Source organism: Ostrea edulis, chromosome 2 (assembly GCF_947568905.1).
Source record: "Ostrea edulis chromosome 2, xbOstEdul1.1, whole genome shotgun sequence".
In the NCBI taxonomy this organism is placed as follows: Eukaryota; Metazoa; Mollusca; class Bivalvia; order Ostreida; family Ostreidae; genus Ostrea; species Ostrea edulis.
The window spans coordinates 8,630,640-8,693,783 of NC_079165.1; the positions used below are offsets into that span (position 1 = coordinate 8,630,640).

Here is a 63,144-nt window from a genome sequence, read left to right on the forward strand (position 1 = left end):
TAGAAAGAAAATTAAAGGCTGAAGAGTAAGTACCTCTGGTCACCACTTACCACCCTACCTTGAAGGACCTAAACTAAATCCTAAAGGATAACTTTCCTAAACTCTTGGATAATCCTAGATTGGCAAGAGAATTTAGTGAACCATCAATGGAGTCCTTTAGACGACCCAGGAATATCAAGGATTTTGGTGGCAAGGGCCAGATTGGACAACCCTCTAACCAATGGAGGATTTTCAACTTGCTCTGACAAAAGCTGTTTGCTTTGTAAATTTAGCCATGATTGAGAAACGTTCCAAAGCTTCATTACAGGCAAAACATATAAAATATTAGGTGAACTCTCCTGTAAAACCAACAACTGCATATACCTCATCAATTGTAAACAATCTGGACAACAATATGTTGGGGAAACTACAAATATCAGACTTAGAACCAACAACCGCCGATCAACCATACAAATCCAGACGTGTGACCGAACCCGTAGGGAACATACCAACGAAGAAGATCACATTTGGCAAGACATGCAAGTGGTTGTTATTGATCATAAACCAAGATGGACTGATGCAGAGAGAAAGAGCACATGAAAATCTAGAATCCTGGATAAACCCTTAGCTTAATCAGTTTCCACGGCCTAATCGTCAATACTCACCCGATGAGATATTTTCTGTTGTATGATTGATGGAAATACACTTTTGTCTCCCTCGTTGCACCGCCGCAGTGGTCTAGAGGTAGATCATTCGCCCCGCATGCGGAAGGTCGGATTCGAATCCATGCTGCTTCCATCGCCAAGTGTTCGACATCAGGTATGAATGTCACTGGACCTTAGTCCCGTGTCACAGTGGGTGTGGCACGCTAAAGAACCCTCATTGCTTAATGGCCGTAAGCGCCGAGCACAGACCCTTTACCGGTATTGGTGACGTCTCCATATGAGTGAAAAATTATCGAGAGGGACGTTAAACAAGATAAAATCAACCAATCTCCCTCGTTGCAAAGCTCTGACCTTGAATTCCTTATTTTAGCCATAATAAGTATTCCTAAAATTATTGTTTGACCTTCTAAACTTCTTTTAAAACATTATTAGAAATCATTACAAGTACGGATTTATATAGCTATCTCTTTTTCATATTCTGATCTCAAGATTGCAGTTCTAATTCGCTTGACCTTTAAAGGGGGAAAATAATGAAAAATGTATTGCCATGTAAACTAGTACATTGTATATCATCTTTAGACATCTAAACTACGATAAAAACATTATTAGAAATATTAGTACGGATTCATTAGCTCTCTGTGTTTCGATATTATAATTTCAGGATTGCGGCTTTAATGTGTTTGACCTTGAAACAAAAAAGAGAAAAAAATGTATTGACCTTGAAAACTAGTACAATATCTTTTTCCTACCCACCCATGTTTTAGATTTGTGATTGCAGTGCGAGATTCATTTGTTTATCAATTGGTAGTACTCCGTGCCAGGAAAACGTCAGAACCGGCGCCATTACGTAAACTGGAAATTCGCCGCCTACAGCTGGAGGCGGCATTCTCGGGCCGATTTTAATGTTAAACTCATAACTAATATCGATTAAAAGAAAACATTCCAAAATTCGATAACAGAAGCACACAATTGAAGTCAACCGAATTTTCGCTGTCATTTGAGCGAACGAGTCACGTGACTCAAAACAGCTCGACAGTTTGTTAAATTGTTTTCATGAGGCTGTTTATGTGATTAATGAACCCAGAAAATCGATATTAGTAAGTACAAGAAGCATCGTTTTATTGATTAATTATGAGTTTAACAAGAAATTCGGCTCGCAAGAATTTAACATCGGCATGAGAATTTCCAGTTTACGTAATGGCGCCGGTTCTGACGTTTTCCAGGCACAGTAAATATCAAAATCATAAAAAAAAAGCCAGGAAAACGTAAGATATTTCGGACTAATTAATTGGTTGTGATGATTTTGTATTTTAATCGTGTTCTTGCAGTAATCATATTATTTTCCGTTGTTGGCATTGTTTACCATACCGAATCCAAAATTATACGAATTAAGAAATAATTTGTTTTAGCTCAATCACTCCAATCATTATCTTTCCATCATTTTATTTCACAATCACTTTGTTTTGGAATTGTCTAATATGTATAATTATATATTCTCATCCCTACCCGATCATGGTACACACTCTCTACTTCACTACATACAAGAATAAGATAAACATGAAATGCAGACAGTATACCCGGGTCCTAATTAGCAGGGTTCGAGATTACCTCATGTCCGCAAGTCCGAGACTAGTAAAAAACGTGTCGGACTAGTAAATTCTCTATAGCACTGGTCCGTACGGACTAGTGAAAATCCGGAAATCAATCTTGAATTGGTTAAGATTTTAGCAAGATTTGTCCGAGTCTCTTAGATGTTTGAACTTATGGTCGATTACCTGCATGGTTAAGTGTTTGCGTGACTATGACATCCTGATCTTCACATGGTGTGCCTTCGAGACCGCCGTTCTTCGAACGAGCACAAAGTCCTGTCGATTCCGAACGCCGTGTACGCATCACGAGAACGGGCTCGAGGTGCAAGGACTGCAAGTACTGTGGTCTAAGAACATGCACGTTTGTGCGCAGATGTCCTCGTCATTCGCGACTCTAACACAGCATTTCGTAACACTATATAGCTCATGGCTTGGTCAATCGACTTTATTGATAAAATTTCAAACTCCTATGACTCTAAGAACTGAGCACGAAAACAACGGGAACGTCGATCTCGAACGCACTTAAGGATTAACTCGGAAGTTACTCTATGCTTCTGAAGATCTTGAATGCAAAATAAAGTATGGTGGTCTTTTTCTTCTGTAGGTGTCAGAAACTAAATTGCTTGCAACTGTGATGTGTTTGGTTTCATTAATTACTATTGAATGAAATGAAGATCATTTAATATGATATACTGGACGGACTAGTGAAATGCTTTGCGGACTAGTGAACATCAATAGTGACTAGTCCGTGTGGACTAGTGGTTGAACAAGTTAATTTCGTACCCTGTACTTGAGAGTACGAATTACCCTTCTGCACAGTAAACTTGATGTTATTGAGTTCGTATTTCAAAGTGAATATGTTGTGTGAAAATACTCTCGTAACCTATTTCTCATATGTATACAACAGTGATATATGTGTGAAGTGAAAATTTCTTAAAGTAATTCCATCCTCCTGTGATGTCATCAGATTTTGCAAAATCAATTATTTATTTAGATTTATGCATGATACGAACATAAATTTTGTTGGAGTATTTTCCGATACTTATTGTAAAAAATCTTGTTAAAAATAAACTGTTTTAAAAGTCTAAGTTATCGAGGAATAATCAATGAAACATGTCAAAATATTGAATCCAAGGGCAATAACTCTGTTTCTATTGATTTCTTTATCTAGTCTATTATGCGATAGATTTCCTTTATTTTTTACAGACATTTTGTATATTTTTGTAAAGATAAAGTTTCATGAAATTGTTATGAATGTTACTATATCGTCTTAACCAGTTTTTATGAAAATTTGATAACGTTGTTTAAGAAAAATAGCAATTTTCTGACGGTGATATATGATTCTGTTTCTGTACGTCTCTCATCTTAAAAAGTGTGATGACCTATGTATTTTATTGGATAATTTGTTAGTTTTAACTCTAATGAATGGAAATAAATACACTTTTCAAACTTGTATCAGATAAAACTGCGAGTATGGAGTCACCTTAAATAAAATAAAAAAACCTCTCTACGTACACCATCATCTGTATTTTCTCAACTCAGTACATCAATGTATCATTCTTGTTAACAATGTAAATTATTAATATTTGTCGTTTTTTTCGTAGTGTGTATGATAAAGACATGGGTATCGTCGGAAATTTGAGGTTTAAAGTTTAAATAACCATCAGTGATAATACATTAAAACCAAATATATATTTAGATCTTTACCAAAATTGTAAATTTCATGATCCCAGGGGTAAGGGATTTGTTCCAGGGTGGGGCCAAAATTATTAAAGTGTCAGATTATTGTCTTTATCATTTGAAATACTTCATTAAGTTTGCTGATACAGTATAAATTATAAATGTAAATGTAGATGAATAAGAAAGATGTACCAAAATTGTGAATTTCGCAACCCTAGGGTTTTGACTCTAGGACGGGTCTAAAATAGTCATATTGCGTTAATGTTACATATATTATGTAAAATTTGTCATCAGTTTAGGCACTTTCTGTGACATTTAAGTTTAAAGAACACATTTTATTTTATACTGTTGTTGAATATTAGAATTTAGGTTAGATATCCAGAACAGGTAACCTTTGAGCCTAGTGATAATTTTAACTAAAGCTAAGGTGACCGATAAGGCCTCTTGTAAATGGAAACGGAGATGCATGCATCCGAAGAAAGGGTTATACTGCAAACCACAGGTACACTTGTGATGTTAGGATATTTGGAAATGAAATTCGGATTTAAAAAATGAAATGTAATAAAATTAATAATAAACTAATCTCGCACAGATTGATGAAATCTGGTGATAATCAATACGCATATTCGATAGAGTTGAATAGCAGGTTTTGCTTCTACAAAGTACTATCATATTGAAAAATCCATTTCAAGCCTTCTGTATAGGAACAATTTTGGATTAATCATAAAAACAACACATCGGGTTAATGAGTTTAACTCTAAACTTTATAATTAGCGTTGTTAAAATGTATGATATATTGATCTACGTCATCCAATGTTTTTCTAATTTACTTTCGTAAAACATTTGTGGCACAGAACATATTACAGAAAATAAATGAAATATCAGACGCCACAGGATTAAGCAACTGCAGCTTCCTTCTAGAATCTTCTAAGCAAATACATAATTTTAATCAATTCCAATCCAATACTAACAATTGAGTTTTACAGCTGCAGTTTGTTAGCAGTATTTGTTATGCAGCATTTGTGTTTAGGTAGCAGAGGACAGTTTCGCACTATAGGCCCGGTCAACTTTTTCAAAAAATGGAATTACCCCGTATTTGAAGTGATATTACATGTGTAAAAATGTATACAATAATTTTAGGATGCATGTCAAATGTAGCTGAGTGCTTAGTAAAAATGTTGATATACAACATGTAGGTGTCACCATGATTCCTAGCATATAGATGGGTGCAAATACGAAACTAAGACACGTGGTCAGTTGCTGAAGAAATTCCGGTGAAAACATGCAGGGTCTAGCAAAAGGTCTGTAGCTGTGAGGGAAGGTGGATGGCCCCATATGAGAGGTAGATTTTTGAGAAGGGCAGATAGGGTTCTTGATTGTGCACAGTGTCTAAATCCCCATGTTTGGTACTGTGATGGTGTGAGGGTGGTGCAGATTAGCCCAAATGAGGGAAAATCAAAGCAAAAAAGGGGAACCTGCTCAGAGCATGTTTTGTGCACCAGCACCAGTATTTATAGATTACATGTAATTTAGGGTCATAATTTATTAACTACACTAATATGAAATACAAGTATGGACATAAAAGGGAAATATGATTTTTCATTAGTCTGTCATAATCTGACTTTGGTGTATACCCCCTATCCACATGTTTCAAAACCAAAGAAACTGTCCCCTGCCACCTTAGATTTTCGCCTCTTGTCATTTGTAGTTTTCGTTCGCACACTACATGTATTTGTTTAAAGACCGAGTTTTTCGACCGGTCGGTTTACCTCAGGTAAGTTTAGTTGGGGGCGGAGCTAATTTTAAGCAGGTGTGAAGCCCCGAGGGAAGAATGGTAGCTCGTGTATAGCTTCCTGAATACACGGGATGTTACCTGTGTTACCTGTATACGTTTTCGTAAGATAAATCATAAGTGCAATTATTTTTCTTGTGCATGTTATTCAAAATATTGATAAAAAAAATTAAAGAATCAAAACATGTTAAAGCACGATAACTTTATTTTGTAATTGAGGACGTTAGCCATTGAAAAATCAGGTTTGGATACCATGCTCGGACTTTACGAATAACACAGTCAGGCATGATGTCTCTCTTGTATCCGTGCGTCTACCAAACATACAGATTCCTACGAAAATCCCTTCGTACTGCGGCGGATTTTCTGGCGATATAACGATCATCGTCCCACACCCCACGATGACTCAACATAGTCCAGAATTTCTTATAAAGTTTTTTTCTGTTCGATTTATTTTTTCTGGACGGCACACCGGGTTTTCTGGCCACCAAAGTTGTCTGTGCGACTCGTGTGTCTTGTCTTTTATCTAGGTGCACGTTATCTCTGATTGAGTTTCTCTGTGTATGTTAAGGTCTTTTCAGAAAACGTATCGATATATGTACGTGTTTTTCCGACGCTATACATGGTACCCTTACTAACTACTGACATTTGTATGTATTCATATATATAATCGACAGATAACTTATTAATTCTTCGCCCATGGTAATTCTTCTATGCTTATAATGACTTCTTTTTTTTTGTTTTTGGTTTGGTTCTTTTTAGGGGGGGGGGGGTATTTTATTTTAGTACAAAACATGTTATCATCAGCAGTGAGTATTAAGAGTGCAATGTCTTAATTGTAGAGAGATGTATAATATGTAAAGATATTATTCATCTGACAACTACTCTACTACACTCCGAATGCTTCACACTTCCCGCATTTCGTTCATTCGGAAAAATTCTAATTTTCCGCCGTCTTAATCAATGCTTTGGTGTTAAGATTTGATTTGTTTTCGATAATCTACTGAAGTTCTAAACTCTTTTCCACCATTATTCCAGTTCATCTGTTTTACGATGTCTGTTAATAATATTACGTCACAGATTTCACAACGCTTGGACCGCTCCGCCTACATGACATTTTGATTGGTTGAAATTATTAACAACACTGAATTTGCAGGGGAAGTCCTGAGAGGGAAAAGTAGTGCATTTTCTGGGAAGTAGATAGTTTTATTGTTTATTTTGATTTAGATAAAAAGTAAAAGAATATTAAACCTTTTCATCCAACTTTGGGGAATACTAAGAAATCACGATAGTTAAGAATGAATACTTGTTTCGTTTCAAATAATTCCGTTTTGATAGCTATTTTTTCTACTTATTGATTTTACTAAAATAAACATTTATCGCGATATTTGTGATCTTCAATTCCTGGCTGTTCCAGACAGACGTTATGTAATCACTACTACTCTGACGTCAGTTTAATGCATGCAACTTTATCTTGCAGATAATTTTAAAAGCCCTTTGTCTTATCAGTGAGATCTGATCGTTAAGGTCATGTTACTTCCAAAGGAATAAAAACCTTTAAGACTGTCTCATTCTGAAAATGTTTACATTTGCATTCGCAGATCGAAACGGGTCAATTTCTTAAGACTGTTGATGATCTACGATTCTTGATCAGCTGTCAGTAGAGTTCTTGGCTGAGAGATCGTAATGAAACCTCACGACAGACGATAAATATAACAATTATTCATTCATACGTACATATGTAACTCCATTGAAAGTTTGATACTCTCAATCCAAAAACAGTTCAGTGCCAAATAAAGGACCAGTGGTTGTTGTTTTGGAATTTGATATTGCAACGATAACGAACAGTGATCAATCGCATCATTCCTAGAAAAAAATACAGGTGTATAAGATGATTAAGCATCCCCTGTCTACCGGTCACACCAACCGTGAGCTCTATGCCTTTATCAGGTAAACTCAGAGATGAAAGGTGAAGATAACGAACATTGATCTGTTGTCAAACTCAGTGAGTAAAGAACGGACTAGCAATAGTTATGAAACACGTCAGACGGAATTCAACCCAATGAGAGGTTGTATTCGCAAAGAACTACGCACGCTAACTTTCGATTCCCGCCTACATTTTTAACTCGTCTATATAAAGTATTTGTAATATTATTGATCAAAGAGTGAACATTTTCGTCGTAGTTTGAACTGTAAACATATACACCCACCCTCCCTCCATCGTGAAGCAACAAAAGTCTAAATTTGCTAAATGGCAATTTATAATACCTGTAAAGAGGAATTTGTGTTTCACCGGGGGGATATGTTGTAAAAATATTTGCCATTGATTCCTATTGTGAAATACTTGATTTTAATCCAAATTATAGATTTATCTCTCCTTGTTTTGTCAAATAAATCGTCATTTAAACATCTATATTGACATATCAAGAATTTTTAAAAATTGACTAGAAGGTAGGCGGCGAAACAATATTATAGTTCGCAGTTCTTAGATGGTTATAATGACTATGCTTTAAAGAACATTTATATTCCGCAATTTTGAAATAGAAAACCCGTATATGAGCAAACAACTCTGGCATTCCGTAGCTCAGTTTCTGTGATTGGATAATCATTGAAATGTCTAATGGAAAAAAAACACATTTTAAATGAACATGTCATTTATTATCATGATCAAACAAATGACGTAATAAAACAAGTTCAAACAAAATGACGTAATCGACGAAAATATACAAAATTAATTAGTTGGGACAACTTAATACAAACAACCGTCTACTAATGACTAGGTTTCCTAATGAGCCGGATTTGTTCATATTTTGCAGTTTTAGAAGGCTGGTATAAACCTTTTAAATGAGATTTACTTGGTCAGGTCTCTAGAAAATTAATATTTTTTAAAAAACCATTTTCATATTTATTATAACAATATCACATATAATGTTTGTGCGTCTTCAAATTACTTTTGAAGATGCTTTACTTGTGAGCGATTTACAAAATCAGGCAAATTATAAATCGTCGACGTATATCATTATGAAAGATGATGCCTTGAATAACCATTTTAAGATACAGTGTACATTCGAAATACTTCTGGGTTCTCCGTGTATTTGGAAAGGCAATCAGGGTATATCACTTCACAAACCGGAATACTAGTATATTTACATGGAAGCCATCATCTGCATGCGGGTTTTTCTCCCAGATCAGTGGTGGATCTAGAGGGGAGTCACGGGGGTTGCAACACCTCTCCACTTCGGTTGAACATATTTCTTTTAACAAAAAGGTCATTTTCCCCCTTTGAAGGGGGAAGGGGGGCGGGGGCGGAAAATGGTACCATCCCTTATTGAAAAAATTCTGGATCCACCCCTGCACACATATCACCTTGGGCTGGTTGGATTACTTATGGAACAAACGGTTTTATTGAATTAAACCCATAATTCAAACTATTTAAATGAACCCTAATCTTAAATGATATTGATTGATATTTTTTCATCTCTGCGAACAAATAGCAAAATGCTGTCTTCATTTAAATCTAACAATTAATATCCATGACGTTATTTTTGAAAAACATTGGTATTGCAGGTATGAAATTTAAGATAACGAACAGTGATCAATCTCATAACTCCTATAAGCAATACAAAATAGAGTTTGGCAAATACGGACCCCTGGATATACCAGAGGTGTGATCAGGTGCCTAGGAGGAGTAAGCATTCCCTGTTTATATTCTAAATACACTAGCGTGTGGGCGATGATATGGATGAGGATGAAATAACCTGATATCTCAAAGGATAACAATTAGGCAATCTAATTATAATCAGACTTCTTAGATCCGCGCCGTATACCCTGCGTAAGAATTGTAGCGATTGTGAGTGTATATTAGGATCTGATTTTAATTAGATTGCCAATTAGGGGGATACTGAAATGTAATATATAGTTGGAAATTGAGAGCTATTTTAAATGAAAAATACCATTTTACACTCATTTGTTTCACGATTTATTGTTTCTTTTGAAACGGTTAACATAATAATAATATTTATTACCTTATGCGCCAGATTTTGTTTATTTATTCTAAAAATATGTAGTAATTTTGATTTTTCTTCTCTATATTCGTCTCTCTGAGCTATTTAAATAAGTAGAAAGCGATCCATTGGACCGCCAGTCATTTTGGACCGGCTGCTTATTGGATCGGCAACGCGTATTCAGAAAACCGCGGTGTTCGTTTCGTATCTATAGACTAATGTGCCGATGACAACAAACATAGCACGTTTAGAAAGGTTCCCAAACTTCCACCAGAGTTCGTTTGCTGTACACAAACCAAACTCGGTTAAACCATAGCTACATAAGGTAAGGTATGGATGGTGCATATTGGTTCGAATTTCCTTATTGAGTCTCAGCACTGTTCAAAATGCCGATGCCATGTTCACAATAGAATATAAAAGAAATCAATTTCCTGTTACTTGCACATCAGCATGATGAAAATTAATAATACTACATCATGAACATTAAATCTTGTCGGCGACATCAAGGAGATTATTGTTGGTTTCTAAAAATGTTTATGATGAAAACCTTGTTAATAGCAAAGAGAAAAATAATAGATTTACATCAATGCATCAGAAACAAACCTATTATTACGACGCATTTTCTACTCTGTGCAGTATACTAGTCTTAATCTAACTCAATATTTCCTTCAAACACCAATAAGAAAGCTATGAATGTTTATGTTGGTGTTTATTGGTATTTATCTGTAACGTAAGCGATATCACTAATGATGTCGGCAGACGACATAATAGTGATATGAGGAGGGAAGCACGGAGAAGAACGGTTAGGTATTCGGGGGATGGGACGGTTAGCAGGTCGACGTTCTAGTCACTGTACGATGCTCTTTATGTAAACCTTAAAAATCTCTCAAAGACATTGTGTTTAAATGTATCCCTGGCATGAATGAATTTATACTTAATCCGATTACGATCGTGTATTTTTTTTTTCAATCTTAAGGAAATGGTAATATGACATAAAGCTGGTGAAGTGAAAAATTGAAGTTTGCCTTTGAAAATCAAACTTTCAAACAAAACCTCATTTTACTCAAGTTATTGATAACAATAGCTTGTTTCATGGCATCGTGTGCTACAGATATAAATTTTCAGACTAGTTGGAAAAAAGATGTTTATCAGTTTAACAATTTTTGAAATAATATATGTGCACAAAATATCCACAAGTACCAAAATTGAATGCTGTACACCAATATGTTATCTTGTATACAGAAATTTAAATGCAAAAATATTCATATTCACTGGAATTTGCAATAATTCAAAACAATTTAAGATCTCAATGAAATAAATTAAAGATATCCTGTGCAGGGAAATTGAAGATAACGAATAATGATCAATCTTATAAATCCCAAAAGAATACAAAATTATGAGTTGGGCAAACACGGACCCTGGACACACCAGAGGTGGGATCAGGTGTCTCGGAGGAGTAAACATCGCGTGTTAACCAGTCACACTCATCGTGACTCCTCTATCTTGATCAGGACAACGGAGTAATCCTTAGTCAAAATTAGTATGCATATTACAAGTAGTTCTCGATAAGAATATTACAGACTGTATTTTTAAGCACTCATACCCAGAGGATGTACTTAAATTATCCTGTGTCGCAGACATTTTTTGACAATAATTGCATTTATTTTCAAAATACATCTATTCACTCTCAATACGCAACTTCCGAGATATCTGCGATGGAGGTACGTTCAGTGTTCTGTTGAACGCTTGGGTGGGTACTAAATGTATACATATACTATAGACTAGCTATGTAAATACGGATAAAAGTAATGAAAGTGTAAATTTTGTTTATATCAACCGTTGGTATACATTAAACTGACCATATCAAGTACAATATTTGTTTGAATACGGCCATCAAATTTAATATGAAATTATTTTTTATTTCCTCCTCTGCACGAGTGATATTTTAATCAAAGAAAAATGGTGATTATCAATTTTTGTTTGAGCTAATTTATTATCAAATACTAATAAACTTACTAATATTGTGTGTCCCTGCAGTTTGGGTGGTTGCATATTGTCATTCAATATATGAAGGCAGCGATAAGCATTTGTACCCATCGTGTGTGGACGAAAGTATGTTTTGCGTCTCACTGTGCGTGAGAGTACCACAAAGGGAAAGAACTATTGGGCAACTCGGAAATTGCGTATTCAGAGGTCACTATGTTTTAGATTAACTATTGTACATCAATGAAAATTCAGTATCCATCGAAAAAATTCACTTCATGAAAATATTATACCATAAACGCCAACAAATACTCCATAAACTATATCACAATCAAACCATTGCTGTGACGTCATTCCTTTGTTCGTTCATTCTTTAGAAGAATTTCCCCTTGTCCGTCCAGTATCATATTACATGTATATATGAATTAGTGGAGTTAGATATGTTTAAAACGTGGGTAAATGAGTATTCTGTGGTAAGGACACATGTATTTAAGCTTCCTCACACACACACACACACACACACACACAACCACACACAAGAAAACATAGATCGGGAAGACATATGTATTCATGGTTCGAATTTCGTCCATTTACAACGCAGTATTCTTGACCTAGGCGCCTAGGTATAATGTGTTTCTGAAAATTATTGACGATATATATATCCTAAAATGCTGTGCCTTCTCAAAGAAGTTATATTGTCTCACAATCTCGCATAGGGTATGTTAATTCCTCGAAGTCACCTGATCCCACCTCTAGTGTGTACAGAGACTTGTGTTTGTTTATAATTCATGAGACTGATGACTGTTTTCATCTTCACTTTTTCATTCTATCCAGGCGGACGTGTCAGAGTTCTTTGGTTATATAGATATACATGTATCCAGGCGGACGTGTCAGAGTTCTTTGGTTATATAGATATACATGTATCCAGGCGGACGTGTCAGAGTTCTTTGGTTATATAGATATACATGTATCCAGGCGGACGTGTCAGAGTTCTTTGGTTATATAGATATACATGTATCCAGGCGGACGTGTCAGAGTTCTTTGGTTATATAGATATACATGTATCCAGGCGGACGTGTCAGAGTTCTTTGGTTATATAGATATACATGTATCCAGGCGGACGTGTCAGAGTTCTTTGGTTATATAGATATACATGTATCCAGGCGGACGTGTCAGAGTTCTTTGGTTATATAGATATACATGTATCCAGGCGGATGTGTCAGAGTTCTTTGGTTATACAGGTGTACTTGTATCCTTTTGTTCTGATTCCCACTTTAATCGCAGAAGTAATGTCAAATACAAGATGGGAACCTCCTCATTCTAATGCCTTTCTCTGTTTTTCGATCTCTTCATTCCAATACTTTTCTCTGTCTTTTGATCTCTTCACTGCAGTGCTTTTCTCTGTCTTTCGAGCTTTAGCACGCACTGCTGGGTTCATGGCAGATACAATGTAGATACTAAACTGTTTCTGTTGTTACAAATTCAGTCGATTGTCAGTAATGATTACACAGGACCTCCATGCTCATTAGATGAATGATAGAAGGACAATATTCCTATAGTTAACTTCATTAAAACCCCTTCTCTATAAGACGTCAGTGAACTTTGTCTATGCGCTGTTTAGCAGACAGATCACAAACTCATCGATCTAAATATTTCGCATTATTAAACAGAAATAAGATTTGTCCGATTCGTTCGCATTTAATATGTTTACATTTCGTATCCATGAAAACTTCGATGTCAGGCGGAGGAAACGTAAATTGAATAAGTGACAACATTTATGTTTTCTTTGTACTTTGATGAACTAGAGGTCTATGGACATTAAAGGTCACCCGAGGAGAGAAAAACTAGAAAAATAAGGTGTTGTCTGTAAGGCTGTTGTTAATGCAACAACCTGTAGTAGAACGTTCGTCTGATTGACTGAAAACTGATGGCAACGGAGGTTTGTTTGTTGGTTTGTTTTTGTTTGGGGGGGGGGGGGGGGTATGCAACCTAGATTTTTGGTTTTGTAGTTGTTTGTTTTAACGTCAAGTTGCGAGTTTTTCACTCATATTGAGACGTCACCAGCTGTAGGTGACGTACCACGAATTTAGACCCATACTTAGCGCTCAGTACCGTAGCAATGAGGGTTCTTTAACATGCCAATGCCTGTCTCGAAACGGAACCTTCGTTTTTAAGGTTATATCCGAAAGACCCGTGGTTCTCATTTGTTAATGCCGAACGTTTGACGAAAGAGCATTTTTTACGGTTTGACGCGGCCATGGCACGAACGGAGCTCGAACACGTAACATCCCGGTTACGAAGCGAACGCTCAACCACTGCGTATACAGCGGTCGGTTTGTGACAGAGGTGAACATTGTTGAATTGTCAGCTGTGCTTCTTCAATTTTTATAAACAATATAAATTCTGAACTTCCTCCATTCCTGAAGTGGCCAAATTTAAAGTTCAGAACAGTTTTGTACTGGGTGGCAGAAGCTCATGTTTCGAACAGTTTTGTACTGGGTGGTAGAAGCTCATTCTCTGAACAGTTTAATACTGAGTGGCAGAAACTCATGATCAGAACAGTTTTGTACTGGGTGATAGAAGCTCAAGATCTGAACAGTTTTGTACTGGGTGACAGAAGCTCAAGTTCTGCACAGTTTTGTTCTCGATGGCAGAAGCTTATTCTCTGAACAGTTTTGTACTGGGTGACAGAAGCTCAAGTTCTGAACAGTTTTGTACTGGGTGACAGAAGCTCAAGTTCTGAACAGTTTTGTACTGGGTGACAGAAGCTCAAGTTCTGAACAGTTTTGTACTGGGTGACAGAAGCTCAAGTTCTGAACAGTTTTGTACTGGGTAACAGAAGCTCAAGTTCTGAACAGTTTTGTACTGGGTAACAGAAGCTCAAGTTCTGAACTGTTTTGTACTGGGTGGCAGATGCTCAAGTTCTGAACAGTTTTGTACTGGGCGGCAGAAGCTCAAGTTCTGAACTGTTTTGTACTGGGTAACAGAAGCTCAAGTTCTGAACTGTTTTGTACTGGGTGGCAGATGCTCAAGTTCTGAACAGTTTTGTACTGGGTAACAGAAGCTCAAGTTCTGAACTGTTTTGTACTGGGTGGCAGATGCTCAAGTTCTGAACAGTTTTGTACTGGGCGGCAGAAGCTCAAGTTCTGAACTGTTTTGTACTGGGTAACAGAAGCTCAAGTTCTGAACTGTTTTGTACTGGGTGGCAGATGCTCAAGTTCTGAACAGTTTTGTACTGGGCGGCAGAAGCTCAAGTTCTGAACTGTTTTGTACTGGGTAACAGATGCTCAAGTTCTGAACTGTTTTGTACTGGGTGGCAGATGCTCAAGTTCTGAACAGTTTTGTACTGGGTGATAGAAGCTCAAGATCTGAACAGTTTTGTACTGAGTGACAGAAGCTCAAGTTCTGAACAGTTTTGTACTGGGTGACAGAATCTTATTCTCTAACTATGCTCAAGTCTAGAATGAGATTTTCTGCACCCGAACTTTGTAATGATATATAATATGGCGATCTTTCAAAACCCTTTTTTTCCTAATCACTCGCTGACGAAGATTATTTCAAAATCCATACACAACAGCAAATGCATTACGACGGACAGAAGCGATCATGATACATCAGTTGGAGAATTTTAAACAACGTGTAGTTTCTGTTCTACGGTCCGTTGTGATCTTTAATAAACTATAAACGTCGGTGATACTACAAGAAAAAAACCGTACATGCAGCCATTAAGACAGTAATGCCCGGATGTCACACATGAAGTTAGTATGATTGTTAAGATTCTTACATATATCATCGAGCCTTGTTAATTTCATCGTAAAATGCAATCACATGCAATTGTAGTTGATCTAAGAAATTTAATCCCATTATTCTGAAAATCATAGGTGAGTTACAGTCTTTGAAACATAATGGTTACATATATCTATAATATCATAAGTATGTATATTGTTGTTCTTACTTGTCAATACATATTTACAAAGGTACTGGGAATTTACCCCCCTCCCCTGAACTTTTTCACTTATCTAAAAATATGTCAACTGCAGCACCTGAAACAAGTTTTGTGCTCGCCATAATAACGATCTTCATTATAATAGAACGTATAGTTACTTGGCACCGCCATCAAAAATTCAATTTGGAAAGTCACCCGGGGAAATTTAGGTCTGACTCGATTCCTTGTACCCGGATACTGCATGGTGATGAAACTTACATTTGTGATACATATAATGATATGATTGATCTGATGCTGAAGTTAATCTGTATTTTCTGGATACTAGTAATTGACTGTTTTTATTGCAACTACATATTCTACAGTTATAATGAAATTTCTATCAATTAATGAAACCTTTAAGCTGCATTTAATGAAACTGACTTCAGATGATTTAATTCATACTTTCTGAATGAGTGACCAAGTTTGAATTTAGACAGGCTCAGTCCCTAATGCTCATAAACTATACAGTGATGAAACCTGCGTGTATGATAATTGTATGGATACATTCAAATAGACTTGAATCAGATGCTGCAGTTGACCTACATTTTCCAGATAAGCTAATGAGCAAGTTACACATAAGTTTGAAAACAAACACAAGGGTGCAGGTATTTACGATTTTTAGGACATCTTATCTGTTTACACGTGCATGTACCACTAATTGTGATGCAAGAACTTTGTCTGAACAAACTTTAATGCGCGTGCCCTAAATGTTAAGCGACCGCTTCGACCCATTAACCGATTTATCTTTTAATCTTATCGAAATAAATTGCAAAACATGTAACACTAGTTCTCCGCATTTCCGTGGAGTGATTACCAAACTTTATCTAACTGTGTTGATAGTATGCTTAATATCATAATTGAATTTCTCAATTTTGCAACAACAACAAAACAAGCGAGGATCGGTCGCTGTGAAAACAAATCAAAATGTACGTGAAATGTGCAACTATTGCTTTTATCGAATATTTACGATGAATTATACTGTCACTGTTGTAAACGGTTTTTACACGTTTTCTCGATTTGCCACGTTTCAGAGACAGTTAAGGCCTATGTACACGTAGACGTAGCTGGAGGTCAATCATTTGGCAATCACGAAGGTCATCCTTTGAATCTAAAGGAAAATTATTTTCTTAAACATTCAAATTGGACAAACATACAGTGTGTATGCGAAATGATATTCGACAGTTTGAAGTTGAAAATGAAATAAAATCATATAGACTTAAAGTGTCAAATAATGAAATGGAAACGTTAAATTTACTAGATCTATCCTAGCTTTGACATACTGACTCGGAATCAATTTCTTGTTTCCCTTCATGGACAAACCAATGATTTCTGTGGAAATGATCTGGAATATTACTCCGAAAAAGACTATTTAAAAAATAATTTCATTTTTTGAAATATACATACGGGTATCGTAAAACGAAAGTACTGTAAAGTGCGGATATGACGAACCATCAAGGTGAAAGTTGACCGATTGGTTTTATATTGTTTAACGCCTATCTCGAGAATTTTTCACCCATATGGAGACGTCATCATTGCCGGTGAAGGGCTGCAAACTTTAGGCCTATGCTCGACACTTACGGCCTTTGAGCAGAGAGGGATTTTTATCGTGCCACACCTGCTGTGACACGGGACCTCGGTTTTTGCGATCTCATCCGAAGGACCGCCCCATTTAGTCGCCTCTTACGACAAGCAAGGGGCACTGAGAACTTATTCTAATCCGGATCCCCACGGGATCAAGGTGAAAGAACCGATCCAATAAGTTGTAATGATGAAACAGTAGCCATACTCGGACTTTACTGTACTTCATTTGAAATAACGTGGTTAACAGAAATATCCTTACTTATATCGCAAGTATTTAACATTGATTGCTCACCCAAATCATGCCAATAACTTCTATAAACTATGGCGGTAAGTGTATGCAGTGTGGCACCCACAGTTAACTCTAAACTGTCCTGTTTTTCCGGAAACCTGTAAAAAAAAAAAAACCAGTATTTCACATTCATTTCTTTCAAACCGTTTGCCAGTTGGATTTCTACCACGAAATCCAACCGCCAATTCAGTGGCTACTTATTTTACTGGCTGCACAATAAAAAATCATCGTACTGAATAGCGAGAAGAGTGTGAATTCTGGGATTTGCATGACTTGGGCAAAATTGACAAGATGTAGTACTAATATGGTTTAATCACAAACTTTATGAGAATGCGATACGTTGTAGACACAGGGATTTATTTGAGTTTGCTCTCTGTGAAGTTATAGTTATGGTCGGGTAGAACTAGATATACATTTTATATGTCGGCCAGCTAAATGGTTGAAACAATTGCTGCATCTAACCCCGAAAGGCATCAGGCTAAACCAGTCCGCTATCTGATATCTCATCTGGAGGTAACACACATATTAACTTACTTTGAAAGTCAGCTCATAGGCGCGCGGTTAGCCGGAAACGCAAAAACAAAAGCAGAAATCGAACAGGTGATTTACAATTAAATTTACAGTAAACATCAATTCAATGATTAAATATTACATATTTAGTCCAGAACATAAATGACGCATATTAAAAGCGTTTTCAAGATTTTAGTAAAAAGCGGTTGACAGAGGTGTAGTGCCCGTAGCGCGCGGAACTCTGGGTAGAAAATGTTGAAGATTGATCAAGAAAGGGAAGGCGAATTTACACATGCGCGAAGGATATACAAGCTAGGGGTGGATCCATCTTGGTCTATAGTTTCATAACCTTACATGAAATTTTTTCAATACGTAAAATATCCTTCGTCTGTGAAACACATTCTATCATTGATGGATAATGCAGATCATCATATAAAATAGATTACATGTATGAGAGAGAGAGGGGGGGGGGGTGGAGAAAGAGGGAGAGAGGTGTTGTAATATCAAATTTATTTTACAATAAGATATTGAAGTACACATGAAAAAAATTATCAATTACACAGTTTGATGGACGTGGAGCCTGATCGATAGAGGCATATGTTTTCAATAGTTAACACACTTCAAAGAAACTCAGACACGTATTACAGATAATATATATCAAAACATGTAAGTCGTAGGGGGCCATCCCTACTTAAAGCAACACAAGCTGTAACCGACGGTATTGTACAACTACCCAATCATGCACCAATTAACACCTATCTGTATAACTAATGAAAAATTCAACAAAATAAACAAGGGAGTATTACTCGAGAGCATACACTGTACCTGCTATGCGCGTGTCGTATAGACCGCTATAGCCGTGGACGCAATCGTCGCATACTCTGACACGGAGACCGAGGTCATACGAAGGAAAACTAAACATTTTGTTTGTTTTTCAATCATTACACTGTGTCATGAATGACTTTAACAAAAATTTTAAAAGTGTAGGCAAGTAATAATTACGCACATGTGCCAATCAAATGAAATTTTGATAATGAATTTTCTAAAATTACAAATCTGACACTTGCGAAGTGCCTCTTTTTCGTATTTTTCCGAACTGGTGACCTCACTGGTGACCTCCGAGGTCAATGCAGGGATTACTGTTAGGAAGACTCTAATGAATCAACATTTTCTGCTGAATTCAAAGTTCATGAAAATATATATAATCAATCAAAACTATGTTCTATTTGTTCTTTTATTTTTCAATTTATTTACTGTCGGTTGGGATCCAGGTTAGAATAGGTCCTCATAGTACTCCTTGTTTGTTGTAAGAGGTAACTAACCGCCCCGGTTGATTGGATGAGACCGCAAAAAAAAAACCGAGGCCCCGTGTCACAGCAGATGTGGCACGATAAAATTCCTTCCCTGTTCAAAGGTCGTAAGAGCCGAGCATAGGCCAAAATTTTGCAACTCTTCATCGGCAATGGTGACGTCTCCATATGAGTGGATGATTCTCCACAATGATTCATGACGTTATCTCAGGATCAATGCATGCATTTCACATAAGTGTTACCATGGGTGAGGTGTAACGTTCAAGGTCAACTTTGTTATCAAAATAATCAGGAAGATGTGTGCTTTCAGAAAAAAAATCAAAACCCATTTTTGAAAATATTGTCCCCAAGGTCCCTTTTTGCTTGACGCAACTCATTGTTACCAACCAACCGTCAGTCAGTTACAGCTTGTATTTCTTTAAACATTATTTCCAGATCATTTGACAACCTAGTCCGATTAAACGAGGCGTACTTCTTTGTGACAACCCTCCCCCGTTCCGTTTCCAACACAGGTTACTGAAAAGATACGGTAAATATTCCACGTTTCTCTATCTCGCTTTCTTTTCCATCTTCTCTTTAGTCCACAGAGGACAGTGAATTGCACTAGTAAGAGTATATAACAAATTCACACTAATCAGTTACGAAACGGAGCTTAAAACAATGTACAATGACCTTGACCTTTTATATTTGACCTTGATTACTAGTTGGAACCAAGATATTTTGACTAGGAAATATTCATCAAATTTTGAAGAAAAAAATCGGCTTCGAAATATAAAATAGAATTACATACCGCCCCTTTTACAGTTAATCTTGAAACCCAAATTAACCCAATTCTCTATGCATTATACCATTCCGGTACGATAAACGAAGCCCATCAGCGCCGATCATAGGCCTGACTTTTGCAGCCCTTCACCGGTGATGTCTCCATATGAGTGAAGATTCTCGAGTGGGACTTTAAACAATATACAACCAACCGACCTACTTATTTTCACCCATTGCTTCCATTTAATACCTGTATAGGAATGTGACATGAAGTCTGTTGTATGACCTCACAAAAGGCAGTGTACTGCAAAAGCTCTTCGTTTCATTAAAAAAATCACCCATTGAAAATTCCAGGGAAGGTTTTCTTTATCAGAAATGGAACACGCGCAAAAAGAACTTTTAATGCAAAACACGTGCGATTTACACTGAATATATTTGAATTGTGCTTTATCTCGATACACGCACATACTCTGTTCATTGTCCTGTATTCACTTGTTGCTGAAGTTTCTTGAGAAAAATGTCGATGGATAGAAAATGAAATCACAGAAGAAGTGTAATTCCATCTAAGAGGGCATTCGTGGTTGAACTATTTAAACAACAAGTAATCTTTCAAAAAATAATAGCATGGTTCTGTTGATATGAGTTATTGCTTTCTACTCTGCCATTCTGCTAGAAATTGGATGGCTTTATGATTTTAAGAAACCTGATAACAATCCACTTAAGAAAAGGCATTTGTTCCCCACCAAAGCAATTTCCCCCAATCGACCTAATTCAAACATTGAAGGTCTTAATAAAAGTAAGTGAATACACAATCATTGACCTAATTCACGTTTTAAAGTTGATCCACTTACATTTTAAAATTTTCTCTCCAATATAAATGGCCAAACCCAACAGAAATAAAAAGTAAAGGGTCAAACCCAACAGAAATACAATGTAAAGGGTCAAACCCAACAGGAATACAATGTAAAAGGTCAAACTCAACAGAAGTACAATTTAAAGGGTCAAACCCAAAAGGAATACAGAGTAAAGGGTCAAACCCAACAGAAAAACAATGCAAAGGATCAAACCCAACAGGTATACAAAGTAAAGGGTCAAACCCAACAGAAATACAAAATAAAAGGTCAAACCTAACAGGAATACAATGTAAGGGTCAAACCCAACAGAAATACAAAGTAAAGGGTCAAACCCAACAGAAATACAAAGTAAAAGGTCAAACCTAACAGGAATACAATGTAAAGGGTCAAACCCAATAGAAATACAATGTAAAGGGTCAAACCCAACACAAATACAATGTAAAGGGTCAAACCCAACAGGAATACAATGTAAAAGGTCAAACCTAACAGGAATACAAAGTAAAAGGTCAAACCCAACAGAAATACAATGTAAAGGGTCAAACACAACATGAATACAAGGTAAAGGGTCAAACTCAACAAAAATACAATGTAAAAGGTCAAACCTAACAGAAGTACAATGTAAAGGTCAAACCCAACAGGAATACAATGTAAAGCGTCAAACCCAACACAAATACAATGGAAAGGGTCAAACCCAACAGGAATACAATGTAAAAGGTCAAACCCAACAGGAATACAATGTAAAGGGTCAAACCCAACAGAAATACAATGTAAAGGGTCAAACCCAACAGAAATACGATGTAAAGGGTCAAACCCAACAGGAATACAATGTAAAGGGTTAAACCCAACAGAAATACGATGTAAAGGGTCAAACCCAACAGGAATACAATGTAAAGGGTCAAACCCAACAGAAGTACGATGTAAAGGGTCAAACCCAACAGAAGTACGATGTAAAGGGTCAAACCCAACAGAAGTACGATGTAAAGGGTCAAACCCAACAGAAGTACGATGTAAAGGGTCAAACCCAACAGAAGTACGATGTACTGGTTGTCTTCACGTTTAATTCCTCTCATGTTTTATTATTTACTAACTTTTACAAAAAAGAGAGAGCAGAGTTTGTCCAACTCAAATAACTTTTTCCTTATCATGTAAACAGTGTGAAATGTACAACTGTTTCTCGACACGTGGGTTGGTTTTTTTTTTATGTATTTGCCTTCACGATATAGTCCGAAGGAAAAATGATAAGAGGAGTTTGTGTGATCTAATGGAAACAACTACGGTTTCTATCAATTGAATATTCTATTTTCATGTCATTAAAAAATCTGCCGAAGACCCTTGTACAAAGGCGTTGACAGAAGTGCAAGTGAAGCTTGCGTAACACGCCCTCTGGTGAGAGGATGTCTTCCGTGTGGCATCTGCGTTAAATAAGAAAATAAAAATAATATTTCCGAGAAATTCCTTTAACCTTTGTCCAAAATCGATAAGCCTGTTCTGCAAGTTCAAAAATGCTTGTACATGTACAGTTGATATATATATATATATATATATATATATATATATATATATATATATATATCAACTTGTTCTGAATTTTTAAAAAAGTGGTAAAAAATAACATTCTGAAAATGTTCAGTATCAAACTTGATCATTATTCAAAATTTCGCCGGAAAAGCCTATTGATATACACAATTTAGGAAACAAATCACAATATTTCTGTAAAAAACAAAACAAAAAGGAATTGCGTAAATGATATTGTTAACAAAAATAATTTTCATTCATACGTCTATTCGATATATCCCTGTGAACTCGAAATGAAAAACACCAGTCTTCCATATAGGCTTCAAACGTAGATATTTTATTTCACTTAGATGTTCACGGCAAACTAACAACTAACCTTTATGACAAACAGATGGCTTCAGCTTCGTCAAATTCCCATAGTTATGTAGGAATATTCAATTATCACCTGTATATGGTGTTGATTCAATACGCAAGAGCTTGTTCTGAGTATGATCAGTTTTTTAATCGATGCAGCCTACTGACTAAAAGGGAGCATTTTGCAAAGACAAACCAAAAGTTCTGTGTAAAATATTTCCCTAAATTCTACCTAGTTCAACAACCTGTAAATATTAAAAATGTCAAAGAAAATTAAAAATAGTTGAGAATCAAAATCCTTGCACTATGCACATCTTCAAGTTATTTACAAATACCCTAGCTTCTAAACTGTGAGAGGAGTTACAAGGACAAACCATGTCCTTTATTTGATGTGATATTTTCTCAAAATGGACTAAGTTCAACAACCTGTAATTTTCTTAAAATTGGATGAAAATCAAAAACCTTGTCACATGCACATCTTCCATACCCATACAAATACTCTGTAAAATAAGAAGGTCCTCACTTGAAAGCTGTGGAAGGAAAAACAGACAAATCATGTACTCTCTATGTAATAATTCCTCAAAATTGACTAAGATTAATAACCTGTAATTTTCTCAAAAATTGAGGAATATCAAAATCCTTGCCACATACACACCTTCAATACCGATATAAATACTCTGTAAAAATAAGAAGGTTCTCACTCGAAAACTGGGGGAGAAGTTCACCGAACAAATCATGTACTCTCTTTGTAATATTTCCTCAAAATGGACTAAGTTCAACAACCTCTATTTTTCTCAAAAATAGACAAGAATCAAAATCCCTACCACATGCACATCTTCAATATCCATATAAGCACTCTGTAAAACAAGATGATCCTCGCTAGAAAGTTGCGGGAGGAGTTCGCCGGACAAATTATGTACCCTCCATATAAAAATAATTTTCAAATAAAGGGGCAAAACTCCTGCAAGAGAGGCCGAAATGGGATGTAGGGTGATCCACAAAGAAGCTACATAGCAAGTTACAGCTTGATACATGTATGTGACAGGAAATGCAATTAGAAACAGAAAACTCAGAACGGACGGACGAACAGACATCGCTGTACCATAACACGTCCCGTCTAAAGATGGGCGTGTAAAAACTGATCATACACAGAACACGCTCTTGCTGGTCATTCAGAAAATATATAGGTCAATATTGAAGCATCTGAAACATGTCAGTTTGAATGTAGCCCTGCTGGTATAATTCTTGTGAGTTTCAGCATTGTGTCATTATTCTAGAAGATATACTTACTTGACAATAAATTTGAAGTAGTCACTCATCCTGAAAATACAGGTTAATTGCAGTATCCGACACCTTACTGCACAACTACAGGATAAGCACCATAATCATTATCATTTTACAAAGGAAGAATTTTGAACCCTTAAGAATTCTGCCCATATTGTCCTTATTCGGACAACACGATTCCAGAATCCACAAGATATTCTTATCACAGGCAGCAGGAGTTTTTTCGTGGGGGGGGGGGGGGCTACCTTTCAAAATATGAGAGGATGCAAATAGGCAAATACATAATAAAACTAGTATTGTGGCATCAAACCAATAAAACAAACAAACAGGAAAATCATCTAATCAATTAATGAAACAAACAACTGAGGCACCGAAACAGTTAAAGAAACAAACAACAGAGGCACCGAAACAGTTAAAGAAACAAACAACAGAGGCACCGAAACAGTTAAAGAAACAAACAACAGAGACACCGAAACAGTTAAAGAAACAAACAACAGAGACACCGAAACAGTTAAAGAAACAAACAACAGAGACACCGAAACAGTTAAAGAAACAAACAACAGAGACACCGAAACAGTTAAAGAAACAAACAACAGAGGCACCGAAACAGTTAAAGAAACAAACAACAGAGGCAAAGAAACAAACAGAGACAGTGAAACAATTACAAAAACAAACAACAGAGGCACCGAAACAGTTAAAGAAACAAACAACAGAGACACCGAAACAAGAAACAAACAACAGAGGCATCAAAACAGAGAAACAAACAACAGAGGCACCGAAACAAACAAACGAACAGAGGCATTGAAACAATTAAACAAATAAACAACAGAGGCACCGAAACAATTAAAGAAACAAATAATAGAGGCACCGAAACAACTGAAGAAACAAACAACGAACACAATTGCAGTATACTTCATAAGCATTGATAGAATTACCTACGAAGTTGATGGGTTATTTATCAAACTTTATTTTACGCTTTCATGTGATATTGTCAATACATGTATATTTGCATTACACTTTATGTGCGTTTTAATGGACTAGCGTAGACAATCAATAGTCATCATAATTTGCCTTCAGACAAAAACCGTTTTTTCAAACCAAACCAGAGAGTATGAGAGAGGTTGAGTTAGATTAAGAATTCAGATAGCGGAGTAGTTTATGGGTATTCTTGGCGCCAAAAAGAAATCATCATTACTTCTTTACCTTTTAAATAAAATTTCTGTTAATAATAAGTTTCGCGTGTTTGTCTATAGATTCAAAGCTTATAAGACGTAGCAAAAACCATCTCACGTGTGTTCCAATGTGATTTTGAGGACCACTGTAGCAATTGTAATACGTTTACTGAAAGAAAACTTTATTTCTTTTGTTGCAGTCATGTGCATAATGGAAGTCTGGACAATAAGGGGAAAATGCTATTTCATTTAATCAGGATACGGAAATGGCGACGAATGGAATTGAATACGTCGTATCTTTGAGAGTTATTTAGTGGTATTATATATTCATCAGTAAGATTTTACACTAAAAGCGCATTCCAGAGAAGTAAAAGGCACAAAATCACGTAAGCCCAGCGATTTTTTTTAAAATGTACATTTGATCATCTCGAAAGTGCATCATCATCATCATTCAAAACACGTGACTGTGATCTAATTCTCACTCAAAACATGTGACTGTGATCTAATTTTCATTCAAAACATGTGACTGTTATCTAATTCTCACTCAAGTCTGTTCATTCTGACGCCATAAAGTACTTACCAATATCCATTTTGTAATTGTCATTCAAGCTAACAAAATGTAAGGGAAAAAAATTGTACAGAAAGTCTCTATTTTACATTTATCAATACATTTACATGTCCGTTTTATGAACAAGTTCTTTTAGTGTAAAGGGATTAAACATAACACGATATACTGTGCAGAAATTTCTTATCATACGCAACTAAATAACTCTTTCGTTGATTCGCGAAAATATTAAATCAGAAGTCGCACTTCTATGTACATGTATTCATTACTTATTTATGTACTTGTAGAATTATGTCACGGATGTTATCTGTATCGTGACGTCATATTTACCTTTGCTGTAATCAACAACAAAATGTACGATGCGTCAAGCAATATCTGTTTCAAACTAAGTGTGTTCAATATACATTTGTAACTGATTCTGAACTGAATAAAACTCAATTAAATGCATGTTACTGTTATGATGGGTTTTTTACAGCACGAAAAATTTGATAGTTTGAGTTGGGTTTTTTTCTCTCTAAATGTATTGGTTGAAAATAATCCACTTATATCCGAATGGAATTTTTCAAATTGACGTCATGGATGTTCAGTTGTGGTTTTTTTTGCCAAATCATGCAATGTTTGAGAGAAACGTACTGACATCGCTGTCACACATATGGTCAATATTTATTCATCATTGAATTATGAAAGAATTTGTATGCACGATGGTATATTGTTTTTCATATTGCTTATATTTTCACTCTGGACATAGAAGGTTATGTTGTTACTGAAATGTTTTGCGTTTTAACATCACAGTCTGTAGTAGTTTGAAGTCACCTGGATATTTGCATTCATTTAATAGTGTGTTATTCCGTAATGTTATTTCCGTGTTGAGAAAGCTTAAATGCCCAGTTATTGAACGCAAGTCAATGGAAAAATCTTGGTATGAGTTGTGTAATTTGAGTTCGGCGACTTCGTGCATAATTCAAGGTATCACAACGGTAATTATCATTAAAAATCAGTTTGGAAAATTGAATGCCAAATAATGCAGTCGGAAATGTTCTATGTTTCCGACAACGGAAAAACAACACCCTATGCGGCATTTTCTAAGAAATTTTACCCACAAACAAGACAAATTCACGTGTGTGTAAACAGCTTGAGTGCACCTCAGGAAGTAGCCTTAGTTACCAACATCAAATAGTTCCTTTGTATACAATTCATTATTTCTATAAATTACACATTTCCTAATCGGGGTACAAAAATTGAAGAGGAAATGAGAAAAAACGCGCATGAAAAAAAAAACTATTCTTTTAAATATATGGAAATACAACAGAGGTCATTTTGATTGGACAATGACCGGTGTGATACCATAAGTCACGTAACTCAGAGTTCATTTTGATTGGACAATGACCGGTGTGATACCATAAGTCACGTAACTCGAACGAAAGAAGGTGAGGGTAAACAATTTAGCCCAACTTGACTTTGGATTTTGAACTAATTCTTTTAAACACGTGTTACTACATGTATTAGCGCTCGCTACGTAAGCGGTCCTTGGGACCGCTCGCTGCGCTTACTATTGGCTGAATCGTTGACTTTAAGAATTACACAGGTATTCAAGTAATAAAACAATTGACAATACCCATATAACATAACATAATATTACAAGCTTTAATAAAAGCAACAACAAACATCATGTAATGATTATTACATAAAAATATGTGTATTGATTCTTCAACCAAGCGCGGGAATAACACCACAAAACATGGGTTTCCGCCATTTCTAGACAACATTTCTTTTTACAGCACCATCCCATCCATTTCGCACATTGAACAGTATTTCTTTACACGAAACCATTCCCTATCTTCCGCATCCATAACAGAATTCTTTTTGGGACACCAACCCCTCCGTTCCGCACACTAGACAAAACTCTTTTTCACGGCACCACCTCCTCCGTTCCGCACACTAGACAAAACTCTTTTTCACGGCACCACCTCCTCCGTTCCGCACAATGTGTTTGTCTTCCTGTATGTCGTGGTCCAAATATTGTTGTTTTGGTTCTGTTAATACATGTAGAGGAATCTCATCCAATGGGTTAATTTGAACACGAACGTCGTCTTTTTCTGTTGCTTTCACTGTTGTCAAAGAATTGGAGTAAATTCTTCGTACTCTCTCGTCGATTTTGTCATCCTGATGAGTCAAACTAGTCGTCTTCCTTGTAAAACTCAGCGACAGTTTCCTGAATAGAATTCTACAGACCTTTCGACAATTTCTAGCAAGAATACAATAAATTATGAAATTTAAGGCTGACTGGGAGATAAAAAAGAAGCGTATCAATACTGTGGCTTTGATGAATGAATTCACGTTGTGAATTATAGAGCTGGATTGGATAAAAGCGATGGTGGCGGCCATTATATGAAAAGGCAGTTGAAAAAATATCAGAACAACAATGGCAACTGTGATGTTGATTTCTGTACGCTGAGCATTCACTGAATGTTTGCAGTATTTCAACTTCCTGTGAAGAATAATCAGTTTGAACAAAACTATAAAATTTAAACTAAATGTTGCAATGCAAATGATGAGACTTATCAGGGCATAAAACCGTTCGTATTCTTTTCGAATTGGCTCAACAAAACTAGAAGTCGCCTTGTCTCTGTTTTCGTTTATTAGTGAGGAATTGGACTTTGCGAGGCTTATTTCTTTCACCATCTGTGGAAGGTGAGTGGAAACACACGCAAGAAATATTAGCACCAAGGAAATCCTGGTTTTCCGAATAGTCAACCATCTAACAGCTTGGAAAGGAAAGTAGATCGCTACGCATCTCTCTATCGCGAGACAAAAGGTGATCAGTAATCCAAAATTGACGAGGGTGTAACCGATAAATCTACCAACAGCCTTTTCAATGAAAGACCCAATATCTTTATCCATTGTAGGGTTGACAGAATTGAAAGAAGAATTAGATGAGGAAATATCCACTCGTGGGTCATTATTTGATATCGATTGATTTGACACTGGACCACCGGACATTTGCAAGTCCTCCATTCCATCAAAGATACAATTTTCGATAATAAACGGTTGTCGTCCGCTGACTATGCTCCCATTCACTAATTGGTCATAGACTGGCTTCATTTGGGCCAACAGCGAATGGGTCGTATTAACAAAGACGTCAATGTGTCTCAAACATTGAAAATCACTTGGAGATGACACGGAAAAATTACGTCCACATTCATATTGCAGCAAATATTTCATAATGTCACTATTAAAATTTTCTGTTTCCATGTGCATTTCTATCGATGGAATGATGTCCAGGTATATGGAAAAACACATATTGATGATGCCGTGTATAGTTAATGCCTTCACGATACTCACGGGGGAACTTTGTAGAGTCCGATGCATTAATATGACCAAGGCGAAACAATTTCCGGGTATTCCAATTCCGACAACTATCGACAAGGCGATCCCATAGGTATAGAAAAGAAAATTATTATCCTCGGTGATCATTTCGAAGTTCATTCTTAAAGCCGGATCTGTATCGCAACGATTCATCTTTCCTTAATTTTACAAGTTAATAATCTCCCTGGTATCCAACACCGATGTTTTCTTTAATATTCATTACCAGTTCCTGGAAATAGGAAAATAATTCGCTAATATGAAATGGACATCACTTTAACCTACATATATGGCTCCCAATCTCTAAAATAATTGTACATTGTATGTTCCCGGGATTTTATGCCACTCATACTCAGAAAAATAATTTCCATCAACAATTAATTTTCTAATTTACAATATTGATCTACACTTTTATGTTGTACATCTTGCTATTGTCAATAAGATAATGCCGAGAGAGCAAACAAAAATCCAAGAAATGGAATAATTTTAGGAATATGTATCTTACATTCATCATTAGAAGATGCCAGGATAGAAATTTCTAAAGTCAATTCTTGTTATTTTTTTCCTTAAACTGACGATAGAAACCATTCATCATTCTAATAAAAATAACAAGTTAATCAGCATGTGTATATCCCTGCTTCAAGTTATACATGTATACAGTTGTATCATGGTTATGATGGGGGGGGGGGGGGGGGTTGTGTTTGAAATCAAGTGCAGAATAACCAGAGATAAAACAATGGGCGGAGCTAGCAGTCACATGACACACTTTTACAACTGTGTCTGTAACTTCATAAAGTCCTCTCCAGTTAATAAAAAAATACGCATCTCCCACTTTCACAGTCAGAAACTCACACATTCTCACTCAGCAAGATTAACTTATAATTTGTGCTCGGTGTACATGTACTAATGTGATGAGAACTTGGTCACCTGATGAAAATCCTATTTTTCATTGGTGGTAATAAAAAACAAACCAAGCGATGTTCACTGGTCAGATGATAAGAATTCTATTTTTTGATTGGTCATAGTTATCGAATATTCATTTCGGATTTGGATGAAGTACGGAGAGGAGTGCATTGCACTTGTCACCGCTCTTCATCCAAAATAAATCAAGAGACATCGAAATAGGCATACAATAACCATTGGTTGATTTGTGCTTATTGAAAAGAGGTAGTATGCTTTAAAGACTCTTTTTACGAAGTTCTAGTGCTGATTTACAACAATGAAGATACCATTCAGAGATTATTCATTGTCTTATGTGACCTGGTGTCCTCGACATCTGACCTTTTGAACTCAATAGCGATGAAGATACTCCTTTTGTCATAGATTCTTCATGTGAAATTTAATTGCTTAATTTCAAATACATATACCTGTAGTATATTATCCATAAATCATATTTTAACATTTGTGAACTAGTGACTTTTTAAAAATCGTTTGACCTTAAAACAGTAGATGTCACCCTAAAACCATGAAAACGTTTCATATGATTGATATGAAGTTTCATGGCTGTAGCTCAAATAGTAATTTAATAACCACCAGGAAACTGTCCCTTACAATGCTTCATCTGGATGTAGTCATGTTCAGACTTAGATAAAAACCACAGGGTTCGATCTTTAGTCATAGATTTCTTCGTGTGATGTTTCATTTCTAAAGCTCAAGTAGTATTTGAGATTTTTCTCTGCAAATTTGTACGGTGGGGGATAAATCTTAGTTACAAAAATAATTTCACTGGATATAAAATATCTATTCGATATGGGTTAAGAGTTCACTATAAATAAATCTATCTTTCTTTCATCTTTAATTGATCTGATAATTTTATATTCAATTATAAAGCGTAGACGCGAATAGCTTTTCTGTGAACCCTAGCTTAGACATAAATCATCGTGTTCGAGTGTTTGATCTATAATGTTGATAATACTACATAGCCTTTGAGAAGAGCAACAATAAACCCTGCTTTTATTCCTACAATACCTATTGTATATACAGTCAATACTTACATGGCAATGGCAAGCATACACTTCTTCTACATCCTAATTTCTAATTTAACAACAACCTTGTTACAGTCGCATTGTATGCCACTCTGACGATTCATCGTAGATAGAGAACTGATATGCGCCTCTAAAGAGCTATATTAAAGTATTTTCCCCACGTTGCATTAATTCTGTAAGCAGATTGCAGGATATGACCAAGAGCTGCTGATTTGATGTGCGATATACATTCCAATTACATTAGATAGGTAGGATATTCTTGCACTAATTACGACAGAGGACAAGTTTTCCATTTCTTTTGCTGGCAGTACCCGCGTATTTCCGTTTTCTTTATCAAATGAAGGTAGATAAGGTCTTATTTTAGTGAATTTATCAAAATTAGACTTTTCTTTCTTTTTTATCAAATAATCTACTGGACCAGATAGGGGTTTTCCCAAAGGAAATATAATTTATTCTCTTGTAATAAATCAAAAATAACTTTGGCTCAGTATCTTGATTTTGTCACATGACTAACCGCAATACTCAATTCATATACCTGAAAGACATATTTGCTTTTCTTATTTCCCAATCGATATTCACTCCACATGTTAACTTCAAAAAACATTTATCCTAGATGTTTGTCTTTGTTGTCTCCGTTTCGCTATTGTCTACAAATAGCTGAGTTCCTCGTGTACTAAAAATTGCGATTCGGATTTTTTTTCCCGTAAAAATTCTAACATGAGAGTAAGCATGAATAGATCTAGCTGTTAGCAAGAAATGTGGATTTCCTAATCAGATATCAATTAATTATAATATGTATCGCAATTTACTGTACTTTGAAAAATGACATGTTCTATGAACCCTCAAAAACCCTTTCTAAAAAAAAGATATTTTGCAATCTTTATTGACAGAATTAGTAATGTAAAATTTCTTTTTGACAAAGAAGTACTTTAATCATGGAACCAGTTTTCAAACAAAGGCTGAATACACTGCCTTATCAGAAGCCTTAAATCTGTTTGTGATCTTTTTTTTTTTACATACTACGTACCCGAAGAAAATTGCTCCTACTTACAAAGCAAGCCCGATGTCCTTATCAATTGTTCTGCCAATGAAATGGCTCACGTTGCAACAAATGAGCGCATCGATATCTTTGCAAGACTAGCCTGGTGATATAGACCGTGACATAACTTATGATGCTAGTACACGTGAGAGGCTCGTGGTAAAGTTTGGGTCCCCGAGGAATACATGACATCTGAGCAGAGACAAAAAGCATTAGGCCAGCAATCAGATAGATTATTTTAAGTCATTTTTAATGGGATCTCCTGTTTTGACTAAGAAAAGACTCCGTTTAACTAAAACATTGGAGAAGGCCTAGAATGTCATGTTTAAATGAAATACGGTTCTCAAGGATATTGTAAACAATAAAGAAAAGATGGAACTGTCAGTTTTGATTCCCATCAGACAGAAACATGAAACTCAAAATTACAAAAAATCATTATTGATTAGCGGTTAAGAAAATTACACAACTGAGTGTCAAAAATGTTGACAAACTGCCGCATTCTAAATTTGAATGGCCATAAGTGTGGTTCAACTTAATAAAATTGCCATGTTGCTAAGGCAACAGCTTCACAAAATTTTCCACAAACGCAAAAAAGTACTCGTGGCCGATAAATAGCCTCCTGAAATGATAAAGGTGGATGGTGCAATTGAATGACACCAGGATTAGATTGTGTATTCCCATTAGTTTAATTATTGTCACGTGGACTACAGGATAACGTGACGTTTATAGCAATCTTATATTCACTTGAAATGTGCAGAATTTCTTCGTTGAATAAAAGCATGTAGAAACATCGAATAAATGTCAAAATACATCTGTCGTTTCCCAGCATTCTTAAGATTTGATATCCAATTGATGGGGTTTTTTCTGTCTAAAACAGGAAAGAAAAGAACCTTTGAATAATCTTGAATAAGAATAGCTATCTCTGAATATTGAGAATATATTAGCATTGAAAGTCTTCTTTATTATTCTCTTATTTTTCAATGAAAAAAACATACGTGATTAATCTACCTTAAATGTTTTCAATACTTATACGGTCTTAATTTCGCGGTAACATCAATTATTTTCACTGTAGCCAGAAACCGTGAAAAATTAACAGCAGCGAATATAACCTAGTCACGATATGTCTTTATAACAGACACGATTACTGTCAATTTACCATAGATTAAACATTCCTTTTGAGGAATTTATTGATATGTAAACTTTGGACATTTTACTCAACAAAATGAATAAAAGTGCGAAGCACTTTTATGTTAAGTTTGTGAGTAAAATGTAATTGTAATAAATCGCATTAGAATCATAGCCATATGGAATTTTAAAATACTTATAGGAAAACTGTGAACATGTTTCAGTGAATATAACAGCATGTTATCTGGAGTGTTGTACTGTATACAGGGAAATATTCACCCTAGTTTTATTCTAGTGCCTTTCGTTATCAGTGGGCGAATTTAAGACTGGGTGAAATAATGTTTTCTCTTTTCTCTCTTTTAACACAACTGCATGTGTCTGGGCGAATTTAAAACCAGGTGAAACCGTCTGCGGATGTAGAAGGGCGAAGATAACCGTTTACACAGTATTACTAACCCTGTCCATCCATTTGTAGACGTGGATATGTATCCAATGAGTCGTCCACTTCTGCTTCATACTTAAATATTTTATTGCAGGTAGATATTAACGGAGAGCTAACAACTCACCTATATGATAAACGGGATGACGTCAGCTTCTCCATCGTCAACTGCTGATATTTATGTAGCAATATTCCATTATCACCTGCATATGGTGTTTACATCTCTCAACTGATTCGATACGTAAGAGCTTGTTCTGCGTATGGTCAAATCGGGGCAGGGTACTGACAAGCAGGTTGATGGTGCAGGGGTTTCAACAGTCAGCATTTTTGCAAATTCTATGGTCGTGATAACGATCTAGTTTCCAATACAACCTATCTTTGGGTCAAATGCTATCTGACGTGTTTCATACCGATTGTTAGGCCGTTCTTGGCACACTGACTTTGACTACGGATAATCTCTATCTGATCAAAACATAGGGCTCACGGCGGGTGTGACCGGTCGACAGGGGATGCTTACTCTTCCTAGGCACCAGTCCTGATCCCACCTCTGGTATGCCCAGGGGTCCGTGTTTTCCCAACTTGTATTGCTTATAGGAGATATGGGATTGGTCACTGTTCATTATCTTCGCCTTTCATTCAGTACATAGTACTAATGGTACTATACGATACTGAAGGTACTATACCCTCTTTAATTTCGGAATGTTTAAAAAGATTTAATGAATATACTTTGATATCCCGTGGGGATCCGGGTTAGAATAGGTTCTCAGTACCCCCTTGCTTTTTGTAAGAGGCGACTAGTAAATGGGGCGGTCCTTCGGATGAGACTGCAAAAAACGAGGTCCCGTGTAACATCAGGTGTGGCACGAGAAAGGTCCCCCTGCTGAAAGGCCTTAAGCGCCGAGCACAGGTCTATTTTTTGCAGCCCTTCACCGGTAATGGTAACGTCTCCATATGAGTGAAAATTTTTCGATTGGGACGTAAAACAATATACAATCAATTCACATCCATTTTTAAGATATATTGTTGAGTTGGTTTGCAAAGCGAGATGATCCTTGCTGTCACCGACTGCAAATAATCTTGCTCACAAAGATCGTAAATATTTTGTGTGGTTTTTTTAAAGACGACTTCATTAAGTTTTGAAGACATACTATTTGCTGCCATTTTGTAACCATGTAAATTAAATGAGTCACTGCATTACGTTTAAATATCTATATATAGTAGTGCGCATGAATACAGCAAGTATGCAAATCACAATGTAAGTATATCTGGTCATGTGTCACAGGCGCTTGTATATCAACTGCCCAAAAATAGAAATTGGTAATCGTGAAACAAATAGTGCTATAAGATGTTTTTGGTACATATCTTATAGTAAAAAAAAAGTAAATATCCCGTTTCCTTTGATTGAAAAATGAGTATTTGAAAATGATATCTAGGTATATTACGACCAAGTCAGATTCCCCTTTGAGGCCTCATCGAAGGTGTGTAAAAGTCTGTATCATGTGATCATTTCCACGGGAATCTGCTTGTACACGTTAGCGTCAGCGAGTCAGAGAATCATCATTTAGTTGTGTTTTCGCATTCAGATATTTTAGTATAAGTCATGCTGCAGTGCGCCGAATAAATAATCCAGTAAAATGTGTCGCAGTTCTTTTCCATGCTTTAATTCTGTGCTGGAACTATTTTGCGTACGAGTTTCCTATCAGCCCCACTAGAAGTTGTTGCTTACACATTTATTTTTGCGTGCCATGTCACGAAGTCTGTTTGCATCTATTTGTGACATAGTGGCACGGATGATGAGTTCAAAATATTCAGAATTTTATCAATACTGTAAATCAAATCTGTAAATTAAATCAGAATTTTATTCATTCATTAAAACCATGAATTCTAACAACTCGCAAGGCTATAGTACGTGAATGTTTATCAAACTGAGCTTTTCTTGATCTTACAGAATCAAATCACGCGCAGTAAATATTGAATCCGTCACTCATTTTATTTACAATTTGAAATATAAGCCAATGTACTGGATCCCACCTTTGGTGTGTCCAGGGGTCCGTGTTTGCCCAACTATCTATTTTGCATTGCTTCCAGGAGTTATGAGATTGATAACTTTTCGTTATCTTCACCTTTCATTTCAAAGGACCCAAGCTAAACCATCAAAATTGCATTAAATAATTCCCATTGAGAGATCACTAAATTTCTCTTAATTATGTCCCTGGTATAGGAACAGAACAGAATAACTCTAGTCCCGCTGTTCTTTAGATATAACCTTCACCATTTTTCCGACACGAATGTTCCTGCCAAGTCGTATAATTGGACGCGGATATTCCTGGGAGTTCATCTGTTTAGGAGAGTATGATATTTTAATAGGATTCTGTCTGAGACATTTCCGACGACGGGACAACTGCTTTATTTTTCTTTCTCTGATGTGAAATTCGACATGAACTGGAGCACGTACGTGATGTGTCATCCATCTACATAGAACATATTTACAGGGAAGTGGTTTGCTTATTTCTTCATTTGTTTTACGTCCCATTGAGAAGTTTTTCGCACATATCGAGATATCACCAGTTATACCGGTAAAGTGACACAGACCTATACATGGCGTCTTTTCTCCCAGAATCTGTCTAAATTCTAGATCTATCCACAACACTTTTTCTCATTGTACAACATGCTGAACTGTTTACCGTCTATGCGCATGCGTCTGAAGACCGAAAGGAGAAGGTTCAATATTTTTTGTATGGGCCATCAAAAAGTATTAATTTTTACGTTAAAACGAGAATTTTCAACTTTAATAGATAAAACGCCGTCGTTATATCTAAATGTCGAATTGAAGGCCACTGCGGGACAATTTTTCTTTTTATGTAGAAACTTGAGAATAAAATCTGCCTCGTAAGAATATAAAAGCATGTCAGATAATGAAGGAGCGCAATCCGTGCCAATGGGAATTCCAACAGACTGTTGGAAGACCTGATCACCAAAGACTACGTAAATATTGTCAATGAAGAACTCCAGCATCTTTTTAATATCAACTTCAGAGTACTTATTTTTAGAAACAGAGTGGTATTTAACAATTTGTAAGTAATGTCTTGATCGACTGAACTCTAGATATGACTATTTCATTTTCCCGGTTAAATATAATCAAAATTGTCATTGTTTACATTTTGGTGTTTTGATATACTATTTACAAATTTTGATTCATTAATTTATTAAGTCTCATACTTTGATTTACAATTTCAAAAGCGCTAATATATATATATATTTTTTATTATGATAAGATCTGATTGATAAAACTACAGTATTTTGATAATATTGATAAACTGTACTATGTATTATAATAAAACCTCATGTATGATTTTTTGATAAACAGTAGTAAAGATTTTGATACTTTGTTTCACTATCGTAAAAACTTTGATACTTTAAATTTTATGGTAATTTTTATATACTTTAATGGTAATTTTATTTACTTTGTATACACAAGTAAAGTATAAGCGATACTTTGAATACATGTACGCAAGTAAAACATTGGTACTTTGAAACACAAGTAAATTATTGGTACTTTGAAACACAAGTAAATTATTGGTACTTTGAAACACAAGTAAATTATTGGTACTTTGAAACACAAGTAAAACATTAGTACTTTGAAACACAAGTAAAATCTATGTTGCTATGAATTATAACCAGTTCTATAGAACACTTGAATGCACTTTATAAACTATGATTTACTCGAATATCCCTGGTAGAGATTGTGATTTACTAAAACACACCATATAGCTAACTATAAATGTTAAATAAGAGAAAATGTCATGGAGTATTCTCAAAACGTCTATTTACAGACATAAGAAATAGGAAGCGACGAGGGAAAACAAACTGTTTTCGATGAAAATAGAGAGTACAAAATATACAGCATACCCATTTGTTATGGACAGGAAGTTCCATTATCGAGATGTATTTGGTTTAGCAATAAATCTCTAATTTGAGTAAAACTTTTCATTTTAATATGTAGTAAAATTCACCATCGACTGAATTGTAACACATTGAAAAAAGTATTTATTTAAACTGATTTAATTTCACTTTCCAAACAGGTGTACCTGTTAATGGCCATAACTAAAGGTATTCCTTATTTGAAACAGAGCATTAGGAACAGAATATTCCATGTACGCGTTAATGAGATTGTATACGCGAACTATCAAAATCATTATTTGTATAAATTGATAAATATTTGTCGAAATGCGCATCTGGTGCATCAAAATTGGTACGGTATAAGTTTTACATTATGACCCCTGGGTCGAGGTCTCTGCCGGTGGACTGTTAGTCCCCGAGGGTCTCTACAGCCCAATAGCTAAGTACTTCGTCACTAGCTTGAAAATACGGATGTATATTTAATTGCTGTGATAAAATTTAGAAATTAATTTCAAAATTAAGGATTATCTTCCTCATGCATAGCTCTTATCCTTCGACGAATTTGACTCCACTTTTTTGGCATTCTGTTTTCCCCTAAAGTTTACTGTTATTTCGGATTTCAAAAATTTTGGTTGAGCATCACTGAAGAGACATTATTTGTCGAAATGTGCATCTGGTGCATCAAAATTGGTACCATATAAGTTTTACATACAAATAAAAGCAATGTATTTATTTTCCGAAACATGTCACACAATTAAATCAATTCAAAGTAGTAAAATGTATAAGTAAGAATATTCCCAGCCTTGCAGATAGACGACCTGAAATTAAGAGTTTGAAATCTATGTCGCTCAGAGGAAAACCGGAAACAGAGACATTATATGAACTGATGCGTAAAAAAATTACAAATAAAATGATGTCCGAGTTCTTATACACTAACAGTGGACACACAACTAAACGTAATTCAAATTAACGGTGTACGATATCCAAGCACTTAAAAGAGCTCGATTTATGTCGATCAGTAGTAATCTCGAACATACTCTCTTATGCCACGAGCAATTCTTTGAAGAACCTTTAAGCCAGAATTGTAAACCCTACAAATTCCCTTAGTACCATTAAAATGTACAGAACGCAGAAAGATAAAATAGGACCTGGTAATATTCTATGATTAACACGGCATCTGGTCATCACTCCGTATAATTACAAGCAGTTCTTCAACTCCAGTGGATTTCATTAATATCCCGTTGAACGTGATGTTTCAGACAATGGCTTCGTCTTAATCAACACTTCCTATTTTTTACACAGCTGTCAGATCGGACAAATCACTTAATTTCATATACAGACCCCACATGTATTTCTATTTTTTAATTTTCCAGAAATTTCTTAATTTCCCAGAAATTGCTCCAAAAGGTTCTTTTCCGTGTACGCTATAAGCTGTAGCTGAATTCGTAGACTTGATTAAAAATGATTTACATTCATATCAGTGCGATTGACAATATAAGACCCATTTACCAGTAATGTAATGGGAGCCATATATAGAAAAAGATTACCCATAAAATTGGGTTCTCTAAATGGTAACTAAATGATCGCATGCCGTCTTTCTCTACTTGTTTGTTATTATTTTTCCTATAAAATTTCTATAAGCATTATCAATTTGCTGAAAATTCCTACCTGTTGCATGTGCCCTTCCGGCTAAGGACTATCGACTGTCAGTCCTCCGCGGAGGCTACCTAGTCCTCTGTAATACAGCACGTATCCCAGTATCCTGATCTGCAATAACCAATATATAACTTAGACGTTCCCGTCAGTCGATCGATCTGGAAATGAATCAGTTTTACAAGACTAGGATGCACCCTAAAATAGTATAAATAAGTTGGAACCTTTAATTCTTAAGGAAATCATATCACGACAATTATATATCAGACGTTCTGCGGAATTACTTTGCTATTTAGAAATACATCTGCGGTATGGCTCTTCAATGATATCAAGATTTATTGCAAATAATTCCGAATATGTAAATTCTCGAAGTTTTGCTGTGGTATGTTCAGTAGGCCCTACGCATGAAGTTTTATCTCTATATATCCAATACCATTTCATTCAATTTCTTAAAATACGGATAACCCAAATTTTGACGAATTTGAAGGTATTTTACAGACCTCTTTGAAGTCTTCTTTTTGGATAGACAATTATCATAAGAATGACAACAGGTGTCTTAATTGCATTTCAAGTCATTCTAGTCACTTTCCGTGAAGTCTACAGAAAACCCAGAAAGTATATAGAAAATTATTCTTACCTATTTATCGTTCAGTGATCTAGAGCGATAACCAATAAAAAACAACAAAACAAAAGAAACAAACTCCATGTAGTTCTAGTTACTAACAACAACGAAGTGTATTGGATAATAAACGATCCCCATAGTATATATATTGTACCTGTAGGAAATTGAGCCTTTCCGTTCTATTTTTCTACACGAAGACGTCTATAAAATGATGCTTGATTGGGCTATATTTAGTATACCTCTGTTACAACCCCCAGCTTGAGTGAATGAAATAATTATTACATTGCAAGGTAATAAAGGGAACATGTATATGTCATGCTCCTACGTCACCATACACCGCAATGAAGTATTGGTTTTTCTGGAGATTGGGTTGCTTTTAGGTTAAATTACGACAATAAAATGTGCACCGTGATTCTTATTTCCTATGTAACTTGTAAGACGGGTTTTCATTGGTTAAGAAGCCGGGTGTATTTCCTTACACCCTGCAGAAACCAGGGGTAAATAATGTGACGTCACAATACACTGCTTAGAATTTTACAAGAAAAAGAAAGTGCCCCTCTAGTTCACAACACCAAGACAAATTCACCTTTTCGGGGCATGGATGGAAGGGACGGCAAAACAGTACAATCGCTACCTTATTGATGAAGACTTTAAGATCGGCCGTAACACTGTGTTATTTATGGTACATCATACAGATGTCATATCCATTCGCGATGGTTGTGCAGGTTAAATAATACATACCTTCGCTGTAATTAATTGATAGACACATTTTGTGTTGGATATTGCTCTTTTACGTCAAGATTGATTCTTTTATTTTATTAGGTCAGAATAAAAATCGCTACGTTATGCCTTACTTTTGTTGGTGCATTTCTTTTTAACGGACCGTTTAAAGATTTCATTAGCCTGACCACATAAAAAGTCTTGTACTTTTATTGGTATCTCTCAATGGCAATAGTTTTAATGCTTTATTTAGTCCGTCTGTTTTATGTGTGTCTAACTAATAGTTGAACAGGATTAAAATAAGATCGGTAAAGTTGGCTACTAGTAACCAGCTACTAGTAAATGGCTACTTAAAACGAGAAAAGTTGGGTACTAGTAGCCAGTTACTAGTAGCCAGCTACTAAAAGTAAGAAAAGTTAGCTACTCGTAGCCAGCTACTACAAAATATAAAAAGTTATAATTACTGATAGCCAGCTACCAGATAAAGGTTAATGAGTTTGAAAATTATTATCTATCAGATTTATTTCTAAAGAGGACGAAGAGTCGTATGAAATCACATGCTCAATTATCCCCAATTACATAACGTTGTAATGCAAAATACGAATAAAGTTTTTCAACTGAGTGTTTACTTTGAAAATGATACGGATTGAATTCAGACCTTCAATCATTTGATATACCATACATTTTGAGATATCTGCTACTTTTACAATTTGATTCGAGTTACTCTGAAATTTCAACATTTGTGTGAAAACCGTAAGGAACTTTGTGTTTGTATTAGATATCTGACGCATTTACGACTATATATATATGGCAAGAAGTGATAGAGGGTGTTTTGATAAGCCACGAATTTTCAGATATCGCTCTTAAGGAAATCAACTACTTATACATTTTGATTATCGGTACAATGAAATTTCAAGATCGGTGTGAATACCTTAAGGAACTCTATGTTTATATTATATATTTAACTAACTTACAACGATACGTATGACGAGTAGTTATTATGATTATAACTTTTATATTTTGTAGTAGCTGGCTACGAGTAGCTAACTTTTCTTACTTTTAGTAGCTGGCTACTAGTAACTGGCTACTAGTAGCTAACTTTTCCTGGTTCAAGTAGCTGGCTACTAGTAGCCAACTTTACCGATCTATTAGAATATAGTTTACATTTGGGACAGACAATGATTCCCTTTCAAACCTGGTAAGAACAATGAAAAGTTAAAAGCACCGCGTAGACATAGTTGTCAAAACGTTCCTATAGTGGGATTGGAATAAACCAATTTGTTTCTGAAAAGTTTTATCATCTGTCGGGTATTTCGACATAGCACCATTTTCATTTCCGGTGTATGACAAAAGCTCATTACATTGTGTCGAAACACAGCTGTTGATATAATTTACAGGAGACTACCGCGGGTTTTAGCTAAATGTCAGATAAATATATCTCTGATTAAATACAAAATTGGTTTAAGTAATGAACTTAGATTATTATGAATTAAATTCATAGGACAAAGATACATGTACCGTCAGGTAAGATCGTTTGTAAAAGATCCAGTCAAAGATATACCGTGCCTCGATCTGACTGAGGAATGAATTATCGCCGACAAGTAATATCACTGAACTATATTTATTTATTTACTATTTAACCTTAACTTTATTTATTCATTTATGCATATTTGTGTTGAAAGTGAATTGTAAACACATGTAAAATGATTGCGTAAATGTGAACTTAATCTGGAATGGTAAAATTGATGCTGTGTCATTTCCGTGCGAATTCATCGGTGTTCAAGTCGTTTGAAATTAAAGTGTTTACCATTTCCATATAATGTTTCTTTTCCCCCCACAGTATAATATCAAATATTTGTGTTTTAAATGAATACATGACAGTAATTATAATTGAATTCATGGACACGCAATATAATCAGCATAATATTTGACGTCATATGACGTTACTATTTCTTTACGTTGACTTTTCTAACATTTTTACAAAGGTGTCCCAAAAATTGTCATTTAAACGTTGAATAACGTGATATCAGCATACATTTGGTATTTTTGTGAACAAAAAATGATACATAATAAAATTCTAGGAAAAACTAAAAATATTAAATTTTGACATCTCATGACGCCAGTCAAATAATTATAAAATGAGTTTTGTTCCTTAGACGATTTAATGTATTGTGACGTCGAGGTTTTTTAACCCGAGTTGTATTACATGCAACCTTCGGTTTGCGGCTTTAACACTTGATCGGGCCTGAAAACAACTGATAAAATACATGTAGTTTACAATTTTCGATTTCCGCATTGCCTTATGTGTGTGTGGAGGGGGGGGGGGGGGGGCAGGAAAAAGAGGTCTGGATGGGAGGAAAGGGGAGAGGGGAAGGAAGAAAGATGGGGGGGGAGGTTGATTGATTGTATTGTTTAACGTAGCACTAAAGAATTTTTCACCCATATGGAGAAGTCACCATTGCCGGTGAAGGGCTGCAAAATGTATGCTCGGCGCTTACGGCCTTTGAGCAGGGAGGGATCTCTATCGTGCCACACCTGCTGTGACACGGGGCTTTGGTTTTTGCGGTCTCATCCGAAGGACCGCCCCATTTAGTCGCCTCTTACGACAAGCAAGAGATACCGAGGATATATTCTAACCCGAATCCTCAAGGGAATCCAAATACAGTATATATATCTTCTAATTTCGATTATGTCAAGAATGCATAAGTATTTTTAGTGGGTTTTTTTTTTTTTGACAAGTGGGTCAAACTAGCTTTGGTCTCAGGCCAAAGTGTCGGACAACAGGGCCAAACTGTGGTCAGAGGACAAACAGGTTTCGTTTTAACATTAACATCTTTTACGTGTGATTCCGTCCAACAAAGAAACCTCCAAATGGTCAGACCTGATAAGAGTAGTTTTAAATAGAAGATAGCAATACTATAATTATCTTAACGCTGGGGAAACTCTACTGATGTGTTTTAATGGGTATGATTAGTTAATCACTGATATTCATAGACAGCTGCTTATTCAATAAAGATGGAATTCAAAAATATTCATATTTTTTACTTTTGTGATCGGTCATCCAAACATTACTCTATTAAACATCAATCTCACTGATTCTGCGCACAAGTGCTCTGAAGATTATTTTCAAAAGATGCTGGAGTTCCTCATTGACAATATCTTAGTAGTCTTTGGTGATCAGATCTTCCAACATGTTGTTTGTTGAAATTTCCATGGATGCGAAGTGAGCTTCTATATAAACTTACCTCTTTCATATATCTATAAGGCAGAATCTATTCAAAGGCTCTTACATAAAAAAATATTTCCTGGCTGTGACCTTCGGATCGATATTTAAATACATTGCTCACTTTCATTGATATATTGATTTAATTTATCCCAGTAAATACAAAATATAAAAAATACCACAGTCTTCCATATATGTTTCATATTTGGATATTTTATCAAATATATCGTTAACGACAAAGTAACAAAACAACTTTATGACAAACGGGATGACTTCAGCTTATCCATTGTCAACTTCTCATATTTATGTATCAATACTCCATTACAACCTGCGTATAGTGTTCATGTCTCACACCTGATTCGATGTGCGAGAGCATGTTCTGTATATGATCAATTCTTAAACCGAGGCAGTGTACTGACAAATAAGTTACGATATTATAGAACTTTCAACAATCTCGTTTCAAGTCAGCATCTCGCACATTTTATGGTCACTATAATTATTTTATTTGCAAATACAATCTGTCATTAGTTTGAATACTGTCTGACGTGTTGCAGGCCAGTTGTTGGACCGTTCGTAACATACTGATTTTCAATAAGAATTATTTCGTTTACCTGATTAGAATACACTGTATAGGGTTCACGGTCAACAGAGGATGGTTACCCCTTCTAAGCACCTTATCCCACCTATGGTACATATGTATGTCCATGGGTCTGTGTTTGCCCTGCTGTCGGTTTTGCATTCTTTGTGGTATTTATGAGGCTGGTCGTTGCTCGTTGTCCTCACTTATTCATCAAAGGACTATAAATGATGAAGGGTCTATTTGTCCACTAAAATCGACAGTCTGTCTTTGTTTCAACATCAAGTGAGTAATGTATTTTTGTGAAAGAATCCAGATGCAATTGTAATTCTGAATTTGATCAAAATCACGTAGAACCAAGATTATAACATCTTAAAGATGACAGTTTGCCGACATTTCGGTATTTGACATGAAATTGCTAATTTTGTAAATGTATTTTTCTTCTAGATAACATTGAGGAGAATCTTGGACATACTTCCTATAAATCTTCGGTACACATATGTGTTTGTCCAAAGCTGAGCTCTGTTTTCTAACAGAAACAAAAACTACAGTATCATTTTAATTGAATTTATATTGATGCGATGAATTTATCATTTCATGCGGTATTCGGCGAGTATTTTCTTATATAAACAAAATATCCTTGATGTTTATATAACAACACATATGTAACAACATATACAGTACTTGTGTGGTGTAAATATGAACTTTTAAGATAAAATAAATAATAACTATGGTCCGCACAGTTTTTTTGTTTGTGTGGTTGGTGTTTTTTTTTTTGGGGGGGGGGGTTGTTGTTGTTGTTGTTGCTTTTCTTTGGATCTAAATTGCTTACAAGTAGATGCTTCATGTGGGGACATTATGCAGACCTATTTACATATGTATCCAAATATGGATACGTATTTTGATTACGTCATTATAGTATAAGATGTGATGCATTTTCAAAGTTTCGGTTTACTTTTGACAAGTGTATCTCCGTCATTATTTTTGCATTATAAAGGTTTGAATCAACATGTACTTCATGTAATACCAAACGAACTTAGTTTTTTTTTTCTCAGGAATTGCGTCACTGTCGATGTTCGGTACTTCGAATGACTAAAGACACCAGGGACAATTGATGTAAAACTGTATTAGACATGATATCCTTAATAAAATAAAAGATGAATTAGTATTTTATTTTTTTAAAAGAAAGTTTTAAACATTTCGAGCTTTACAGGGCCCCAGAGAGGCTGTAACTGTCCTCACACATAGTCCTTTCTGATTATTGGTTAAGAAACTGAATTTGCATACAAAATATCGGATTTATTGAATTAAATGTATAGATCCTTTTTTAAAAACAAATTTAATAAATTTACAACTTTTGAAGTTGTTCAAAGTTTCTACTATAAAATTTGAATCATAAAATCCGGCCTTCCAAGACAAAATGTATTCCTTTCCAAAACCTGTATAAATCAAAATTGAAACACACGCAAAAAAATCTCCTCCAACTGGACGGGATCAAATAACAAATACATTGGATGTAATATACGTATTGAATTAGTACATTAACACATTTTCGTCCTCAAATGTTGACGAGCTAAAAGTGCAAACTTACATATAAAAGTGTATCGCAAAATGATATCGACACGTACTTATAGTGTTTCTATTTTTATTTTTCTTCTTCTATTTTTAGGTTTGGTTAGTGTATTTTTAGAAATGTCTGTTGGTAAACAACAAGCAGTCTGTCTGGAGTTCCCATTGTTACATAATAATCATAAAACTTCAGGCAGGCTGGTAGCAGAAGACCTCTATGAATTGTCATGCCAAAATGTCGAGGATGGTGGAATTTCCACAATACATATTAATGTGATTTGACCACTCGGGATTGAATCTATTAATCAAAATGATATTGAGCCCGTTTTGTCATGACTGGCACATTTCCATCACTCTCAGGGCACCACCCTGGCCTTTAGAGTCACCCACGCATTTTATTTTATTTATTTTTAGATATTAGCTAAACAGTCAAAACTGTGATGTCAAACGCAACTTGTCAGTCGTCTGAAAAAAAAAAAAAAAAAAAAAGATTCAACCATCCCAGTTTAATCATTCATTGTTGCTTAAAATTGTATCACTGCCGCTTTCTCGTTTTTTGTTGTTGTTGTTTATTGGGGTTTTTTTTTCTTTCTTTTTTTTTTTTTTTTTTTTTTTTGGTTTTGTTTGTTGTTTTTGTGTTTTGTTTTTTGTTTTTGTTCTTTTTGTTTGGTTTTTTTTTTCTTTTCTTGTGAACATAATTTCAGATAAGTTGGATGTATCCCTTTCATGTCAATATCCCAATCGTCATGACTGGAAACATGTCTCGCTAGGATAGGCTATGATGAAGGCGGCTATTTGGTTCACCAGTAGTGCTCAGCAGTTTACTTTCTATTTGACTTGATACTGATCCATGTGCAATGTGATCAAGCAGGTGAGCATCTGTACCCAGGGTCCACCATCTGTACCCAGGGTCCACCATCTGTACCCAGACCCAGGGTCCACCATCTGTACCCAGGGTCCACCATCTTTATAGGGATGCCCAGAAAGGCAATAATTGATGCATGGCTCTCTTATTGTAAATAGCAGCCGTGGCCAAATAAAGCTTTCAAAAGTAATGTACAAATTTTCTTCTTCCTGCATAAGGGCTTGTCTGGGCTCAATATTCTTAATAATGTACAGTCAATACTCCCAGTCACTAGGAAACGCTTTAGACTGGCAGCTATACTTTAAACACAGGTTGGTCGTGACTGATACATGAACACGCTAGGCTTTCAAGTGACAACGCTAATGATTACCACGATTTTCTACATTTTGGAGGAAAGGGGTGTGGATATTTTACAAATATATTTTGTTAGCCCTATCGGTCGAACATGTGGTATCCGTTATAGAGATAATATCTATCGGCCGTTCATCTGTCTGTAAATAATTTTTCAAATGTTTTTGAACAGTTGTACGTCTGGTTTCAGCAAAATTTGTACAAATCAGGACTACTTACAGACACACTGTGCGGTAGATATCGATTTGTATATCTATAGTTCGTCGCTTGGGGTGTTAAATGGCGGTCACGTGTCAAGATCACAACTCCTTGGGACGTAAAATGTCTCTGTGGTATTTGAAAAAAGAGTATAGGTTCATTGCGGTGGGCTACAGAAGGCCAATTCTCTTAACAGTTCAAGCAGTATTATCAATTTGTCGCTGAAATATGGCCGACAGATCGTCAACTCGGCGTAAAACAAAACAAAATCAAATATATGTCGATAAACAATACGAATGCTCGGCTGAACTGCTGTTCATCCATCTGCCAAATAATTAGAAAGTCTTACTCGTCCAATACAGCACTTAAGAGCTCGGTTGGAGCGGGGGAGGGACACACTCTCCGATAACGCCTACCAAGTTGTATACTCTATTCTTTTCTCTTCTCAAATGACGATTACAAATAAATACACGATTCTATGTATTAATATTCTGTTTCGATGAAAAGCGTGGAAATTAATACCAAAATTAGGGTAACGTCAAATCATATCAAATTTTGCTCTTCGTACAGTTTTTTTTTTTTTTTGTTTTTTTTGTTATTATTATTATTTTAACTTTGTTCAGATGACGGCTGCATAAGAATATGTTTGTATATCATTTTGTTTCAATGAAAGGTGAAGATAACGAAAGTGATCAATATCATAACTCCTATAAGCAATACAAAATAGAGAGTTGAGCAAACACGGACCCCTGGATATACCAGATGTGAGATCAGGTGCCTAGGAGGAGTAAGCATCCCCTGTCGACCGGTCACACCCGCCGTGAGCCCTACATCCTGATCAGGTAAACGGAGTCATCCGTAGTCAAAATCAGTGTGCCAAGAACGGCGAAACAATCGGTATGAAACACGTCAGACAGCATTTGACTCAATGATAGGTTGTATCGGCAAACCAGACTGTTACAACGACCATCAACTTGTTTGGCAGTAGCCTGTCTCGATCTATAGACTGATCATAAGCAAAACAAGCTCTTGCGTATCGAATCATTTGAGAGATATAAACACCGTATGCAGATAATGGAATATTGCTACGTATAGGTATGGAAAGTTGACGGTGGGGAAGCTGAAATTATCCCGTTTATCATGAAGTTGAGATGTTAGTTTGCTGTGAATACCTATTTGCAATCAAATACAATGTATGCCTTGTTTATAAAAATTGTCTTATCGTTCAAATAATTCTAGAATATCCGTGTCCTTAATTTTCGTCTGATTTCATGAAGAATTTTGTTTCAAATGAACACTTAAAGATGCATACATCCTTTAAATGTGTAGCTGCTATTAAATAAAAAAAATCTGACATAGCATTATGATACGCTACTCACCGTCCGTCTTGTCTGATATCAATAAAACTATATGTATACTGTGTTTATTCATGAATATACATGTAATAGAATACCAGAATTCTGTATACATTGTAAATTCAATGTCCACCTTCAGTGTTAATAATGATAAAAAAAAAATAACTAATTTTCTTGCAAAGAAACTTTCTTATAACTATGCATATACAAAATATAATATATATTGCTGCATCTCTACATATACTACCCCCCCCCCCCCCAAAGAATATCCACACATAAGGTTTATTTCTTAACTAATAGTATTACACCATTCGTAGAATTATTTCTACACTTGTACAGTTGTAGTCTATCCTCAACAAGACTTTGACCATATTATGACTGCATATGGAGATTAATATCAGTCCGTCTTGATTGTGTACATGGTTGTTTTCAACAGAGACACGTCATGTTTTAATTGACTTCAACCTCACGCACTTGTTTCTGTAAATACGTTCTGATGTCTGCATACTGCTAATAACACAAGGACGAGGACCTGGTGATATTATTGTACTAGTACTTATTTACAGAAACAAGTGTCTGTGGCTTCAACACTGAGGGAGAGTGGGGAGTACGTTTCATCAGTATGTGACTTCACCAAATGAATTTTGATATGCGATACACCTAAAACAAGAGACCCATGATGTGGAGAAATCTACGTTAGATCTGAGAACTCTAACATTTCAACTTGGTACACACCATAAAAGATTGTGGCCCTTGAAAAGACTTTAAGAAATCTACCAAATATTCTTATAATAAAAAACCCCAAAGAAAAACAAAAAAACTAAAATAACTTATTACATGTAGTTACTATGACCCCTCCTTGAAGCCAGAGGTCTTTGAACCTACACTAAATTTCCATATCCATGTATATACATTTCTTTGATGCCTTTACAAACTTTTCCCCATAAATATTTCTTTGTAACATTTGGAACACTTAATGAGGCCCCATTTTAGCTTCTGCTGTTGTGAACAAACCTTAATTTACATTATATGATATACTTTCATATCAATTATGGTTCATGATAAGACTTTATAGAATGTCCCTGTATATATCCCTAGCTCCGGAGATAACGTGAATCTTTATTACATAAGGGAACTTCTATGTAAGTTATAGCTTTTCTGGTCCGTGATTTGAGAAGAAATTTATAAAACACTTCACCCAATTTTTACTATTTATATTTCCTCTGACCTTGGATTGCTTACATAACAAACTTGAACCCCCTTACCTAATTGGTACCATTGTTCTTGTGGTTCTTAAGAAGTAAAACGTTTACAGGTAGACAACAAACACACGGACGACGAGAACAATTCTGATCAGAAAACTTCATTTAAACATTCGACTCCGGAGAATTAAAAAAAAAAACAACAAAAATGAAATATTGAAAATAGTAATACTAGTACTCACCTCAGTGATAATGATATTTTAATTATACACTCCGGACTCCTAGCGTGAAACTGTGTACATAAGAGAGTGTAATTCCATGCTTAAACACGCACAGTCTATCTTCCAATAAATCGAGTCTTGTTACAGCTCTGTTACACAATGCGCGTGTATCACATGTTCTAAGGCAACTACAAATGCTACTCTCTATCAGTAAGCCGCCGTGAATAGAAAATTATAGTGAGAGGAGTGGGGAGGGGGGAAACAGGCGGAGGCAACAGGGAGGCAGGGGAAAGAATATGATGGGATAAATATATCTTCTTACGGAAATTCATATGCAAAATATTTTCTCACAAATATATATATATATATATATATATATATATATATATATACAATATAATGTAATACTGTAACAATAGATGTACTTTTAAGCTTTATCTTATACTTACGTTAAGTCCATCTTATTTCATGAAGCATTGCATGATTACATGAGATATAGAACTTTTTATGTGGCATGTTCTTTCCACCTTAATGCGGACGGATTTTAGATATTCTTTGTCTTCCAAATATTGTAATGCAAGGTTTCGGATGTCTTGAAACCGTTCATCCTGGTTAAAGTCAAGTCTACAACACATTTCATATTTGTATATTTCATATGAAATCAGTGATACAAGTCTACAACACATTTCGTATTTAAGTATTTCACATGAAATCAGTGATACAAGTCTGCATCAAATTTCGTATTTATATATTTATGTATTTCATATGAAATCAGTGATACAAGTCTGCATCACATTTCGTATTTATATATTTCACATGAAATCAGTGATACAAGTCTGCATCACATTTCGTATTTATATATTTATATATTTCACATGAAATCAGTGATATAAGTCTGCATCACATTTCGTATTTATATATTTCACATGAAATCAGTGATATAAGTCTGCATCACATTTCTTATTTATATATTTCACATGAAATCAGTGATATAAGTCTGCATCACATTTCGTATTTATGTATTTATATATTTCACATGAAATCAGTGATACAAGTCTGCATCACATTTCGTATTTATATATTTCACATGAAATCAGTGATACAAGTCTGCATCACATTTCGTATTTATATATTTCACATGAAATCAGTGATACAGATGTGTACAGTGCATCAAAATTGAGTTTTTTCTTTAAATGTCCGAATAAACCCATTCGCAATTGTTTTTTCAAGATAACCATATCAAAGTTGCATCGAGAATGATGCACAAATGAAACAAACATCTTGAATGATGATAAAATATTTGCATTCCACTATGATTTTGGTATGCACTGCTTCCAGATATTTTGTGGTTCTCTTGACATTAATTCGTAATGACATAAGCTATAAAAATGATGTCACAATAAACAATAAAGATGACAGTGGCGGTTTTAAGGGGGCGCAGCCCTTACCCCTAAAATTTTCATATTTAAAGTAAATCGTGGTCAAAAATGCAAACGATAAAAGAAGCAATAATTTCTTCCATTCTCGGAGAAATAAATGACAAAATCTTTTGATTTATTGAATTACTTTTATTGGGAGAACCTACATTTTTTCCAAAAACCTTTAAATTTGCGTCATTTTATTAATTTTACCTTATCAAGATGATCGAAAATAATACAAATGACTTAAATAGGAGACATATTTCAAGCCCTATAAAATCTGTAAAATCCAGGAGCTTCAAACGTCTCCCAGACCCACTGCCTCATAAAGTTGCGCCCGATAACCGGAATTCCTGGATCCGCCCCTGGATAATGTCACAATTCTATCACCCATTGTTTTGCCATGACTTTACTAATAGCAAACATGTAGAACTCTAGGATACTATCGTACGGGTCTGTCTTCCAAAAATCACACCTATTCGACTTCATCGATGAGAATCTTTTTAAGTTTATTTCTTTAGGAATAGGCACATATGCAAGAAAATATCACAAAGAGATATACATTTAAAACACGAGATCTTGTAAAAAGGAAAATTTCAGCTTTGTGATATGAAAAACATGGTGAATAAGTACGGTGGATATACATGTATAATGCACATAATGTATGTGCCTATGCCAAGGATTATCCATGAAAGCCACATGGCTGATTTCCAATGGGGTCCTTTTCAAATTACATACACAATGTATTATAATAGTAACAAAACAGAGTGACTATTGAGAAGAAGACATTCACAAAGCAATGTTTTATATCATAAATTAGATACAATAGTACTGATTATTGATAATTTCTTGAATACAGAATAATAAATAATAACTATAAATGTTGTACACAACAGTGTACTGAGATCGATACATATAGTACAAAAAGTCACTATCTGCCATTTTCTTAATTTCATTGAGTAAATGTTTTCTAACATCTAGATCTGATTTAGATGAAATTGTATTGCTTTTACATTTGATCTGATCAGGAAGGGAGTTCCAATTTTTTATGCCTTTATAATAGAAAGTTTCGGATTTCATTTTCTCAACCCTTTAGTTTCGGATTTCATTTTCTCAGCTTACTAGATCTAGTAGATCTGGTTGAATTTTTTCTTCTAAATTTATTTTTTCAAATACAGTAATATTGACAATTTTCATTAACAGTATTAAAGATGTGATTTAGTCAAAGTTGTTGTACCCTGTTGTTAATGTTCAAATACTCCAGTTTTTCAAATACTTAGTTATACTACTACTTCTGGGAGATAAATCTAAAATAAATCTAATAACCTTATTTTGAATAAGCTGTAGTTTGTTCTTAAGCTTAATTGCCAAGCCTTCGTGCTTGGATACACATACATAGTCAATATGACACTGAATTAAAGCACCATAAAGTGATTTTCTGAACAGTAGAGACAGGCATGACTTTCTGGACAGTAGAGACAGGCATGATTTTCCCTGTATAGGAATTTCAGACGTTGATTTGCTTTTTTGATAATACCATCAACAATTTATTCTGCAGATAATACATTATCCCCCTAAATATCATAAGTACTATAGTATTTGACACATGATTTATATTTTATTTTGATACCATTGCATTCTATGGAAAAAGAACTACTATCAAAAGATTTAAGTTTGCGATGTGGTCCAAACAAAATACTTTTATTTTTTTCGAAATGAAGTAACAGTTTGTTATATACCAACCAATCATAACAGCTTTCTAACATGAAAGGTGAATAAAACAAACAGTGATCAATCTCATAACTCCTGTAAGGAATATAAAATAGAGAGTTGGGCAAACACGGATCCCTGTATATACCAGAGGTGAGTCCTCTGTCTTGATCAGGTAAACGGAGTAATTCGTAGTCAAAATAGGTGGCAATTCGTCCCCATGGGAATTACAACAGATCGTTGGAAGACCTAATCATCAAAGACTACGGAGATATTGTCAATGAGGAATTCCGGCATATTTTTTATTTCAACTTCAGAGTACTTGTGCGTGGAATCAAACTGGTGTTTAACAAAGTAATTTTTAGATGACTGATCACTAGGCACGAATATTTTGGTTTTCCATTTTTGTTGAAGAAGCAACTATTTATGATGTCAAAAAGTCTAGTCTTTAATTTATCGTGAGGAATGGTCGTGTAAAATGTTGAAAAGTCATACGTTTTGATGTTGTTGATAAGAGAAAATTTTTCTGATTCCAAATTTATTAAAAGTTCCTTGGAGTTTTTTGGGTTTTTTTAGAATCCACTTTTGATTTACACCACTTCTGACATATGTTGTGATAATTACGTTTGAAGTTTCTTCACAGCGTTTAATTATTTTCGTGAGGAGCAAAGATAGGGGCTTGGTAGAACATTTAGTCGATCCAGCAACATATCTTTCTTTGTAAGGGTTTTAGTGGAGTTTCGGAATCCAGTATAGGTACGAAAACTCGTATTTATCCATTACATTAACTGGGATATTAAATTTGTCTAAAATTGAAGCACGAATTTCGTCTTTTGAAAGGGCAGTTGGGGTACACGTACGATTACCAAATGTGGAATTAATGATGAGCTTTACAAGCAAAGACAATCTTATTACATGCTTTGTCATTTGAAACCAAAACATATTCCTTATGTAATATACAATGTATCAAATTCTTTGATCACTTCTGGTTCACTGAACACAGGAGGATAGACTTAGATGGCAATTTCTTACCTATAAGGTTTGCATTCGATTGAGAAAATAAAATGGCTGTGTCATCTGCGGACAATGACACTGTCATCAGGATCACTACTTGCACTAATATCATTCACGTATACTAAAAATAAAAGAGGTCCAAGTACACTGCCTTGGAGCACCCCACATGTAACATCACATATTCCAGAACTTCCGTTATTTACATTTACAGTTTGTTTTCTCCCTGATAAATACGATTTAAAAGCATTTGATTGATTTAACACCGATGACATTTAATTATTTCACAGAGTATTTCATGATCTACTGTGTCAAAGGCTTTCTGGGGTTGAGAAGAATCATTCCAGTGAAAAGACTTTAGCTGTTTCTGATTTGATATGATGAGTAAGATGCTCTAGGCAGCTGTCTGCAGAAAATTAACTTCGAAATCCTGACTGAAATTCATACAAAATATTGTTATCAATAAGAAAACGTTGAGTGTATATTGCTTTTTCTAAAATTTTAGAAACAATGTTTAAAATGCTTATTGGCCTATAGTATTCTGGCTTTAGCCTATCACTTTCCTTGGAAAGAGGTTTTACTCTGCCAATTGTGAGTTCTTCAGGAACAGTTTCTTCGGATATAGACAGATATATCAAAAATGTAATGGGAAGCTGAATGATAGGTGCTGCATCTTTGAGAAACGTGACTGGTATCCCATCTAAACTTGTGTTTTTGGTGACATTAAAACTATAAAGTACAATATAAATAAAAATAAAATTTTGTCTTACATTTGTTGTTTTAAAAAAGGGGAATTGAAGTGATCTGCAATTGTTTTATTTTTAAAGCAAGTATCATCATTAATATCCCACTAGTTTTGGAATTGTTTTGATACCCAAAACTTTTAAAACACGACCATTTGGATTTGGAGTTTGGAGATTTGGAGTTGGATTTGGCCATGTTATATTGTCTCTGAATTAGATTTCTAATTCTACATTAAGATTTGTATTCTTCATGCATTCCAGACTTTCTGAAAGTCAATGAATACTGACTCCTAAGTGGATATTGTCTAAAATTTCATTTGTCATCCATAATTCTGTTTTCTTCTAATTTCTTTCACCGGGTCAACGTTGTCTAAAATGATAATAAATATTTCTCTAAAAGCACACCATGAATCGTTAACGTTGTTTCCAGAAAATATTTGCTCCAGTCATATTAATATAGTTGTAAAAATGTCTTTGTCATAATTCTTTGTAGACTTTATTTTGACATTCTCATGTTTCCCGGCCAAAAAATGTTTTGATGATTTTCTAGTACAGTAGATAAGACAATGGTCACTAACAGCACCACTGATGACCCCAGACTGATATATTTTCTCAATATCATTACAAAGGATATGATCCATTAGAGATCTAGATTTATTAGGAACACGTGTGAATTCATTCATCAACTGAGTCAGTCCAAATAGTTTAATGACTTTGTTGTATTAAAGGTGAAGATAACGAACAGTGACCAATCTCATAACTCCTATAAAGGTGAAGATAACGAACAGTGACCAATCTCATAACTCCTATAAAGGTGAAGATAACGAACAGTGATCAATTTCATAACTCCTATAAAGGTGAAGATAACGAACAGTGATCTATCTCATAACTCCTATAAAGGTGAATATAACGAAGTGATCAATCTCATAACTCCTATAAAGGTGAAGATAACGAACAGTGATCAATCTCATAACTCCTATAAAGGTGAAGATAACGAACAGTGATCGATCTCATAACTCCTATAAGCAATACGAAATAGATAGGTGGACAAACACGGATCAGGTGCCTAGGAGGAGTAAGCATCCCCCGTCGACCAGTCACACCCGCCGTGAGCCCCATATCTTGATCAGGTAAACGGAGTAATCTGTAGTCAAAATCAGTGTGCCAAGAACTGTCTAACAATTGGTATGAAATACGTCAGACAGCATTTAAAAATTGATTTCTGGTCTTTTAAGAAGGTTTGACGTGTTGGGGATCTATAGCACGTTCCAACAATCACTGGTTTTGTCTTTGGCAGCAGGAGTAACTCATCGCTGCCTGTCATTCCATCAAGCTCAACCGTGTGATTGCAAGATTTTCCCTAATGAAGTCACATACTCCACCCTCTCGTCGATTGCGGTCTTTGCGAATAGCTGTATAGCCAGTGATGTTGACTTCCGGGTTAGATATTGATTAATCTAGGCATGATTCAGTAACTGTGATAATTGCAGCTTTTGGAGGTGTTAGCAATTATTTGAATTTCATGAACTTTGCCTATGAGAGATCTTGCATTGGTACATGGATCATATGTAGCCCTTTTCTACTGAAGCACTCAGAATGTTCGTCAGAAATCAAATTTTTTTTCTTAGTCCTGGATGACTAATTAACAGGAAAAGGAAAATAAGTGTTTTTGAGATTTTATATTTTGATGTATATCTTAAAAAAGGGATTTCTGTTACCCAACTGTTGGAACCAGAAGGGCAATGACTAAAACCCGGTCTCGGTCCCATGACTAAAACCGGTCTTCGGTCCCAGTCCCAGATTTTTTATTCGATAAAAAAGAATATATCAGAATATCCGAGTCTAATTTCTCGTTAACTTAGGTATGACATCTCATGTCTGCATTCTAATAGTTGATTAATCATATTCTTCTTTCGTAAAATATGTGAAAACTCCCGGACCGGTGGAACCGATGAATAAAAACAAGGCTAAAAGCTAAGGTCCCGGCCTCGCGATTTTCCCCCCAATAGCTGCTTTAATCTACCTTTTCATAAAAAAGATAAGGACGTGACACTCAATGGCTTCCCTTTGTACACATATGTTTCTGATTTTTTGTGTGCATGTGTAGATGTTTTATTCCAATTCTCTTATCTATGTCAAAATCAAACTCAGCTACGTGACATTTTCTCCCAAAATGAACGCGCTACAGTACTTTTTCAACAAAAGATAAGGATGTAGAATATGAACGAGTGATGGGTAGTAGACTAGTACTATCCATACCTTCGGTGCCTGTGGCTATGACTGGCTTCCATTTTCTAATGACATGGCTATTAGTGTACTTTTCTGGATGGAATTGTAATATTTCTAAGTTTCATAAGAATTAAAGAGAACGTTCTATGCTGGTTCTAATGCTGTGCATTAACTGTCCTTTACAAACTACATCTGTACAGCACAGTGTTTATAAGAACAACAAACAGCTCATTAGATGTGAATAAAAATCCGTGATAAAGTATAAACAGTGTGACGAGTGAACCTGATAAGAGAGTCAGCCTGAGTTCACCACTGTCAAATCATATAAACAAAATTTCACTTAAAACCTGATCATTACACCCCTCCTTTTAAAAAAAAAAAGATATTAAGCACGTTTCTAATATGACAACTGCTACTTTTAGATTTAGATTATAAGAAAATGAAGGGTTGATTAACAATCAATTTACAGAGCTTACGCGTATTAGATTACATGATTAACCACAATGTACGACACACATAATTACAGTCTATGACACACATAATTACAGTCTAACACACATATAATTACAGTCTATCGCACACATAATCACAGTCTATCACACACATAATCACAGTCTATCACACACATAATTACAGTCTAACACACACATAATCACAGTCTATCACACACATAATTACAGTCTATCACACACATAATCACAGTCTATCACACACATAATTACAGTCTATCGCATACATAATCACAGTCTATCACACACATAATTACAGTCTATCACACACATAATCACAGTCTATCATACACATAATTACAGTCTTTCCAACACATAATCACAGTCTATCACACACATAATTACAGTCTATCACATACATAATCACAGTCTATCACATACATAATTACAGTCTATCACACACAGAATCACAGTCTATCACACACAGAATCACAGTCTATCACACACATAATCACAGTCTATCACACACATGATTACAGTCTATCACACACATATAATCAGTCAATCACACACATAATTACAGTCTATCACACACATAATTACAGTCTATCACACACATAATCAGTCTATCACACACATAATCACAGTCTATCACACACATAATCACAGTCTATCACACACATAATTACAGTCTATCACACACAGTTTATGTTTCTTCTATCAGTCTCTAGGGTGTTCGTATTTCGCGTTTCGGATTTTCCAAAGTACACTTTCATCGATAGTCTCATTATTAGGTGGCGGGGGACAGTTTTCTTTGTTCTGAAACATGTGGGTAGGGGTAATACATCAAAGTCAGATTATGGCAGACTAATGAAAAATCATATTTCCTTTTATATGTCAATACATGTATTTCATATTGGTGTAGCTAATAAACTATGACCCTAAATTACATGTAATTTATACATACTGGTGCTGGTGCATAAAACATGCTCTGAGCAGGTGCCCCTGTTTTGCTTTGATATTCTCTCATTTGGGTTAATCTGCACCCCCACCCCCTACCATCACAGTACCAAGCGTGGGGATTTAGACACAATCAAGAACCTTGTCTGCCATTCTTAAAATTTATCTTTCATACCTTCCCTCTCAGCTACAGACCTTTTGCTGGACCATGCATGTTTTCACCGGAATTTCTTCAGCAACTGACCACGTGTCTTAGTTTTGTATTTGCACCCATCTATATGCTAGGAATCATGATGATACCTATATGTTGTATATCAACATTTTTATTAAGCACTCAGCGACATATGACACGTATCCTAAAATTATTGTGTACATTTTTACACATGTAATATTACTTCAAATATGGGGTATTTCCAGTGTTTTAAAAATTGACCGGGCCTATAGTGCGAAACTGTCCCGGGCCTATAGTGCGAAACTGTCCCTATGCTACCTTAGAGTTCGGTTCGTTCGACTCGAGTTCAGACACAATTCGTTTGAAATGAGATTCGTTACGCGTGATAACCTTACTGTAATTTTTAGCGGTAACCATGGGTTCTTTAGTTTTGGTCAGGGGCCTCAGTGGCCGAGTGGTTAGAGCATCGCGCTCAAAATCACACGGCCTCTCACCTCTGGTCGGGGTTCGAATCCCGCTCGCGCCGGTAAGTGAGAAAGTTTCCCAGTTTACTTTCGGAAGGTCGGTGGTCTCTTCTCAGGTACATTGTATCTGGGTTCTCTCTTCCACCAATAAAAACTGGGCACCACCAGATAACTGAAAAATTGTTGAGTATGGCGGAAAACCGAAAAACAATCAATCATTTATATTTGGTCACCTCAAACGGGCTAGGCTCATAGAGTGTAGATAATTTGTCAACCCTCGGTTGTTTCACAAGAACAGTGTTACCAGCATTGAGTTCAATTTGTCAAGATTTCGAGTATTGGTTGGCGTATTGCTTCATCTTCAGTTCGTGTTGGTATCATTTTTATCATGAAATTTTCAACACATTTTTCCTCTTGTTTTTTTCCTGAGGATTAATGTCTATCTTGGTTTTGATTTTACTGTTGAACATTGCTTCGAACGGGGATAGTTTGGTCGATCTGTGTGTCGTAGCCCTGTAGTTTCGAAAAAGCATAAAGATTTCTTGTTTCCAGCACCATTGTTCACCATTGGCCGATTTGATTGGTTCTCATGAAACGCTCTGATTCTGCACTTGCTTTTGGCCATAACGGATTGGTTTTCCTGTGGACAAAACCAAAGTAATCTGCGAGTTGTTGAAATTCATTTCCATTGAATGGAGGTCCGTTGTCTGTTTTTAGAACATTTGGAATTCCATAATCAGCAAACATTTTATCCAGCTTTGGGAAAACAGCCTTTGCTGACATTGACTTGAGAAAATCGACAATCGGGTATCGGGAGTATTAATCTATTAGTACCATAAGATAATCTGCGGACGGAAACGGACCACAAAAATCCATGGAAAGATCAATCCAAGGTCCATCTAGTAATGGTGACATTCTCAATGGTTCTAGTTGTTTAGTTTCTGTCGCGACTTAACACGGAAGACAGCTTTTGAGTTCAGATTCAACTTGGTGATCAATCCCTGGAAACGATACCTCTTCTCCGAGTAGAGACTTCGTTTTAACTATGCCTTGATGGCCTTCGTGCGCAAGTTTGATTACACGAGTTCGCAGAGATTGGGGAACAAACAATCTGTCATTACGCAAAACAATCTCGTTTTCTGCAATTGTGAATAAATTTCTCGGTTCATATACCGATTGCTTGAACGGTCCATGGCCGTTTTTTTTGTTTGTGTGTGTTAGGCGTTACGTATGTCAGATGAAAATTGATCCTTGTCTGATCTCTGAAGCCATTTGATTTCTTTAAATTACATTGACTTTGGGATGTTTGTTTCTACATGTACGACAAAGTTCACATACTCCTCCACTCCAGAAATCGAGTATGAAGTTACATGTTTTATCGGATGATGCGATATGTTACCGCTCAGATTAAACTTTCCCGATTTGTATTTCATTTGGGAGTCATGTTGTTAGAATCGTAAAGCCCACCTTTCTGTTCCTGTGGGTGGTTTGGATGCCGGATACCCCAATATGAGTTCTAGTGGCTTGTGATCAGTGATGAGATCGAATTGGTGTCCCAGAAGGTAAAGATGGAAATGTTCACAACTCCAGACGATAACAAGCGCTTCTCTTTCAGTTTGTGAATATCTCTGTTCTAAGAGTGTCAAAGTTTTGCTCCCAAATGAGACAACTTTTCGGTCTCCAGTTTCGCTTACTTGAGTGAGTAAAGCCCTTAAGCCTTTAGGACTTGCATTGACAATGACCTCCGTGCGTTTTGACGGATCAAAGTAGGAGATAACTGCATCACTCGTTAATGATTTCTTGATATTTTGCATTGCGTTTTCATGTTTTGCCTCCCAAGTCCACCTCTGATTTTTCTTTGTTAATTCACGCAATGGCTGTGGTGTAGTGGCGAAGGTGCTTATGAATCTTGCGCAGTAGTTAGTCATTACGAGGAAACTACGCATTTCAGACGGGGTTTTTTCGGATTTGCAGCACCATGAATTGCTTCAGCTTTCTTTGAGTCTGCTGAAATTCCTTGACTGGATAAAATTAATCCAAAGAACTCTAGTCTTGTTTTATGCAATTCACTCTTTGATTTGTTGATTGTGAGATTTCTTTCACGAAGCCTGTTTAGCAGTGATTTCAGTGACACGTCATGTTCCTGCTGGATTTTTCCAACAACAAAAAAGCCGATGATAACTTCACTAATGTTCCTTGTACCGGGAATTCCTTCAATCACTTGTTTAATTACAGATTGGAATGCCTCTGTTGTAGAGTTTACACCGAATATCAGTCTTTTATATTGGAACAGACCAACATGAGACAAAAACGTTGTGATGTACCGCGATTCTGGGTCTAACTCGAGTTGATGATATCCTTTGTTAAGGTCTAACTTGGAGAAGAATTTAGCTCCATTTAGATAGCTTATGAAATCGTCAACTGTTGGCATCACGTGTCGTTTGCGTTGAATTGCTTGATTTGCTTTCCTCATATCTATACACACGCGAACTTGGTCGGTATGTTTTGTTTTAGGTACGACCAGTATCGGAGGTACCCATGAAGTGGGACTATCAATGATATTCAATTCCTCCAATTTATTTCGTTCCTCTTCCAGTTTCCTTCGCCTGTGGAACGGAATCCTCCTGTGCGGTTGCGCCACAAGTTTGACACTTTTATCAATGTGTAATTTGACTTGATAGCCTTTTAGTTTCCCTATCCCTTGAAACCGATCAGCGTGAAGAATGTGTGCTTGTTCTCTGTTCCCATTCTCCAAAAGGTTGACGTTCAACGTTATCAGCCCGAGTTCTTGAGCTGCAAAACAACTAAGCATCCGCTGGTTCCTTTTACAACAAAGCCCGTCGTATCCATGAATTTGTGTTTCGATTCCAAATCAGCTTTGAATTTTCCTTTTACGACTAACACACTGTTTGCTCCTTATGTGTGAATGATACCAGCCGAATTGTCTGTTTCCGTCAGTTGACTAAGTTTCTCTTTGCTGGACTTCGGTGGTTGTCTAGGGTTTGATTTTGAGCGACACACTCTTGTAAAATGTCCCTTTTTCTTACACTTACGGCATTCCATATCTTCGACTGGACTGGGTTTGTCTTGGTGAGGCCCGTCATTATCACAATTCCGACACTTTGAATTCGTTTCTGCCTTTTGTTTTGGATCGATCTTGATTTGTATTAGTGATAAGAGGATTGGAAGAAAGCTTTAAATGAAAATAAGTATGTAGCTACAATGTTAATGGATTTGTCTAAGGCTTTTGGCTGCATACCTCGTGAGAAGATCACTGGATCAGGACCCTAGGTACTGCATTTCCATATGGATGCAATGATAATGTATATGATATGGAAAATTTGACTACTCCACAAGGAAATAACATAAATGGGATGGGACTCTTTCCCAATACTCAAAGACGGAAACGCAGTCATGGACATCGTTAATATAAAAGACCAAGTATAGATGATGTCACGTTTGATTGAATTTTACCTTACGTCAACAAGCAATTTGGTCCACATCATATTCGTACAAAACTTTACCCTGTTCCATTGAGAGTTTTACATACGTTATTTGAAGAAACCACAGCTAGTCTATATTTCGATTTTTCAACACCTGAATATAGACTGAACTCTATGATTATGGATGCGAGGTGAAGATAACGAACAGGTCCTTTAAACCAGCACGGGTCATGGATGGTATTCCTTCCAAATCATGCCGCCAGTTCCT

The 63,144-nt window shown here is 35.7% G+C and overlaps 1 protein-coding gene across 6 annotated transcripts; it reads right to left on the minus strand.

Annotated features, from left to right (window-relative positions):
* Positions 1-16,943: 16,943 nt before the first annotated feature.
* On the minus strand, positions 16,944-50,491 carry LOC125681333 (uncharacterized). Of its 6 annotated transcripts, none has more exons than XR_008800798.1 (3): positions 50,299-50,491; positions 39,390-39,488; positions 16,944-17,642 (listed from the first exon to the last, which is right to left on the minus strand). XR_008800798.1 is itself a non-coding variant. In XM_048921369.2 (3 exons), exon 3 carries the CDS (start codon positions 29,387-29,389, stop codon positions 27,809-27,811), a length of 1,581 nt encoding a protein of 526 aa, XP_048777326.1. In that variant the 5' UTR covers positions 29,390-29,465; positions 39,390-39,488; positions 50,299-50,477; the 3' UTR covers positions 27,491-27,808. The 6 variants fall into 6 exon arrangements, 3 of the variants coding, with proteins under 3 accessions (XP_048777326.1, XP_056013506.1, XP_048777327.1); XM_048921369.2 differs by lacking the exon at positions 16,944-17,642 and adding an exon at positions 27,491-29,465 and having other exon boundaries at positions 50,299-50,477; XR_008800797.1 differs by lacking the exon at positions 16,944-17,642 and adding an exon at positions 35,192-35,659.
* Between the last annotated feature and the right edge of the window lie 12,653 nt (positions 50,492-63,144).

Coding starts and splice junctions, on each gene's coding strand:
- LOC125681333 (XM_048921369.2), bottom strand. CDS start 29,389: ATGAATCGTTGCGATACAGATCCGGCTTTAAGAATGAACTTCGAAATG.